At 43.8% G+C, this 60,948-nt stretch overlaps 2 protein-coding genes and 1 pseudogene across 2 annotated transcripts; 2 read left to right on the top strand and 1 right to left on the bottom strand.

The window, feature by feature from the left end:
- The first annotated feature begins 522 nt into the window (after positions 1 to 522).
- Positions 523 to 42,439, top strand: LOC106561613 (transmembrane protein 263). Its single transcript, XM_014125733.2, has 3 exons — positions 523 to 733; positions 1,458 to 1,566; positions 38,510 to 42,439. The coding sequence occupies exons 1-3, from the start codon at positions 728 to 730 to the stop codon at positions 38,788 to 38,790; spliced, it is 396 nt and encodes a 131-aa protein (XP_013981208.1). The 5' UTR covers positions 523 to 727; the 3' UTR covers positions 38,791 to 42,439.
- On the top strand, positions 14,009 to 15,745 carry LOC106561612 (glyoxalase domain-containing protein 4-like; annotated as a pseudogene).
- Positions 42,440 to 47,831: 5,392 nt separating the features above from the next.
- LOC106561610 (carbohydrate sulfotransferase 1) lies at positions 47,832 to 52,270 on the bottom strand. Its single transcript, XM_014125730.2, has 2 exons — positions 51,827 to 52,270; positions 47,832 to 50,603 (listed from the first exon to the last, which is right to left on the bottom strand). Exon 2 carries the CDS (start codon positions 50,568 to 50,570, stop codon positions 49,278 to 49,280), a length of 1,293 nt encoding a protein of 430 aa, XP_013981205.1. The 5' UTR covers positions 50,571 to 50,603; positions 51,827 to 52,270; the 3' UTR covers positions 47,832 to 49,277.
- Positions 52,271 to 60,948: the final 8,678 nt, after the last annotated feature.

Below are 60,948 nucleotides of genomic sequence, written 5' to 3'. Positions count from 1 at the left end.
TCAGTACAGGCCATTCTACTGCCAGTGTTTACCTATGGAGAGTGCATGGCTGTGTGCTCGATTTTATACACCTGTCAGCAGTGGGTGTGGCTGAAATAACCAAATCCACTAATTTGAAGGGGTGTCCACATACTTTTGGTGATATAGTGTATAGGCCAGTAGGCATTTTGCCTTTTGTGCTTGAGAGGAGTATTGCTATATAAAATTTGGCCAAGTAAGCCTACGTTAACATTCGTTTTTCAAGTATTTAACAACTATCAATTTTCGCCATTTCTTAATTGTGTAAATAACCTACATCTCTGGATCTAGTCTTCTCTATCACCTTCACTGTAAATAGATACCACCTATATTGCACCTCATACGATTCCTCATTTATTTTTATTTATTTGTCTTTTCTATAGTCAGTCACCTAAAAGTGCCTAAAGCTGAACCAATATGCTGCTGCGGCTCCTCATTGAATCATTTGACTCGATGCTATCCCCTTCCGACTGAAAATCACCATTACAGCAGGTTACAGAAGAATTCCGTAAACATCCCAAGCGTCACTTCCGGTTACATTTTTGACAGCAAAACACTGCACATTTTAGCTAAACGAAACTCTGATCCTCGTTATATGTTTATTTTAACACATTTTGTGTTTCATGCTCCACATTTATTAGCCAATTTTACTTGTGTGGCGGAATTGACAGTGTTCAGAAAGAGATCAGTCTTCTGCTTCCAGTAAAAGATGAAAGTGAGTATATGGGGGGATTTTGTTTTTGTTGTAATCGTACCGTTAGCTACGCTTTTGAAATGCACGTCTTTGGTAGCAATCTCACATTTTCGCATTCAAGAAAAAGAAAATGTGTTTTTATTGCAATTGTATGACAGACGTTTCAGGTAGTGTACAATGCTGGTGTCATACAGGAAAATGAACACCGTGAACATCACTCGAGTTCCTCCCCCTTAATAGCCAGCCCACTGTGATGCTCTTTCAGTGAAAACAAGTTATTGTTTGTTTGCTACGTATGTAGCGACCTCACCTGCTGCAGAACATGTTGCTGATTACTTTGTGTTCGTGTGTTACAGACACGTGATACACAGCAGCCACTTTGACATGATACTGTAACAGTATTGCTGCTGTCTCTATTGTCGGGCCAATTATGAGTGTGTCAATGTAATAGGATTATGATCACAGTTTATATTCTATGATTCTCAATTCTCTAGATCAAACATAACGTTTTCATTTTAAGCTTTAAATTTTTTTTACTTTCTTTATTCTCAATGTATTTATTTGATCCCTGCACAATTGATCAACATAGGCATACTACATGAGATTATTATTATGTTATCATGAATGATGTCCTCATTTAAACTACGAAATGCAACTACCTATATGAGATATAATAGCCCAATATGATATTATTTATTCAGTTAGGCCTATGTGGATGCAGTTCTCACACTGACTTGTCATGTAGGTTCCTGATGAAAATGAGGTGGTGGAGGAAGCCAGTAGCAGTTCAACATCAGTAGACAACTCCAACAACGAGGAGATTCCTCCTTATCTACGTGAAGAACCTCCTGAAGGTACGATCATGCTCTCTAATCAATCAGATATATCGGAATTTCGATTCAAACTAACTACTGAAAAGGGCTTTAACATTGAAACATGTCTTTTTTTGTGTTTGTGTCTGATGAGTCCATTGCAATGAACATTAATCAACATGGGATATAATTTATATCCAACGTTCTTTGATGTGGATGTCTTGGTTTCCTTGCACCATGCTCTTATAGAAATATAGATTACATAAATTTAATGTCCACTCAGAAACCACTGTAACAGCAGTTTGTATTTGCTCTGAGAGGGCGTGCATCCGTCGTTCAGAAATAGTCAAGTCATTCGCCTCATGATCGTGTCTGATGATGCAGTATATCTCATGATGCAGTACAGCCTAACGACCTGCAGAGGGGCATATTGGCCAACAGAAGGTTTTGATCATCATTTAACATGCAACAACATAGAAACAGTAGGTGGTAGTGAAGCCATATCCCAAGACCTAGGCTCTATCTGTGATTTGCCGTGCTTATGTAACAGTGTAGGTTCCGTCCCTCTCTTCGCTCTTCGCTCGAACCAGGGACCCTTGCACACATCAACAACTGACACCCACGAAGCATCGTTACCCATCGCGCCACAAAAGCCGCGGCTCTTGCAACGCAAGGGGAAACTCTACTTCAAGTCTCAGAGCGAGTGACGTCACCGATTGAAACGCTATTAGCGCGCACCACCGCTAACTAACTAGCCATTTCACATCGGTTACACTTAGACAGGCTAAAATGTAAGGTCATTGGACATTACTTCAGAGTAAATGCTACATTTAATTCAACCAATTATTCTGCAGTACAACCTTGTATGCCAATTCGCATAAGACGAGACTGCGCTAAAATAAAATTATATGAGGCGATTGCTATCTGTCTGGTGGGGATAATGAGATATTTCATTTCTTCAAGACACAGGCTTGAATCCCAAATGGCATCCTATTCCCTATATAGTGCACTACATTTGACCAGAGCCCTATGGGCGCCAGTCAAAAGTAGTGCACTATGTAGAGAATAGGGTTTTATTTGGGACAAACAGAACTGTATGTAAATGACTGAAATCATGATCAACTAACTGCCTCATAATTATTCCAGATCTTCTGATACAGGCTATTGTTGGGTTCAAATACTATTTCAAATCAGAAACTATTCCATATCTTTAGAAACTTTTATCGTTGGCTTTAGTCTGCCTGGAGTGCCAGATGGGGTTTGCACTTTTCCAACTATTCTATTAGTTCAATTGTGCCAGGATAGCGCATTCAAGCAGGTGAAGTATTTTAAATAATCAAATAGTATTTGAACCAAGATCTGCTGTTAAGATGAAGACATTCATACATCTGTCTTTCACGCTAATGCCTTCCACTTTCCACACTTTCCTCCCAACACATTACATTAATCAGATCTAGGCCTAATTGTGCCTGTCAATATCCAACTTCAGTGGAAAGAAATGTAGGCCTAACTCACCTAACTCCTAGTCCCATGTGTAAAGAAAGCATCAAGTAAAATTTTATTTGTCACATGCGACGAATACAGTGACATGCTTACTTACAAGCCCTTAACCAACAATGCAGTTTTAAGAAAATACCTTAAAAAAAAGGCAAGAGATAAAAATAACAAATAATTAAAGAGCAGCAGTAAATAACAATAGTGGGGCGATATACAGGGGGTACCGGTACAGAGTCAATGTGGAGGCTATATACAGGGGGTACCGGTACTGAGTCAATGTGGAGGCTATATACAGGGGGTACCGGTACAGAGTCAATGTGGAGGCTATATACAGGGGGTACCGGTACAGAGTCAATGTGGAGGCTATATACAGGGGGTACCGGTACAGAGTCAATGTGGAGGCTATATACAGGGGGTACCAGTACAGAGTCAATGTGGAGGCTATATACAGGGGGTACCGGTACAGAGTCAATGTGGAGGCTATATACAGGGGGTACCGGTACTGAGTCAATGTAGAGGCTATATACAGGGGGTACCGGTACAGAGTCAATGTGGAGGCTATATACAGGGGGTACCGGTACTGAGTCAATGTAGAGGCTATATACAGGGGGTACCGGTACAGAGTCAATGTGGAGGCTATATACAGGGGGTACCGGTACAGAGTCAATGTGGAGGCGATATATAGGGGGTACCGGTACAGAGTCAATGTGGAGGCTATATACAGGGGGTACTGGTACAGAGTCAATGTGGAGGCTATATACAGGGGGTACCGGTACAGAGTCAATGTGCGGGAGCACCAGTGTCGAGGTAATTGAGGTCTGTCAGTACATTTTAGGAAACATGAAACAGAATACAGATATAAACTCTGCCTTCATCTTCTCTTTGAGAAAACTGTTTTTATGCCTCTCTCTTTTTTAATGTCATTTGTGGACACTACAAAGCAACTCATTTATGGTAATTCTCTTTCTGGAAACAAACAAACCCAATTTTTGGTCAAGGACTGGAAATAGCTGCAATCTGATTCACCAAAGTATCACTGCTGTATATTTGAAACAATATGTTGCTATAATTTACAGAGGCATTGCCAGAATGTGAAGTTATTACAGTATATCTGGTGATCAGGCTATATTAGGGCATTGTGCTGCTTTTGGGCTTTTCATCCCACGTTGAAACTATTGTATTGCATGCCAGTTGGTATGAGCTTGGTATGGTTATTTTAATTGCGTGTATCTGATGTCTGGTAAAATAACTAGGTTGCATTTCATCCCTATCCCAATAGTTTCCTCTCTGAATAGCCTATGTGAATGTTAAGTGTTTTACATCCTATAAAATTCTGCTTTTGACAATTTCCCAGCATGGAGTCAGTTGTCGTTATCAGTCTACAAGAGTTTAAATTAATATATTTTTCATCACCATCTTTCATAGGAGGAGAGGAACTTAAAGTGATTTTCTACTTTAGTAGTTCTTCATTTTACCCAGCTGCAGTTGAGAGCTAGTCTAAGACCCAGTACAAATCTGTGTTCTCTGTAACCCAAACAAACAGGATTAAAACAGAAAATGCACAAAAGGATATGCTGTGCCCATGTTCACAGAATCAGCATCAGTCAGCCAGTGTACTGTGCCCCTAGAACCCATCTGTTCTACTGGGCATGCCTTCTATGCTTTCTTTTCAATCATAGAAAGGTTGATTAGTTCCAGTGGGTGGCCATTGTATTGCATACTGTACCAGATTGAATAGGCCTAGTTGTTGTTTTTTTCTATTCGTTTTTTTATTGGATGCGATTGTGAACGATAACCATGTCAGGCATTAAATACATTTAATTGATCAATTATATCGTTCAGTGCAGCTCAAGGACTCCATCCTATAGATAATGTGGGATGTGAAGTTAGGAGATGTCTATTTACTTGCCATTATGTTCACCTGCAGTATGAGTACTGTACCCATCAGAAATAAATCGTCAATTAATTACATAGCTACTTGAAACAGTCATTCAAATGAGTCACACATCCTCAGTAGAAATCACTACAGCACGACCTTCACATCCCTTCCAAACCACTACAACACGACCTTCACATCCCTTCCAAACCACTACAACACATCCTTCACATCCCTTCCAAACCACTACAACACGTCCTTCACATCCCTTCCAAACCACTACAACACGACCTTCACATCCCTTCCAAACCACTACAACACGTCCTTCACATCCCTTCCAAACCACTACAACACGTCCTTCACATCCCTTCCAAACCACTACAACACAACCTTCACATCCCTTCCAAACCACTACAACACGTCCTTCACATCCCTTCCAAACCACTACAACACGACCTTCACATCCCTTCCAAACCACTACAACATCAGAACAGCCTAAAAGACAGGGCTTGTTTGTTCTTTGTCATAACTTCTTACCAAAGTTTCTCCAGCAGGTATCGGCTAGATTTCCATCTGTTGCGAGTTATTAATAGAACCAAATGAAGTTTGATCGACTTTTCCTCCCTGTTTGTCCTGTCGTGTTTTGTGGCGCGGTGTAGGCTGCTCCATCATGCTGACAGGTCCAGTACACATCAGGGGAAGATGGTGATGTTCAGAGTAACTGTGATGGATGGACTATCACACAGCTGAACTCTCAGCCAGACACTGTGTGTGTGTGTGTGTGTGCGTGTGTGCGTGCGTGCGTGCGTGCTACTCCCCCCAAGTCCTATCCCAACAGCCTGTCCACCTGTGTCTCTGCCTAGCTTTTCATTAGAAGGAGAACACTTCCCAGCTCCAGTCTTCTGTGTGACCCGATCCCAGACATCATGTAAGATCTTCATTTGAGCTAGTTTGCTAAAGCAGGAAAATAATCCTGCACAAACAGGAAAAGTGAATTGTTATGTAGATGATGATTATTAGGGGACATTTCTGTAGGGGTTGATACATCATGTCTTACATTTCAAAGTGGAAATGACAAACTTCAGAAGCCTTTTTAAAACTCAAATATTCTACATTGCAGGAAAGTTATCCTGCTACAGGGTGATCAAATTGTGTGTCTCTGTGAGGTTACACTGTATTAATCAGGGCAGCAGCGTGCTTTAAACGAGATCATGCTTTCCATGATTGTCATCAGTATTTTGAAACGATAGAGCCATTAGAGTTTTATCCTAATGATATAATCAAACAGAAGCCTATCACTGTGGCTTGTAATGGAGGGGCTATGAGTTATGTTGTTTATACTTCACAGCCCTCAGGCTGCTGTAAATGTATCCATCTCCTCACCGTGAAGTGTGTGTGTGTGTGTGTGTGTGTGTGTGTGTGTGTGTGTGTGTGTGTGTGTGTGTGTGTGTCCGTCCATCTCCAGCAAAGCCCTCCTGCGAGGAGTTGGGGGGAAGATGACCCTTCTGTGTTTAATGAGCAGGAAACACACACACACCCTATTTCCTACACTGTATGTAGTGCCTGTGTAGGGCCTAGGTAGTGCACTACATACAGTCTAGGGAATAGGGTGCCATTTCAAATTCAGCCCGTGTCTGCCTGCTTCCAGGAAGACCTCGCTTCAAATTTGTGTCACTTCGATGCGTTGTCGGCTCAGTGGAAATGGTCATTTGGCCACAAAATGCACCGTGATTCTGAGGTGCCAAATTGTTGGTTGAGGACAAAGCTCCACAGACTATCACAGTCCATCAGTCACGATCAACATCGCTGGTCTGACTGGGAGAAAGCTCCACAGTCTATCACAGTCCATCAGTCACAATCAACATCACTGGTCTGACTGGGAGAAAGCTCCACAGTCTATCACAGTCCATCAGTCACGATCAACATCACTGGTCTGACTGGGAGAAAGCTCCACAGTCTATCACAGTCCATCAGTCACGATCAACATCACTGGTCTGACTGGGAGAAAGCTCCACAGTCTATCACAGTCCATCAGTCACAATCAACATCACTGGTCTGACTGGGAGAAAGCTCCACAGTCTATCACAGTCCATCAGTCACGATCAACATCACTGGTCTGACAATATCACTCACCCATTCAAGTGTGGATCACACCATTGGCATACAAGCGTATATGATAGGCCTACTAAAGATTTGAGAATATAGATAGTATTATCCCAGGGATGGAACACAACTACGCCATGGTTTGTCATGAAACAGAAATACAGGAAAATATTTGATCACTGTTCACTGTGTTTATATCCCATTTGACTGCATAAATGTATTTTTATTAAAGACATCCCCTGAATGGTTGTTCACATCTCTGTGTTACTGTAAACTAAATCCTCCTCTGGGAGGCTTGCTAGAGGATACATGCAGACAGGAGCAAGTGAGGAGGCATTTGAACAAAATGATGAAAACAACATTTGCTGTCTCTTAGAGAGACAGAGACAGGGAGAGAGACAGAGAGAGAGACAGAGAGAGAGAGCAGAGACAGAGAGAGAGACAGAGAGAGAGACAGAGACAGAGAGAGAGACAGAGCGAGAGACAGAGAGAGAGATACAGAGAGAGCGAGAGAGAGAGACAGAGACAGACAGAGAGACAGACAGAGAGACAGAGAGAGAGATACAGAGAGAGCGAGAGAGAGAGACAGAGACAGACAGAGAGACAGACAGAGAGACATCGAGAGAGAATGTCTACTTGTCAAATATGAGCAATTTAGATGAAGAAAAGTGAGCTGTTTGTGTTGTGGATGTTCATATCCAATTATTTTCCACAGCGTGTTATTTTGCCTTATCAGCACGTTTCTGTCAGAAGGCATACATTGATAATGTGGTAGGGCTGACAGGTTGAGAGAACAACTCTCCTTCCTCGCTGCTGCTGTGTTCAAAGAACTGACAGTCTCTCTATAGCAGTCTTTCTGCAAGAACAATGAAAATCAGCAAGGCGCCAAGTCTGCCATCTGTGCTGGCAAATTATGACACTTCATTACTTTATTGGCCCATGTCTGTCCCATCTCTCTCCTACCTCTCTCCCACCTCTCTCCCATCTCTCTCTCTTGTCTCCTTCTCTCAACCTTATCTCTCTCTGAAACCCACAGTAGTTAGCCTACCTTTTGTAGCACAAGGAATCAGGGGTTAATCTAGCCAAATCTAGATGTAATATTTACCTTCTGTTGCTGGTCTAACACAATGTTTATGACAATACGAGCATCTGCGAGTATTTCCTGTGTTGGGTGGAGAAATGACCGAAACTGGCCTAACTCTGCCTAACTCATCTGTCTGGTCCTAAACTGGCTCAGCTACTCAGGAATTAAAGTCACATTCCTCGTCTGCCCCGGGTGCATGGATATTGAATAAATGAATTGATGGTTGCAGAGGAAAATGGAACTCAGAGCTTTGTCCCTCTTTGGTTTTCTGGGGACACAAAGGGATGCTAGTCTTCAAAGATACTACAAGCATTACCACCAACCAACGTGTACCAAGTAACTGTTCTGTAGTTGACAATGCCATCACTTCTGAATCCTGCTGTATCTCCTGCCATCTGGCCAGATCACAAGGACAACCATTGTAGGAGAGAGAGCCTTGGCTTAGATGAGAGCGGAGCACAGCTTTCACTTTGGTCCTCTTTGGTTTCCAGGGACACAAGGGATTGGTCAGAGAGACACGCTACAAGCATAGTCATCAACCAACCTGTCAAAAGTTGCTTTACTACTTCACAGTTCACCTTTCCTTTTCAATACTTCCTGTGTCTTCTGTTCTGCCATATGGCCGTAGCACAAGGACAGAGTAGACAGAGGATAGAGAACCTTGGCTCAGATTAAAGCACAGCTTTCGCTGTAAACTCCCAGGGCTCCAAGACAACCCAACACCACATGCCTTTGTGTGTTGAAGTATTGAAAATAATCTTTACCTGTAACCTCTGACCTCTCACCTTCCCATTGAAACCTCCAGGTGTACCTTACTGCATTATGCAGTGTGCTGCACGTAGTGATTACTTATTGATCATAATTACTTATTGATCAGTTAAATCACCAGATCAGCTTTCATCTCCGACATGATCAAAGGAAGCTGTCTGCCTACTATTGTCTCTTTCTCTGTCTCTGCCTCTCACTCTCTCTTTCTCTGTCACTGTCTCTCTCTCTTTCTCTTGTTCTCTGTCTTTCTCTCTCTTTCTCTGATTGTCTCGCTCTCTTTCTCTGTCTTTCTCTCTCTCTCTTTCTCTCTCTCTGTCTCTCTCTGTCTCTTTCTTTCTCTGTCTCTCCGTCTCTCTCTTTGTCTCTTTCTTTCTCTCTCTCTCTCTCTCTGTCTTACTTTCTCTCTCTTTCTCTCTCTCTCTCTCTGTCTTACTTTCTCTCTCTCTTGCTCTTTCTGTCTTTCTCTGTCTGTTTCTTTCTCTGTCTCTCTCTCTGTCGCTCTCTTTCTCTGTCACTCTCTTTGTCTGTATCTTTCTGTCTCTGTATGTCTCTCCCTTTCTCGGTCTCTCTCTTCTCTGTCTCTCTTTGTCTGTCTGTCTCTCTCTCTCTCTCTTTCTGTCTCTCTCTCTCTTTCTCTCTCTTTCTCTCTTTTTCGGCCTCTCTCTCACTGTCTCTGTCTTTCTCTCTCTTTCCCTGTCTCTCTCTCTGTCTCACTCTTTCTGTCTCTCTCTCTCTTCTCTGTCTCTCTCTCTCTTTCTGTCTCTCTCGCTGTCTCTCTCTTTCTCTCTCTTTCTCTCTTTTTCGGCCTCTCTCTGTCTCTGTCTTTCTGTCTCTCTTTCTCTGTCTCTCTCTATCTCTCTCTTTCTTTCTCGGTCTCTCTCTTTCTCTGTCTCTGTTTGTCTCTCTCTGTCTCTCTTTGTCTCTCTCTCTCTCTTTGTCTGGCTCTGTCTCTCTTTCTGTATCTCTCTCTCGCTGACTCTTTCTCTGTCTCTTGCTCTCTTTCTTTGTCTGTCTCTCTCGCTCTCGGTCTCTGTCTCTGTCTCTCTCCGTCTCTCTTTTTGTGTCTCTGTGTCTCTCTCTTTCTCTTCTCTCTTTTTCTCTGTCTCTCTCTCTGTGCATGCTGTGAGTTTTTTGGGGGGGGTCTGAGTGTTTGATGTGGAGTTAGATTGCCTTCTTTCTTGCTTTCCTTTTCTGTGTGGTTTTCCTTTTTCAAGGCATGATTAAGGTTATCATTATTAAATGTTTTTGTGATAGAACTAGGTATATTGCATTTCTTGTTGGAATTGCCCTGGCTTTGGTGGGGATAGCAACCCACATGGGGACCCCGTCCCTGTCACTTGGGCACGGCTTCAGGTGTGCTACTGAAGCTACTGTCACTGTGGAGGAGTTTCTGGTCCCTGTCACTTGGGCACGGCTTCAGGTGTGCTACTGAAGCTACTGTCACTGTGGAGGAGTTTCTGGTCGCCGTAGGAGAGAAGGTAGGATATGAAAATGTTGCTTATGCGTTGCGGATGAATAAAGCTGTGGTGGTTTTTCTTAAAGAAGAGAGTCTTGTTGATTGGATGGTTGAGCATGGTGTACTTCTTAAAGGTATGTTTATTCAAGTTACGCCACTTTTTTCTCCGTCAACAAGGGTAACGATTTAGAATGTATCGCCGTTTATTCCCAATGAGCTATTGGAGTGTGAGTTATTGCGGTTTGGGAAGTTTACGAGTTCAATTATGATTGTCCTGTTGTGTTTCAAACACCCGGCGTTGAAACAGGTTATGTCGTTTCAAACACCCGGCGTTGAAACAGGTTATGTCGTTTCAAACACCCGGCGTTGAAACAGGTTATGTCGTTTCAAACACCCGGCGTTGAAACAGGTTATGTCGTTTCAAACACCCGGCGTTGAAACAGGTTATGTCGTTTCAAACACCCGGCGTTGAAACAGGTTATGTCGTTTCAAACACCCGACGTTGAAACAGGTTATGTCGTTTCAAACACACGGCGTTGAAACAGGTTATGTCGTTTCAAACACCCCGCGTTGAAACAGGTTATGTCGTTTCAAACACCCCGCATTGAAACAGGTTATGTCGTTTCAAACACCCGGCGTTGAAACAGGTTATGTCGTTTCAAACACCCGGCGCTGAAACAGGTTATGTCGTTTCAAACACCCCGCGTTGAAACAGGTTATGTCGTTTCAAACACCCCGCGTTGAAACAGGTTATGTCGTTTCGGCGACAGTTTTTTATGTTTTTGGACTCACGTGAGCATACTTTGGCGGTATCGTTTAAAGTCAAGTATGACAACAGACTATATATGGCTTATGCTAGTACAGGTAGTCAACGGTGTTTTGAGTGTGGGGATGTTGGTCATAAATGACATGCTTGCCTGAAAAGGGAGAAGGCGGAGGGAGGGGCGCAGGTGGTCCTCGTAACGCCTGGGCCCACTGATGTAGAGAGAGGTGGTCCTCGTAACGCCTGGGCCCACTGATGTAGAGAGAGGTGGTCCTCGTAACGCCTGGGCCCACTGATGTAGGGAGAGGTGGTCCTCGTAACGCCTGGGACCACTGATGTAGGGAGAGGTGGTCCTCGTAACGCCTGGGCCCACTGATGTAGGGAGAGGTGGTCCTGTAACTCCTGGGCCCACTGATGTAGGGAGAGGTGGTCCTCGTAACGCCTGGGCCCACTGATGTAGGGAGAGGTGGTCCTTGTAACGCCTGGGCCCACTGATGTAGGGAGAGGTGGTCCTCGTAACGCCTGGGACCACTGATGTAGGGAGAGGTGGGCCTCGTAACGCCTGGGCCCACTGATGTAGGGAGAGGTGGTCCTCGTAACGCCTGGGCCCACTGATGTAGGGAGAGGTGGGCCGACAGCGCCTGGGCCCACTGATGTAGGGAGAGGTGGTCCTCGTAACGCCTGGGTCCACTGATGTAGGGAGAGGTGGTCCTCGTAACGCCTGGGCCCACTGATGTAGGGAGAGGTGGTCCTCGTAACGCCTGGGCCCACGGATGTAGGGAGAGGTGGTCCTCGTAACGCCTGGGCCCACTGATGTAGGGAGAGGTGGGCCTCGTAACGCCTGGCCCCACTGATGTAGGGAGAGGTGGGCCGACAGCGCCTGGGCCCACTGATGTAGGGAGAGGTGGTCCTCGTAACGCCTGGGCCCACTGATGTAGGGAGAGGTGGGCCTCGTAACGCCTGGGCCCACTGATGTAGAGAGAGGTGGGCCGACAGCGCCTGGGCCCACTGATGTAGGGAGAGGAGGTCCTCGTAACGCCTGGGCCCACTGATGTAGAGAGAGCTGGGCCGACAGCGCCTGGGCCCACTGATGTAGGGAGAGGTGGTCCTCGTAACGCCTGGGCCCACTGATGTAGGGAGAGGTGGGCCTCGTAACGCCTGGGTCCACTGATGTAGGGAGAGGTGGTCCTCGTAACGCCTGGGCCCACTGATGTAGGGAGAGGTGGTCCTCGTAACGCCTGGACCCACTGATGTAGGGAGAGGTGGTCCTCGTAACGCCTGGGCCCACTGATGTAGGGAGAGGTGGTTCTCGTAACGCCTGGGACCACTGATGTAGGGAGAGGTGGTCCTCGTAACGCCTGGGCCCACGGATGTAGGGAGAGGTGGTCCTCGTAACGCCTGGGCCCACTGATGTAGGGAGAGGTGGGCCTCGTAACGCCTGGCCCCACTGATGTAGGGAGAGGTGGGCCGACAGCGCCTGGGCCCACTGATGTAGGGAGAGGTGGTCCTCGTAACGCCTGGGCCCACTGATGTAGGGAGAGGTGGGCCTCGTAACGCCTGGGCCCACTGATGTAGAGAGAGGTGGGCCGACAGCGCCTGGGCCCACTGATGTAGGGAGAGGAGGTCCTCGTAACGCCTGGGCCCACTGATGTAGAGAGAGCTGGGCCGACAGCGCCTGGGCCCACTGATGTAGGGAGAGGTGGTCCTCGTAACGCCTGGGCCCACTGATGTAGGGAGAGGTGGGCCTCGTAACGCCTGGGTCCACTGATGTAGGGAGAGGTGGTCCTCGTAACGCCTGGGCCCACTGATGTAGGGAGAGGTGGTCCTCGTAACGCCTGGACCCACTGATGTAGGGAGAGGTGGTCCTCGTAACGCCTGGGCCCACTGATGTAGGGAGAGGTGGTTCTCGTAACGCCTGGGACCACTGATGTAGGGAGAGGTGGTCCTCGTAACGCCTGGGCCCACTGATGTAGGGAGAGGTGGTCCTGTAACGCCTGGGCCCACTGATGTAGGGAGAGGTGGTCCTCGTAACGCCTGGGCCCACTGATGTAGGGAGAGGTGGTCCTCGTAACGCCTGGGCCCACTGATGTAGGGAGAGGTGGTCCTCGTAACGCCTGGGACCACTGATGTAGGGAGAGGTGGGCCTCGTAACGCCTGGGCCCACTGATGTAGGGAGATGTGGTCCTCGTAACGCCTGGGCCCACTGATGTAGGGAGAGGTGGTCCTCGTAACGCCTGGGCCCACTGATGTAGAGAGAGTTGGGCCGACAGCGCCTGGGCCCACTGATGTAGGGAGAGGTGGTCCTCGTAACGCCTGGGTCCACTGATGTAGGGAGAGGTGGTCCTCGTAACGCCTGGGCCCACTGATGTAGGGAGAGGTGGTCCTCGTAACGCCTGGGCCCACGGATGTAGGGAGAGGTGGTCCTCGTAACGCCTGGGCCCACTGATGTAGGGAGAGGTGGGCCTCGTAACGCCTGGCCCCACTGATGTAGGGGAGAGGTGGGCCGACAGCGCCTGGGCCCACTGATGTAGGGAGAGGTGGTCCTCGTAACGCCTGGGCCCACTGATGTAGGGAGAGGTGGTCCTCGTAACGCCTGGGCCCACTGATGTAGGGAGAGGTGGGCCTCGTAACGCCTGGGTCCACTGATGTAGGGAGAGGTGGTCCTCGTAACGCCTGGGCCCACTGATGTAGGGAGAGGTGGTCCTCGTAACGCCTGGACCCACTGATGTAGGGAGAGGTGGTCCTCGTAACGCCTGGGCCCACTGATGTAGGGAGAGGTGGTTCTCGTAACGCCTGGGACCACTGATGTAGGGAGAGGTGGTCCTCGTAACGCCTGGGCCCACGGATGTAGGGAGAGGTGGTCCTCGTAACGCCTGGGCCCACTGATGTAGGGAGAGGTGGTCCTCGTAACGCCTGGGCCCACGGATGTAGGGAGAGGTGGTCCTCGTAACGCCTGGGCCCACTGATGTAGGGAGAGCGTCTGATGTGTAGCAGAAAAATATTCTTGTAGGAGGTAAGGTTAGATCTGGGGAGCCACTTCCCCAGACTGGTGAGGAGATGTGCAGCATGATTGATGGGGTACAGGAGGAGGTTCAGGTGGGGCTAGTCTCCCAGGTAGTGGAGGAGATGCCCGGTATGAGTGATGGGTGCATGTGGGAGTGTTCAGAGGGATGTGGCTGAGGGGAGTCAGGGGTCTGTGGCCTCAGTTGAGGAGGATCAGGAGAAGGATATGGACGTCTCTGTTGATATGATAGCATCTGGTGACGATGCAATTTACAATCTAGAGGAGGTAAATGGGTTCCTGGATCAGGCTTTTGTGAAATCTGTGAAATTGGCAGATGTTTTTTATGTTGATAAGTTTGTGAGGTCAGCTGTGGTGTTACAGAAGAGGGTGGGATTAGACCAGTTGAGTGTGAAGAAGCGTTTCAGCTTGAGGAAATTTGTTACTGCTGTCACTGCAACAAAAGGTAGTGGGAAACGGGGTAAGGTTAAGAGAAAATTAAAACAATAATGATTTTCATGCCTTATAGGGTGTTTTTTTCTCTTTGTCTGGTTTTTCTGTGGTTTCTTCTGCTTTTCCTGTATCTTTTCTATATGGCAATCAATTTCAAGGATCCTCAATCAACGTAGACAAACTGAGTGTGATATATACTTGGGTTATCATGGCTTTGAGGCGAGCCTTGCAGTTAGTTTTCAAAGTGGCTGACAGAAGCAAAACCTTTTACCGAGATGTGCTCGGCATGAACATTTCAAAGAGTTTAAAGAGGGATGTAAAGCAACTTGTAATGGCCCTTATGATGGAAAATGGAGCAAGACAATGATCGGCTTTGGGCCAGAGGAAGGTCGCTTTGTGGCTGAACTGATCTACAATTATGGAGTAGGACTTCCTGTGTCTGACTCTACAGTCTAGCCAGGCTGTCAGCAATGCTAAGCAGCTTGGTTGGCCCCTCACTGAGGTTGGAAAGGCCCTCTATCTGGCTGAGGCCCCAGGAGGTTATCACTTCTACCTGGTGGACAAAGAACAGCCTCCCAATGATCCCGTGCAGAAGTTGAGTCTGGCAGGGACTGACCTGCAGAAATCAATACACTGCTGCTCCTCCCTTCTGGGGATGAAGGTGAAAGAGAGAAATGAGGAGAAGAAGACTGTGCTGATGGGATTCACAGACACTCAGTGTAAACTAGAGCTTCACAACATTGTTGGGACAGTAGATCATGGGACAGCCTTTGGATGTATAGCATTCTCTTGTCCACGTGAGCAGTTGGCAGATCTTGAAGCACTGATGACAAAAGGAAACCATGAAATCCTTACTATCTTGGTTAGCCTGGACACCCCATGAGATCTGCATTGTTGTTTGAGCATTTATTGTGCTATGGGTTCCCAGACCCAATAAAGGTTCTTTAAAACTCAAACTCTCTGTCTCTTTCTCTCTCTCTGTCTCGTCCCCTCTTTTACTCTGCTACCATCCAAATGTGGCCATACATCCCATAAACAGACCCTGTCTGGCTGCTGTGGCAATGGCTCAGGTGATGGATGGATGTCTCTGTTAGATCCTTCAAAGCACAAACACTGACATGAAATGGTGTGTATGTGTGTGTGTGTGTGTGTGTGTGTGTGTGTGTGTGTGTGTGTGTGTGTGTGTGTGTGTGTGTGTGTGTGTGTGTGTGTGTGTGTGTGTGTGTGTGTGTGTGTGTGTGTGTGTGTGTGTGTGTGTGTGTGTGTGTGTATGAGATGAGATGTAGGAACTGAACAACTTTGATTTTTTTCCATAAATCCCAGCAGATGAGGGATTGGGTCCTGTCAGGGCCAGCAGAAATTCAGCCTTGTTTCTCATCCAGCCTCCCAGTCAGAGTGGGCTGACGGGAGAGTCTCAGAGAAGGGAGAGCTGGACCTAAAGCGGGCAGTCTGGGATTTGGGAAGCTGTTTAATGGTCATTTCAATGATTGATGTATACCCATTGATTCCTGAAGAATATAATGAGTTTAGCACCACTGTCTGTCTTTATTATGACCCAAAATATATGGTTTTATTACTCTGTTGTTTACAAACGACAAGAAGTTGAATCGCAGTCTGTACCTTTCAAAGCAGGCAGTATGGATGTGGAAATGAAATCACATGGAAACACACCATACAACAAGGGATATTACAAAAAGAAACAGGACGAATCACACATTTGATATCAATAAGCTACGGTGCTTAAAGGTTGCTGTTGACAAGACGTATTGCATGTTTAACCTTTTTCTCATTGTGAATCTGGAGGCTGCCCTGCTGAGTGGTCACTAGCTGGCACAGCCACAAAGTCCTCAACCCTAATCTTAACCTTAATGTTTAACCCTAATCTTAACCCTAATCTTAACCGTAACCTTAACCACACTGCTGAACCTAATTCCTAACCCTAACCTTAAATTAAGACCACAAAGCATATATTCAAGGCAAAGGGTGGCTATTTGAAGAATCTCAAATAGAAAATATTTTTTATTTCTTTATTTTCTTTATTTCACCTTTATTTAACCAGGTAGGCTAGTTGAGAACTAGTTGTCATTTACAACTGCGACCTGGACAAGATAAAGATTTCTTTTTTTTTTCTTTCTTTTTTTTGCAGCTGGCCCATCTAGTGGAAATCGCCTTGCCTCAAGGACAAGATTCATGACTATAGGCTAGATTGTAGTTTCAGACCACTCAACAGAGTAGTGGACAGGAAGCATGGAAATGGCTTATTATAGTTTCACACCACTCACTTGTATTTTCAGCCATGCAATAGGACAATTATTCAGACTTTTTTTTCCACTACACTACATGTTAATGTTTTAAATGTATGTAAATTGTAAAGATTTTGTCTGTAATGTCTTTCTTGTTATGTGTCGGACAGAGTAGTTGACAGGAGGCATAGGAATTGCTTATAGGACAATACTAGTTTTGTTTACCAGACCATGCTATTTCATATCAAGGAAATAATGTATCCTTTTCTTGAAAAGCTTCTGTGCTGTACAAACCTGGCCTGCTATATGTTGTATTGCATAGTGGTTCTATGGGTCTATTATTAGCATACATTTCCTCAGGTCTTTTACCAAGCCCAATAGTGAGAATAGTTTTTTGTTGAGCAGTGTAGCTAGCTAGGCTTATATGTAGAAGTATTTTCACCAGCAAACTAAATCCTTGCTGCCTTCTCAGCCTCTACTAAACGTTGAGTGCTTGGGACAGGACATGTTTTATGTCTATTATCTGACTTGGAATCTGGTGATTGTTCGTCAAGCTGTTTTTAGAAGCATTATAGTTATTTTTCTTTAACGGAGCCTACAACCATTCATCATCAGGGACCTGGTTCCTATTGTCCTACTGTAGAACAAGCCTTGTACTAGACTGTATTATATTCTCTCAGTGTAGGCTAGTTTTCATTCCCACCACGTTTGGCTTCAGCATGACTACGCCTTCTATACGAGCACAATGGTTTATTCCTGTCTTCTCTCCTCTTTCTGAAACTTTTTTTATTCATATTTTTCCCCAATTATGATCATTTTTGTTTGAGTATGCAGTTGTGCTGATGATATATTCCAGTCAGAGATGATATACCCCAGTGTCAGAGATGATATACCCCAGAGTCAGAGATGATATACCCCAGAGTCAGAGATGATATACCCCAGAGTCAGAGAGGATGATATACCCCAGAGTCAGAGCTGATGATATAACCCAGAGTCAGAGCTGATGATATACCCCAGAGTCAGAGCTGATGATATACCCCAGAGTCAGAGAGGATGATATACCCCAGAGTCAGAGAGGATGATATACCCCAGAGTCAGAGAGGATGATATACCCCAGAGTCAGAGAGGAGGATATACCCCAGAGTCAGAGAGGAGGATATACCCCAGAGTCAGAGAGGATGATATAACCCAGAGTCAGAGCTGATGATATACCCCAGAGTCAGAGCTGATGATATACCCCAGAGTCAGAGAGGAGGATATACCCCAGAGTCAGAGAGGAGGATATACCCCAGAGTCAGAGAGGAGGATATACCCCAGAGTCAGAGAGGAGGATATACCCCAGAGTCAGAGAGGAGGATATACCCCAGAGTCAGAGAGGATGATATACCCCAGAGTCAGAGCTGATGATATATCCCAGAGTCAGAGTTGATGATATAACCCAGAGTCAGAGTTGATGATATAACCCAGAGTCAGAGAGGATGATATATCCCAGAGTCAGAGAGGATGATATATCCCAGAGTCAGAGAGGATGATATATCCCAGAGTCAGAGCTGATGATATACCCCAGAGTCAGAGCTGATGATATACCCCGGAGTCAGAGCTGATGATATACCCCGGAGTCAGAGAGGATGATATACCCCGGAGTCGGAGATGATGATCTACCCCGGAGTCGGAGATGATGATCTACCCCGGAGTCGGAGCGGATGTTCTACCCCGGAGTCGGAGAGGATGATCTACCCCGGAGTCGGAGAGGATGATCTACCCCGGAGTCGGAGAGGATGATCTACCCCGGAGTCGGAGAGGATGATCTACCCCGGAGTCGGAGAGGATGATCTACCCCGGAGTCGGAGATGATGATCTACCCCGGAGTCGGAGATGATGATCTACCCCGGAGTCGGAGAGGATGAACTACCCCGGAGTCGGAGAGGATGATATACCCCGGAGTCGGAGAGGATGATATAACCCGGAGTCGGAGCTGATGATATACCCCGGAGTCGGAGAGGATGATATACCCCGGAGTCGGAGGTGATGATATAACCCGGAGTCAGAGCTGATGATATACCCCAGAGTCAGAGCTGATGATATACCCCGGAGTCAGAGAGGATGATATACCCCAGAGAGCTGATGATATACCCCAGAGTCAGAGCTGATGATATACCCCAGAGTCAGAGAGGATGATATATCCCAAGGTCAGAGATGTTCTGATGATATATCCCAGAGTCAGAGCTGCTGCCGCATCTGGCAGCGATAGATGATGATATATTCCATCAGGTCAGAGAGAGAGAAGACACTGTTGGATGTAATGATGGAAGTAAACTATGCCGAAATATGGTAATTTACTCTGTTCAGGCGAGTATGTGTCTCAAATATCACCCTCTTCTCTACTCCAATTACATTCAGCCGCGGGGCGATTTTTTTCTTGAGCGGATGGTCGGGGGACCAGAACAAAGTTATAAATAATTTTTCTGAATTTTACTTTGGGGACCGATGATATGGGATCTTTTTCTGGTTGAAAATAGTTAGACTAATTACTTTTAACACAGTTTACTATGTAGCTTAGTTTCTCATTCAGGCTTTTGTCATTTCACCAGTCATTAGGCTACATGTTGTTTCCACACACACCACATTGGTACAATCAACCAGGCTGCTAAGGTGCATAAAAATGAGCAAAAGAAACATGCTAAAATGAGAAAATAACTATTACGCTCTTAGTATCAGTGACTGAGAACTACTTACACTCATTGGAAGACCCCCCCCTCCTGGTCCCTAGAAAGAGGAACATCTTAATTTAACCTTTTTGGCAGACCCTTGAAATGTCATAGTTCTGTATCAAAATACAAAGTGACATTTTATTCATGACTGTGGAATTGGATTGATCTTTAGCACTCTTGTTGGAAAGTACAAAGAGCTATTTTCCCAGAAGAGGGTGAGAGGAAATGGAGAGAGGAGCGAAAGTATTATTATTTAGCATTTTCTTCACAGGATGACAAACGGAAGGTTTCTTTGAGGTTTGGGTTGAAGAGAAAAAATAATTCAGACTTTCAGGCTTGAATAAGAGGGAAATAACACAGGGAGTATCATTTTAAGTCTAGCATCTTCTGAAAAATGGATGGAAATTCAGCGATGGAACGAGTGATGTTTTGTTGTTGTTTTTTGACACAAGTGGTAGTTGCCTGGTAACGGGGCGATGAAGTGTTGGTCGACGTGATATTTGAAGAAATAAGGTGCTGCATGAAATCAACAACCCACAAGACCAATACTGATTCAGATGTCTGCCGACTGACACACACACACACACACACACACACACACACACACACACACACACACACACACACACACACACACACACACACACACACACACACACACACACACATATATTCGGGAGCTAATTTACCATTGAGCACAGGCACTCCATTTTGTGACAGACTGATGTATTGTTCAGCTGCCTGCCTGGTTTCCCCACTGCTATAGCCTGCTAATTGTTCAACAGAACTCTGTCTTAGACACTTACTTCTACCCAACAACAGCAACTAACAGTGTAATGGCAAATTCCTAGAAGGAACATATGATAGCAGACAGTCTGACAGGTGGGAGATGGGAGGGAAAGGGTGGTCAGGTCATATATAGCCAGAAGCTGTGTAGATCATAGTGATATTATTCTAGGGAAGGTTGTGTTGTTGGGAGTTAGGTTGAGTTATGCAGCCTTGAGGAGAGGAATGTGTGGGAGGATAATCAGCATTAGTCAATGGGTCGTATGCAGAGTCATGAGGGAAAATACAAAGCTGAGACATGATTGGTTTGCTTGATGTTTGTACATGTCTCCATCACCCTGCTCTGGTTATCCTTAGGACTGACTGGCCTTTACTGGCCCTGCTGTCTGTAGGGACCATGTTCATGCGTTAGCAGTGTAGGCACGGACACCGCCTGTCAGCGATGCTAGTTGAAGAGCCTCTGCCTGTAGATATTGCAGTTGACTTATGGACCTGTGTATGTGTTGGGGGGTATGTGTTTGTTCGTCCGTGTGTGTTTGCGTGACTGACAGTACGTGTACTTGTATGAAGGCTATGTGATGTGTGTGTATAATGTCTTAGTGCTGGGTAGCTGGGAGAGGTCTGTATTTCCCTATCTTACATAAGGAGCGTACGACCTCAAACCTATAGCTCAGCCTATGACGAGAGTTTGTTGTTATAATATTGAGTGTGCAGGTAGCAAGTCAAATTTGACTGAAGTATAAATAAAGAATGCAATCCGATATAGTCACTGCCAGTAGCAGAAATACAGGATCTGGCCTTGCTGCAAACATCTGAGTCCAGATGATTCGGTGTCCTATTTGAGACCACTGTAGGAAGGTTAAAGCTAAGAAAAACGTAGCTCGGTTTTAATGTTTTAGACTGCTTCTCATATGGCACCCTATTCCCTTTGAAGTGCACTACTTTTGACCAGGGCCCATAGGATGCAGACTTAATGTGTTAATTGAGTGACAAAGACATAATAACCAGTCGTCGGGTCTAGATACTTGCGGCTATCTTTTAATTGCATTGCAGATATGTGTGCTGTGCTGTGGAGGAGGTTTAAGTTCACTGAGACTTGAGTCATCATCACCTCAGTTAACAGCACTGCTGAGCTCAGCATCACCTTGCCTTGTCTTCCTGTAGACAACACTAGTTAAGAAGCACTGAGACAGAAGCTGAGATTGAGGCTGAGTGAGAGACAGATAAAGACAGAGACGGGCGGCCGGACGGGCGGGCGGGCGGGTGGGGCGCTGCCGGGCTGGGCTGTTAGGGTGAAGTATTTTCTTACGCTAATGTGGGGTGACGTGGAGGAGGCTGCATTGTGACAAAAACAGTCGGTAAACAGACATTTTATTTTCAGGTAGTTGAGGAACAGTGTGAAATCAGTCTACAATGTGTGACCAAATGTGACCATGTGATTCAAACTCTGTCTGATATGTAAATAACAGGTTTATTTATTGTCAATTTTTGCCACCATTGCCTTTAGATGAGGTCAATAGTTAAATAAAAGTAATCCTTAAATAATACATGTTTGTTTTCTACAACAGTTATTATCTTACAAAGCATTCAATCTGGAAAACTGTTGGCTATCTAAATGATTGTGTTTGGTGTACACTTAGCAACTATTTCCAGGGTGTGAATACTAACGGGCCCAAAAATATTTTTGGTATCTCAGATTATTCTGTCAATTCTCTCATAGAAACTTCAATGCTTTTTTGCATTTTTATCAGACATGTTTTTTTGATGAAAGTGCTCATTTCAGGCCCTTTTTAGACCTACATGTATACATGCCTTTTGTAAGACCCTATGATCCGTGGACACATGATACAGACAGCATTTTGATGTCATTGTACTCCTTATAGTGTGCTCTAAAATATGGAGTGTCCATTAATTGATTCAACATTAAAACTATTAATATGAATACCTAAAAACTACCCTTTTCAATGTTGTTTATTTTTCGACATATTGTTTGGAAGAATATATTCAGTGGGTTTTCTGCTAATTTTGAAGACATTACCCATTTTATACATAGAAAATGACATTACAGGTCATTAACTAATCACATCACTCCTTTAGGATTCCACATTCAGCAAATCACCAACAGAGGGAGTTCCCTTTGAATCAATTTTCCCATTTCCTGTGTTGGTGGTGCTCATAACATTTCTCAGAACTTAAAAAGTAGAAGAGCACCCACTCTGGAAATGTGATGTAGGCCTACTTGTAGAGTATATTGTTTAAAATAATATGTTTCAAAATGAACTAAATCCAAAGTTCATATTAGTATTTTTAATGCTGAAGAAATGAATGTAATTTTTGTTTTCAGAATCTAGACGTTCTCCATGTTTGAGAGAACATTGTAAGGAGTACAATGACACCAAGATGTTGTCTGTGTCATGTACCTTCACGGATCATAGGTGACTCACCACCTGGATTCGGTCTTATGTAGCAACATTTTCATTTCTGTTTTTTACATTGGATAAAAGTAGAGACTCAGAGCTACAAAATGGTCAATCTTGTCAAATCTGCATTTGAGGAACAATGGGAAAGTAATTCTGCTTTGAAAGTTGATAAACTTGTAAACTCAGTTTTGAGAAAATGCCATTTTAGTGTTTCGGTGAGAGAGCTCTTATTTGTCTACACCCATTCAGCATCGTTTTACCCCCTCTTAAGCTTTAGCGCCACCCATCTCCTTGCGTTCAGAGCACTCACTTGACACTCTGGCCAATGATTTGTTTACCTCTGGATAACATGAAAACAGCCTATCTCTGCTGGCAACAATTTCATTATTTTTTGCCAACGTTTAATGACACCAGATATATTCAACGGTGTCGTACACTTTAGCTTAAGACATGTAGCTAGCTACCTAGATAAACAATTAACCTAGCTAGGTAAACAACATGTAAGATCACACACATCACATTAGCTAACAAGCCAGCCACCTAACGCTAGCTAGGGATAGCTAACAGTACACTTTAGCTTGAAATGAAACCACTTTCTGTCAAAATTAGAAATGTGTAATATCTGAAAATGTAGCTAGCTAGACTGTCTTACCCTTATACTTCATCATGCATGATGGATGCATGTCATGGATCCATGCCACAAATAATAATGAAATGATAATGAAAATGGCGCCGGAAGAAATGGCAGCAGTTTTACGGGCACCCAACCAATTGTGCTATTATGTGGGTTTTTTTTCATGTTATTTGTAACTTATTTTGTACATAATGTTTCTGCCACCGTATTTTACAGCAGAAAAGAGCTTCTGGATATCAGGACAGTGATCACTCACCTCGGATTAGTCAAATAATTTTTCTTCAACAAGCAGGAAGCACAGGACATTCTCCTAACACCCGCCAAGGCTAACATCCAAGTTATTTGCAAGAGGAAGGATCAGTAGAAGGCGAGTGGGAAAGCTGCCGTTACCGTCAATATTACTCGCCAACATGCAATCATTGGACAATAAATTAGACGAAGTACGATCATGAATATCCTACCAACAGGACATCAAAAACTGTAATATCCTATGTTTCACGGAATCGTGGCTGAATGATGACATGGATATTCAGCTAGAGGGAAATACGCTGCCACGGCAAGATAGAACAGCACACTCCGGTAAGACGAGGGGGGTCGGTCTGTGCATATTTGTAAACAAAAGCTGGTGCACGAAATCTAAGGAAGTCTCTAGATTTTGCTCACCTGAAGTAAAGTATATTGTGATAAATTGCAGGCCACACTAGTTGCCTAGAGAGTTTTCAGCTATACTTTTCGTGGCTGTGTATTTACCACCACAGACAGATGCTGGCACTAAGACCGCACTCAGTCAGCTGTATAAGGAAATAAGCAAATCAGTTCTACCAAATTACCAAATGTTAAATGTGCAACCACACACAGAGACGCGTACAAAGCTCTCCCTCGCCCTCCATTTGGTAAATCCGACCTCAACTCTATCCTCCTGATTCCTGCTTACAAGCAAAAATTAAAGCAGGAAGCACCAGTGACTCGGTCTATAAAAAAGTGGTTAGATGAAGCAGATGCTAAACTACAGGACTGTTTTGCTATCACAGACTGTTACATGTTCCGGGATTCTTCCGATGGCATTGAGGAGTACACCACATCCGTCACTGGCTTTATCAATAAGTGCATTGAAGACGTCGTCCACCCAGTGACTGTACGTACATACCAGAAGCCATGGATTACAGGCAACATTCGCACTGAGCTAAAGGGTAGAGCTGCCACTTTCAAGGTGCGGGACTCTAACCCGGAAGCTTATAAGAAATTCTGCTATGCCCTGCGACGAACCATCAAACAGGCAATGCGTCAATACACGGCTAAGATTGAATCATACTACACCGGCTCCGACGCTCGTCTTATGTGGCAGGGCTTGCAAACTATTACAGACTACAAAGGGAAGCACAGCCGAGAGCTGCCCAGTGTCACAAGCTTACCAGACGAGCTAAACCACTTCTATGCTCGCTTCGAGGCAAGCAACACTGAGGCATGCATGAGAGCATCAGCTGTTCCGGACGACTGTGTGATCACGCTCTCTGTAGCCGACGTGAGTAAGATCTTTAAACAGGTCAACATTCACAAGGCTGCGGGGCCAGACATTTTCAACATGTCCTGATTAAGTCTGTAATTCCAACATATTTCAAGCAGACCACCATAGTCCCTGTGCCCAAGAACACAAAGGCAACCTGCCTAAATGACTACACACCCGTAGCACTCACATCCGTAGCCATGAAGTGCTTTGAAAGGCTGGTAATGGCTCACATCAACATCATTATCCCAGAAACCCTAGACCCGCTCCAATGTGCATACTGGCCAAACAGATCCACAGATGATGCAATCTCTATTGCACTCCACACTGCCCTTTCCCACCTGGACAATAGGAACACTTACGTGAGAATGCTATTAATTGACTACAGCTCAGCGTTCAACACCATAGTACCCTCAAAGCTCATCACTAAGCTAAGGATCCTGGGACTAAACATCTCCCTCTGCAACTGGATCCTGGACTTCCTGACGGGCCGCCCTCAGGTGGTGAGGGAAGATTGCAACACATCTGCCATGCTGATCCTCAACATTGGAGCCCCCAGGGGTGCGTGCTCAGTCCTCTCATGTACTCCCTGTTCACCAACGACTGCATAGCCAGGCACGACTCCAACACCATCAATAAGTTTGCAGACGACACAACAGTGGTAGGCCTGATCACCGACAACGACGAGACAGCCTATAGGGAGGAGGCCAGAGACCTGGCCGGGTGGTGCCAGAATGACAACCTATCCCTCAACGTAGCCAAGACTAAGGAGATGAGTGTGGACTACAGGAAAAGGAGGACTGAGCACGCCCCCATTCTCATCGACGGGGCTGTAGTGGAACAGGTTGAGAGCTTCAAGTTCCTTGGTGTCCACATCACCAACAAACTAGAATGGTCCAAACACACCAAGACAGTCGTGAAGAGGGCATGACAAAACCTATTCCCCCTCAGGAAACTATAAAGATTTGGCATGGGTCCTGAGATCCTCCAAAGGTTCTACAGCTGCAACATCGAGAGCATCCTGACTGGTACGGCAATTGCTTGGCCTCCGACCACAAGGCACTACAGAGGGTAGTGAGTACGGCCCAGTACATCACTGGGGCTAAGCAGCCTGCCATCCAGGACCTCTACACCAGGCTGTGTCAGAGGAAAGCCCTAAAAATTGTCAAAGACCCCAGCCACCCCAGTCAAGCGGTACCGGAGTGGCAAGTCTAGGACAAAAAGGCTTCTCAACAATTTTTACCCCCAAGCCATAAGACTCCTGAACAGGTAATCAAATGGCTACCCGGACTATCTGCATTGTGTCCCCCCAACCCCTCTTTTACGCTGCTGCTACTCTCTGTTTATCATATATGCATACAGTGAGGGAAAAAAGTATTTGATCCCCTGCTGATTTTGTACGTTTGCCCACTGACAAAGAAATGATCAGTCTATAATTTTAATGGTTGGTTTATTTGAACAGTGAGAGACAGAATAACAACAAAAATATCCAGAAAAACACATGTCAAAAATGTTATAAAATGATTTGCATTTTAATGAGGGAAATAAGTATTTGACCCCTCTGCAAGACATGACTTAGTACTTGGTGGCAAATCCCTTGTTGGCAATCACAGAGGTCAGATGTTTCTTGTAGTTGGCCACCAGGTTTGCACACATCTCAGGAGGGATTGTGTCCCATTCCTCTTTGCAGATCTTCTCCAAGTCATTAAGGTTTCGAGGCTGACGTTTGGCAACTCGAACCTTCAGCTCCCTCCACAGATTTTCTATGGGATTAAGGTCTAGAGACTGGCTAGGCCACTCCAGGACCTTAATGTGCTTCTTCTTGAGCCACTCCTTTGTTGCCTTGGCCGTGTGTTTTGGGTCATTGTCATGCTGGAATACTCATCCACGACCCATTTTCAATGTCCTGGCTGAGGGAAGGAGGTTCTCACCCAAGATTTGATGGTACATGGCCCCGTCCATCGTCCCTTTGATGCGGTGAAGTTGTCCTGTCCCTTAGCAGAAAAACACTCCCAAAGCATAATGTTTCCACCTCCATGTTTGACGGTGGGGATGGTGTTCTTGGATCATAGGCAGCATTCCTCCTCCTCCAAACACGGCGAGTTGAGTTGATGCCAAAGAGCTCCATTTTGGTCTCATCTGACCACAACACTTTCACCCAGTTGTCCTCTGAATCATTCAGATGTTCATTGGCAAACTTCGGTCGGGCATGTATATGTACTTTCTTGAGCAGGGGGACCTTGTGGGCGCTGCAGGATTTCAGTCCTTCACGGCGTAATGTGTTACCAATTGTTTTCTTGGTGACTATGGTCCCAGCTGCCTTGAGATCATTGACAAGATCCTTCACACCAACTGTTGTCACCTTCTCACCAAGCTGCTTGGCGATGGTCTTGTAGCCCATTCCAGCCTTGTGTAGGTCTACATTCTTGTCCCTGACACCCTTGGAGAGCTCTTTGGTCTTGGCCATATTGGAGAATTTGGAATCTGATTGATTGATTGCTTCTGTGGACAGGTGTCTTTTATACAGGTAACAAGCTGAGATTAGGAGCACTCCCTTTAAGAGTGTGCTCCTAATCTCAGCTTGTTACCTGTATAAAAGACACCTGGGAGCCAGAAATCTTTCTGATTGAGAGGGGGTCAAATACTTATTTCCCTCATTAAAATGCAAATCAATTTATAACATTTGACATGCGTTTTTCTGGATTTTTGTTGTTGTTATTCTGTCTCTCACTGTTCATGTCACAGCTGTCGGAAGGATTGGACCAAGGCGCAGCGTGTAAAGTGCTCATCTTCTTTTATTAACTTTAACACTTAACCAAAATAAACAATATGACAAAACAGTTCCGTAAGGTGCACAGACGATACGGAAAACAACCTCCCACAAACCCACAGGAAAAAACAGGCTGACAACGAAAGACACCTGCCTCTGATTGGAAACCATACTCGGTCACACATGGAAAAATGAAACATAGAAAATGACAACTAGAACAAACCCCTATGAAACAAACCAACCCCAAAACACACAAAAACAACACCCCCTGCCACGCCCTGACCATTCTACAACGGCAAATGACCCTTTTTACTGGTCAGGACGTGACAGTTCAAATAAACCTACCATTAAAATTATAGACTGATCATTTCTTTGTCTGTGGGCAAACGTACAAAATCAGCAGGGGATCAAATACTTTTTTTCCTCACTATAGTCACTTTAACTATACATTGATGTACATACTACCTCAATTAGCCCGACCAACCAGTGTACAAAGAACATTGGCTAACCGGGCTATCTACATTGTGTCCCGCCAGCCACCACCCGCCAACCCCTCTTTTACGCTACTGCTACTCTCTGTTCATCATATATGCATAGTCACTTTAACCATATCTACATGTACATACTACCTCAATCAGCCCGACTAACCGGTGCCTGTATGCAGCCTCGCTACTGTTATAGCCTCGCTATTGTTATTTGTCACTATCTTTTTACTGTTGTTTTAATTTCTTTACCCTGATGAAGACAGCTTTGCTGTCGAAACGTTGGTTATTAGGTTATTACATTTTTGCATCTGAGCTCTTAGAGTGTGCGGCTTTCCCTTATTTTCTACTTTTATTTCTTTACTTACCTATTGTTCACATAATACCTTTTTTGCACTATTGGTTAGAGCCTGTAAGTAAGCATTTCACTGTAAGGTTGTTGTATTCGGCGCACGTGACAAATAAACTTTGATTTGATTTTTGATTTGAAATGCCCTTAGTTTGAAGATGTGATAAGGGAACAGGTGTTTTCCCATCTCTTTAGCTATCATACTCTAATTCCACTGATTTCAAAACTCAACCCTCCAGAAAGTGGAGAGCAATACTTATGCAGCTCCATTACACGATACATTAATAAAAGACGCGGTCGACAGGTTTACCGACACAGACTAAACAGCTCAAATAGACAAAAGCCTTCTATATGGCAGACCAATCTGAACTCCTCTCTCGGCATGTCCAGCCCACTCATCTCAGCCAATCATGGCTAGTGGGAAGGTTGCTGTCTTTTCATGTGGCTTAACCAACAAGGCTCGCAATTTAACAATTGTAATCATATTTATAGATGGCATACAAGTTTGTTATTAAGGCACATGAAAGTTCACATGTTCAAGAAGGCATTTCTTCCAAAAATTGCATTTTGATAAAAAATATTTTTTCTGTTCAAACTGCTCTCCTGTGATGTCGTGACTTGTGACATATGCCTAGTCTCCTGAATCGGGTCAGGGTTCTTACAGGAGGCATGTATAGGTCTAAAAATGGACTAAAATGGCCACCTTCATCATGATTTTCTCAAAAATTGTTTGTGATGCAAATGTAAAAAGCATATCAAACATCCTTCCTCTCAATTAGCTTTCTATGTGAGAATTGCCAGAACAATCTGAGATACCAGAAATATTTTCAGGCTACACTTTATCAGATGGCATGTTGTTTATCTTTGTTTCCTGTTTTCTCCCTCCACTAAGACACTGAGGTGGTGGTGGTAGTCTCGACTGCTCTCCTTGTTTACATAGACCTGTGGTTTGTCTTTACCCGGAGGCCATCCTGCCTGTCTCCATTCGATCTAAGGGAGAGGTTCAGCTCTTATTCCCCTCTTTGCACCTTGTCCCAAATACTCTGAGGTATCGATTGAGAGAGCAGTATGGTATTGATATCATTCTCTAGTTCCCAACCTGTGTGTAATGCAGAATAGTTTGATCACTAAACTGTGTTGGAGAAGTAGGAAAAATCGAACAAAAGAGGACTCTCGCTGATCTGATGATTTTATTATGGGTCGGTCAAGTGTGAAGTCATACTTACCTAAACACAAGGATATTAAAGGTTTAGAGAGGCTAGCCGTATTTCGCACAAAGCTCTCAAATAAATAAACACAGAAAGTCCTGGTTAAATTTAGAATCCTTCGTTGAAACAATAACAAAGCGGACACCGCACCTCTGTTTAGGTAAAAAGCTGATTGATGAACCTGGAGAAATTCAACCACTTTTAAAGTCATAAACTATGGATGCGAGGACTGACCATCCACAATATCCAAATTATAGTTGTAATCATGTTTTGAGGCGATACAGTGATTGTTTACATTGACATTGTTTACAAACAAGTAAAACAAGCTTATATTTGGGGTTCTGATGGGGTACGACTGTTGAACTAAGCTCATGAGGCATTTATAAGTTATATTCATCAACAATTAATGGGTATATATAATTAATTTATAAGTCCAAAAAATGTATGTAGCAACTAAGGATTCTAGCTTTATTTAACTTGTTAAGCTACAATGCAGGCCTAGGATGAATACCATCTGCTGTCGGTATATAGCCAAAAACATAGTTGGCAAGACGACACTAAAGATCTGCTAGAGATATGGTACAGTAGGTAGATCTGGTCTGTTATAGCAGTGTGGAGCTCTTGGTTGTGTAATCAGTATTCCCATTAAGATGTTAGGAGGTAGTTACTATGCAGGAGGAGAAGGAATGGTCTGAGTGAGGATCTGCATATTGTACAGGAGAGGTATCCTGGGTTTCTTATTGACCAGGGTTCACTGTAAAATACACAGACGCATACAGAGTAGAGCAGAGATGCCGTGGCAGCAGCAGCTCCCAGCTCCCTGTAAGCTCATTGGTTCACATTAAAGCTAGTCTCTAATTGTCTTGTGTGTGTGTGTGTGTCAGTCTCTAATAGACCGTCTGGGACTCAGTGAGTCGCCACACTGCAGTATCTGGATTCTCTTCCTGCTTGCGTCGCATCCCAAATGGTACCCTATTTTCTATATAGTGGACTACTTTTGAGCAGAGCCTATGAGGCCTATGGTCAATAGTAGTACACTGTAAAGGGAATAGGGTTTCATTTGGGACGTAACCTCATCCCCTCAGACTCAGCAGAGGCTGAATTAGCCTGCAGGCTGCTAAAGCTTCCTCCCCTGGTAGAATTGAACTAGCCTACCATACAGGTATGATACCCTCAACAGGTTGATTGGCTGGTCCCTAATATCAGGAAATGCTCTATGTAGTGCACTACTTTTGAGTAGAGTCCTGGTCAAAAGCAGTGCACTACATAGGGAATAGGGTGCGATTTTGGACACAGACATTGTCTTTGTTTTATGGGATTATTATTTATGGCAAGCATTACGGCAGGCATACCTTACCTCTGCAATTTACTGGCCTCCTGAGAGAGGTTCCTCACTAAGAAGAGACATGGGTTTCATCCCAAATGGCACCTTATTCCCTATATAGTGCACTACCTTAGACAAAAGTACTACATTAAATAGGGAATAGAGATTCGTTTGGGACGCAGCCAAGGATGGTTTTAAAGGTTGTTCCAGAACACAGACGGTGAGGGAATATTTGGCTCCATCAGCATCTGGGTTTATTATCGGCCCGTGACATTAGGTTGTATGGACCAATCAGAAGCAGAGAACATGGTATATATGGTGTTTCATGCTCACTGTAGAGGATGCAAAGAAAGGCTGCTGTTTAGAGACTAAATGAATGTCAAAACATAGTTTTCTTTACCCTATGTCATTTATAAATTACATATAATTAATCATTCGATTGTTTTCTACATTATTATAGCCTTAATAGACTTGTACTTGACAGTGTTGATGAAATAAGAATGTTCATTTGCTGTGACCGTAAAGGCCTGAATAGTGGAGTGCTGCAGAGATGGTTTTCCTTCTCGAAGGTTCTCCATCTCCACAGAGGAACTCAAGAGCTCTGTCAGAGTGACCATCGGGTTCTTGGTCACCTCCCTGACCAAGGCCCTTCTCCCCCGATTGCTCAGTTTGGCTGGGCGGACAGCTCTAGGAAGAGTCTTGGTGGTTCCGAACTTCTTCCATTTAAGAATGATAGAGGCCACTGTGTTCTTGGGGACCTTCAATGCTGCAGAAATATTTTGGTACCGTTCCCCAGATCTGTGCCTCAACACATTCCTGTCATGGACCTCTACGGACAATTCCTTCGACCTTGTGGCTTTGTTTTTGCTCTGACATGCACTGTCAACTGTGGGACGTTATATAGACCGGTGTGTGCCTTTTCAAATCTTGTCCAATCAATTCAATTTACCACAGGTGAACTCCAATCAAATTGTAGAAACATATCAAGGATGATCAATGGAAACAGGATTCACCTGAGCTCAATTTCAAGTCTCATAGCAAAGGGTCTGAATACTTATGTAAATAAGGTATTTCTGTTTTTACATTTTAATACATTTGCAAAAAATTCTAAAAACCTATTTTCGCTTCGTCATTATTGGATATTATGTGTAGATGGCTGAGGATGTTTTTTTTTTTTAATCCATTTTAGAATAAGACTGTAACGTAACAAAATGTGGAAAAAGTCAAGGGGTCTGAATACTGCCTTCTTAAAACCTTTAGGTCCCAAACCACTGATACGTGTTCCTACAGACCAACATCAGGCTAATGTTTTGGGAATTTATTTCTACTTCCTACAGACCAACATCAGGCTAATGTTTTGGGAATTTATTTCTACTTCCTACAGACCAACATCAGGCTAATGTTTTGGGAATTTATTTCTACTTCCTACAGACCAACATCAGGCTAATGGTTTGGGAATTTATTTCTACTTCCTACAGACCAACATCAGGCTAATGTTTTGGGAATTTATTTCTACTTCTTACAGACCAACATCAGGCTAATGTTTTGGGAATTTATTTCTACTTCCTACAGACCAACATCAGGCTAATGTTTTGGGAATTTATTTCTACTTCTTACAGACCAACATCAGGCTAATGTTTTGGGAATTTATTTCTACTTCCTACAGACCAACATCAGGCTAATGTTTTGGGAATTTATTTCTACTTCCTACAGACCAACATCAGGCTAATGTTTTGGGAATTTATTTCTACTTCCTACAGACCAACATCAGGCTAATGTTTTGGGAATTTATTTCTACTTCCTACAGACCAACATCAGGCTAATGTTTTGGGAATTTATTTCTACTTCCTACAGACCAACATCAGGCTAATGTTTTGGGAATTTATTTCTACTTCTTACAGACCAACATCAGGCTAATGTTTTGGGAATTTATTTCTACTTCCTACAGACCAACATCAGGCTAATGTTTTGGGAATTTATTTCTACTTCCTACAGACCAACATCAGGCTAATGTTTTGGGAATTTATTTCTACTTCCTACAGACCAACATCAGGCTAATGTTTTGGGAATTTATTTCTACTTCCTACAGACCAACATCAGGCTAATGTTTTGGGAATTTATTTCTACTTCCTACAGACCAACATCAGGCTAATGTTTTGGGAATTTATTTCTACTTCCTACAGACCAACATCAGGCTAATGTTTTGGGAATTTATTTCTACTTCCTACAGACCAACATCAGGCTAATGTTTTGGGAATTTATTTCTACTTCCTACAGACCAACATCAGGCTAATGTTTTGGGAATTTATTTCTACTTCCTACAGACCAACATCAGGCTAATGTTTTGGGAATTTATTTCTACTTCCTACAGACCAACATCAGGCTAATGTTTTGGGAATTTATTTCTACTTCCTACAGACCAACATCAGGCTAATGTTTTGGGAATTTATTTCTACTTCCTACAGACCAACATCAGGCTAATGTTTTGGGAATTTATTTCTACTTCCTACAGACCAACATCAGGCTAATGTTTTGGGAATTTATTTCTACTTCCTACAGACCAACATCAGGCTAATGTTTTGGGAATTTATTTCTACTTCCTACAGACCAACATCAGGCTAATGTTTTGGGAATTTATTTCTACTTCCTACAGACCAACATCAGGCTAATGTTTTGGGAATTTATTTCTACTTCCTACAGACCAACATCAGGCTAATGTTTTGGGAATTTATTTCTACTTCCTACAGACCAACATCAGGCTAATGTTTTGGGAATTTATTTCTACTTCCTACAGACCAACATCAGGCTAATGTTTTGGGAATTTATTTCTACTTCCTACAGACCAACATCAGGCTAATGTTTTGGGAATTTATTTCTACTTCCTACAGACCAACATCAGGCTAATGTTTTGGGAATTTATTTCTACTTCTTACAGACCAACATCAGGCTAATGTTTTGGGAATTTATTTCTACTTCCTACAGACCAACATCAGGCTAATGTTTTGGGAATTTATTTCTACTTCCTTCAGACCAACATCAGGCTAATGTTTTGGGAATTTATTTCTACTTCCTACAGACCAACATCAGGCTAATGTTTTGGGAATTTATTTCTACTTCTTACAGACCAACATCAAGCTAATGTTTTGGGAGTTTGTTCCCAACAATGTTTTGGGAGTTTGTCGTACATACGAAGACGTTCCACAACGTGTCATCTGTGTTGTCTGAAGCCCTGTTTAGAGCCATAGTCATATAAGATATTAATAGACATGACAACCGCAGTGTTGTTGATGTTTTGTGTTTGAATTCCTTGTACTCTTAACGATGTAGCACGTTATGGTGTTGCTTAGGAGGTGTAAGGTTGTGACATTCTACTAATTGTATTTGTATTTAATATGAATCCCCATTCGTTCCTGCCAAGGCAGCAGCAACTCTTCCTGGGGTTTATTATGGATCCCCATTAGTTCCTGCCAAGGCAGCATCTTCTCTTCCTGGGGTTTATTATGGATCCCCATTAGTTCCTGCCAAGGCAGCAGCAACTCTTCCTGGGGTTTATTATGGATCCCCATTAGTTCCTGCCAAGGCAGCATCTTCTCTTCCTGGGGTTTATTATGGATCCCCATTAGTTCCTGCCAAGGCAGCAGCAACTCTTCCTGGGGTTTATTATGGATCCCCATTAGTTCTTGTCAAGGCAGCAGATACACTTCCATGGGTCCAGCAACATTAAGGCAGTTATATACATATATTACATTTCATAACACTTTTCACAACACTTTGTTTTCCCTCAGGCCACTACTCTACTACCACGTATCTGCAATGCAAAATCCATGTGTACGTGTGTGTGTGTGTTATCATGTGTATGTGTATGCGTGTGTCTGTGCCTGAGTGTGTCTCTTCACGGTCCCCGCTGTTCCATAAGGTGTATACACTATAGCTCACAGCTCAGGGATGAGAAGATACTGAGTGTTAGTGACAGTTGGTGTTGGTGTCTTGGCCTCCAGTATTGTTCATGAGAAGCCTCTGTTTGAGGGTTGACAGCAAAAAAGAGATCTAGGGCACACTTCCCAAATGGCACCCTATTTCCTATATAGTGTGTTACTTTTAACCAGGGCCCTTTGCGGTGCAGACCAACCCTCTGCTGTGGCTATGAATACAGGCTACTACAGATCTTCCCCCATTCAGAGCCACAGGTTGCCTTGGTAAAGATGGTGACATCGTGTAGGAGGTGCTGTATGGATGTGCTTCTTTCAGCCACAGATAAAGATGTCTAAAATAGCATAATGCTAACAGCCCTGCCAAAACACTTGTATTTGTTTATTTGTATTATTATTTTTACCTTGACAGGGAGTCATACTGAGACCAAGGTCTCTTTTATAGATGAGCCCTGTATCAAACATACACATCAATATACACTATATGGGTGGCATGTGGCCTAGTGGTTAAGAGCGTTGGGCCAGTAACCGAAAGCTCGCTGGTTCGAATCCCCGAGCCGGCAAGTTGGAACAATCTGCCGTTCTGCCCTTAAGCAAGGCAGTTAACCCCTGAACAACAACTGCTCCCCGGGCGCCGATGCTGTGGACGTGGATTAAGGCAGCCCCCTGCACCTCTCTGATAGAGGTTAAATGCGGAAGACACATTTCAGTTGAATGCGTTCAGTTGTGCAACTGACGAGGTATCTCCCTTCCCTACACACATCAATTTACAACTCAATATACACAGACACATTAATACACGAAAAGCAACACAATCATATAAAACAAACCCATTCTTTAGTAAAAAGGTCATCAATCAGCCGTCTGAATTACCCTAGAGGCACCAACTCTTCCAATTTTAGAGAGCTTTGGAGATTATTCCACAAGTAAGGTGCAAAAAAACTAAAAGCAGATTTAACTAACTCAGTGGAGATGGAAGGAATCTCCAGATTTAGCCATCCCTGAAACCGAGTCTGGTAGTTCATACATCTGCAGGTTAACAATGAATTAAGGTATGGTGGAAGTGTACTGTATGCTGGAGGGCTTTAGAAACAAAAAGAGTACAATGCATCGATCTAGGAGACTTCAAGGAGGGATGATGTGTAAAGAACATATCACCCGTAATAAAGCGTTGTGTGCCATGATAAACTGCGTCCAGTGGCTTCAATACAGTGGCACCTGTATTCATATAAACAATATCACCATAGTCAATAGCAGTAATGAATGTTTACTGAATGATTTGTTTTCTGCTGTTTCACAATAGGCCCGATTCTTATAAAGGAAGCCCATTCATTTCATTCTTAACTTCTTAACTAACTCATCAATATGTTTTCTGAAAGATAGCTTCTCGTCAATCCAGACACCCATATATTTAAAGAGACAGAATTTGTTGTCGTGCCTACAAATTAATACGCTGTTGGTTTTAAATGTAACCTTTATTTAACTAGGCAAGTCAGTTAAGAACAAATTCTTGGCCTACCCCGGCCAAACCCTAACCTGGACGACGCTGGGTCAATTGTGCGCCGCCCTATGGGACTCCCAATCCCGGCCGGTTGTGATACAACCTGGAATCGAACCAGGCGCCTCTAGCACTGAGATGCAGTGCCTTAGACCGCTGCTCCACTCAGGAGCCCCTTATATCTGTACCTCATGTGGATAGGAAGCTATTGAACATTTGGCCTATATGCTATTGTAGTAGGCTTATTCCAGGTGGCTATTGAATAGGAGGCCTATTGAATATTATTTTTTAAGGAGGGAGGAGGAGCAGGAGGGCTAATCGTAAGTTTTTTTTATAAAGACATTGTCGGTGTAAAAAGGCATGACATGAACAGCTCACTCTGGCTGAGTGTCTCTCTCCCACTCACCCCTTGCTAGTTACCACAGTACATTAGTTAATGCATGTTTTATTAAGCCAAAAGGGGGTGGGAGGGGAAATGGAGCTGGAAGACATACAGAACTGTCACCTCAATGTTCTGCTTGGATTGAGAGGGGGAAATAAACAGAACTGTGTCAAATCATGCAAAGATGTGACAGGGACTACTTTATCTGCTAGGGTGGAGTCGTATATGATTTCTGGGCTATGGGGAGATTGGGTGATGTGGCCGTAAAGGCCTTTTTACTGCGCTTCACCCAAAAATGACGATGCACTAATCAGGGAATGATAATGACTTCACTAGACATTTATTAGTGTGGTACACTTTGGAGAGTACCATTACAAGTTCATGGACCTCTCTTGCTTTCCCTCACTCTCGCTCTCTCTCTCTTTCTCTCTCGCTCTCTCTCTCGCTCTCAGTTCCTCTCTCATAAAGTTTATTTTAAAAGCTTTTTCTGTCCATATTTTATGCCACATTTTAAAGCCTTGGCCTATGACTCAGACAACCACTTTAGTGCCATTCACTTTGAAAGTCTGTCAGCTGTAAGCAGTGAAAACAACCATGGCCATGCGTTGTGGTTCACTACAGCCACACACCATACATAGACCATAAACACCATAACCCATTTTATAGGTGCCTTTATTTTCCCCAAGCTGTAGAGCGAAGTTTCCACTAATAAGCGTTTTATATAAACAGGCTTGTATTCCACTGTGATGGAAAACTGTCCCTATTATTAGTGACCAGGTGGTAAACCCTAGCAATTATATTGTGACATAAATAGGAGATGTTGACAGAATGAGAGATAATAATAAACTCTTGAGTCATCAGCCAGTTCGTGTAGACCTTGTTTGTGGACCTGAGGCTTTAGAGCAGACAAGAACATGCTCCTCCATCCCTAGGTACATTTCACATTTGAGTCATTTAGCAGAAGCTCTTATGCAGAGTGACTTACAGGAGCAATTAGGATTGCGTGCCTTGCTCAAGGGCACATCGACAGATTTTTCACTTAGCCGGCTCGGGGATTTGAAACGGCAACCTTTCGGTTACTGGCCCAATGCTCTAACCGCTGGGCTACATGCAGATATAAATATCAGATATGTGACATTAATCTTCGTATTGAGATGTTGTACTTTAGGGAGGACCACTGACTACAATAACTCCAATACATCAATCTTACATTTCCCAGCGTCCCTTTGCATCCCAAATGGCACCCTATTCCCTACATAGTGCACTACTTTTGACCAGAGCCTCATTAGGCCCAAGTCTAAAGTTGTCCGCTATGTAGGGAATAAGGTGCCATTTGGGATTGATGGATTGGCGTTATTGTAGTCAGTGGTCCTGTTTGTTCCTCTGAGGGACTGGAATGTTAATCTCCTTTGTTTTCCTCTGTTTAACGTCTACCGCTATAAACACCATTGAGAAAACTCATGGAAAGCTTTCACCTGGAACTTTCTTTCAGGCACCTAGACACAAATGATGAATCTATATATTATGTTTTTTTTACGCTATCTTTGTCTTTCTTTCTCAATCTCTTTCTCTCTGCCTCTCCCTTTCCCTGCCTCTCTCTTTCTTTCTCTATCTATATCTCTCTTTCTCTCTCCCTCTCCCTTTCCCTGCCTCTCTCTTTCTTTCTCTATCTATATCTCTCTTTCTCTCTCCCTCTCCCTTTCCCTGCCTCTCTCTTTCTCTCTCCCACCCCTCCCCCCTGCAGATGGAGAGAAGGACCACCCTAAGACCGAGGCGGGGGTCATCTGGAGGGTGACCGGCGGTCTCTTCAACATGACCAGAGGGGCAGTCGGAGCGACATGGGGAGGCGTGGCCTGGGTGGGCTGTAAGAGCTATGACATCACCAAGACGGTGGTGACCAGCGTGCCGGCCGCCGGCGTGGGATTGGTCAAGGGCAGCGTTTCCATGGTGACGGGAGGAGTGGGGGCGGTAGGGTCTGCTGTAGCCAGTAAAGTTACACCAAAGAAAAAGGACAAGTCTGATTAGACCTAGACCCAACTACCACCCCATTGCTACAGTATAGTTTATAAATGTCTCCCTGTCTCTCTGCTGTGTTTAGGTTCCATCCGGTTACTATGGGGAACCATTCAGAGTTGAAAAAGGCACAAGTAACTGGGATTTCCGTGTAAATCATTCGTTGATGTCAGTGGGCGATTTGCGCGGAAATCTGAGTTAAGGTTGCGGATCTCAAGTCAGAATACTTCCCTAAGGAAGCATTACAGAGGAGGATTATGGGAACGTTGATTTGGTATGATATAAGAATTGACCAGAATGTTGAACTTACTGCCGAGATACTCTTGAGAGGGATGTCATGTCTTTTTGGTTGATCTGGGTGGGGAAGGGCATGATAATATGAAGACAATCCACCATCCACAACAATATGGTAGCGATTCAGCAAGGATACATCTACTCATTTCTCAAAAGCTTGAGGTTATTTAAATTATTCCAGTTTTACTATGAAAAGGTATCTTTACATTGCCAAGTATTAAAACAAAGTGAAAGGTACTTTACACAACTTAATTTCATCAGTTTGACATCAGTGATTGGGGAATACACACCAAACAATGTGTGTATGTGAATATGCTACAATAGTCATTTACAACATTAGCCATGTCTACACTGTATTTCTGAACAATTTGATGTTATTTTAATGGACAAAAATTTGGCTTTTTTTCAAAAACAGGGACATTTCTAAGTGACCCCAAACTTTTGAACGGTAGTGTATGTGTTATAAAATATATATGTGAAGAATAGGCATATGATTCCTATTGATGCAGACGAAGAAGGTTAGAGGAACCTAGCAGTCTTGCAGTAAATATTTTCATTGTACTGGAGGTGTTTTTTTTATGCTTGATGAGTTGGAGATGTGGTCAACAAAGCGTGTTATTGCATAGAAACGGACAGAAGAAGTCGTGTAAAGGACATTTTTACGAACATGTTACATATACCAGCAGATGTCCTGAGCTGTTTAAATAAATAAAGCACCATTTCACCAACAAACACACATAAAAAAATATATATATATTTAACCTGGAAATTCAGTTAAGAACAAATTCTTATTTACAATGACGGCCTACCCCGGCCAAACCCGGACGACGCTGGGCCAATTGTGCGCCGCCCTATGGGACTCCTATTCACAGCCTGGAATCGAACCAGGGTCTGTAGTGACGCCTCTAGCACTGCAATGCAATGCCTTAAACCGCTGCGCCACTCGGGAGGCCTTAACGTTAAGAGATGGCTGAGTTATTGATAAATCAGGAAATCCGTGTCCATTTAAATATTTTGTAAATCCGCTCCACAATGGCCTATCAAAGACGATGATGAACCTTGTTAAGTTTCAAGCATTATGCCTACGTCTCAAATGGCACCCTATTCCCTTTATAGTGCACTACTTTTGACCAGCACCCATAAGGCTGTAATCCAAAGTAGTGCACTGTATAGTATAGGGAGTAACGTGCTATTTGGGACATAACCCATTTCATTCATTTGTATGTACTTTACTCAAATGTATGTTTATGTCCCTACATTTTGATTCGATCAGGGACCACGGCCCCCCTTTTGTAGGCCCGGGGATTTATTTCCAAAAACGGAAACATTTATAAATAATAAGACATTTAAAAATGTCTCAACTTACTGTTGAGAGTTAGAATAGTAGAATACACAAGGTGCATTTTATACATGTGGTTGTGCATCAGCAGTTTGTCTCTTATGTCAGTCACTGACAGTCACTCAATTAGCCCATGTCAATTTACATTTTTTAGATTGGTAAATTAGTCTATCCAGCTATCTAAACTTGTAGTAATCATGGTCAAATTACAGACTGGGGGTGCCCATGGATATTAACAAAATGTGTAGAATTGCAGGAAATTAGCTTAAAAACTGCAAATCTTTCTCCCAGCCCCACAGCAAAATGAGTAGAATTGCATGGAATGAGATATAAAATTGCAAAATCTTCTCTACTCCACATGTCAAGAAGTGTAGAATTGCATCAAACTTGCTTTAAAACTGCAACATTTTCTCTATGACTCATGGCAAAATGTGTATAATTGCAGGAAATGAATAATAAAAAAAGATCTATATAGATTATCTCCACTGTCAAGATGGGGGCCACTAACAACAAAATGTAGCTCTGACTACATGTGTGGGTATGGATGTGGGTACGCAGACCCGCGAGCCACTGCAGCCTCTCATGATGATTTTAGATTTGTTGTGGCCCCCACCCCCATCAAAGGTGCCCATCCCTGCATTACATTTATAAATACTGATAGATAGTTGACACCGACATTCCCAGAGTAGGAGTGACAGTTGAAAACAAACATGCTTTTTCTTTCTATGCATTCCAATCACTTCTAGCCTTGGTCCCAGTCTGTTTGAGTTCACAAGATGATATAAACAGATCCACATTGTTATGTGTAATCCTGAATTACTGTCCATTCTGATAAGAGAATAAAAGTAGATGACCAATTTCTTCCCACTGGACAAATACTGGTTGAATCAACGTTGTTTCCACATCATTTCAACCAAATAATTCAATGTGATGACGTTATCAACACAGAAAACTGATTGGATTTGAAAAAAGTCATCAATGTAAAGCAATTTCGTATTTTTCTTTCCACCCAACTTTTAACTTAAATCAAATGACATGGTGAATTGTTTTGTTAATCTCACGTTGAATTCACAGTATTTGACAACTTGACCACATGTAAATCGAAACTAGACGTCTGTTCCCAGTGTGCTGTTTGTTCTCCTTTTCGGTTTGGTTTCTTACATTTTTATTTGAACATTCACTGTGAGGACATTTTTATTTGAACATAAATAAAGAGAAAACACTTGGCATGGTATTTCCACACCCTCACATTATGCATCGCATGTTTCAAGAGGTCGTTTTTCCTTCTTCCTGAACACAATATGCTGTTTATTATTATGACAAGTCTCGCCTATTTCATTTTCATGCTGTTTCATCTTGTCCTGTCTTTTTACTATTTTCATCGGGACACTTCTGCTAGTTAATGTATGTCTTGGAGACTCTGTTACTATAAACTGGGATGGGGCCCTGGTCAAATATAGTGCACTATACACTAAGTGTACAAAACATTAAGAACACCTGCCTAATATTGAGTTGCGCCCCCTTTTGCCCTCAGAACAGCCTCAATTCGTTGGGGCATGGACACTCCAAGGTATCAAAAGCGTTCCACAGGGATGCTGGCCCATGTTGACTCCAATTCTTCCCACAGTTTTTAATCCTCTCAAACCGGTGTGCCTGGCACCTATACCCATACCGCGCTCAAAGGCACTTAAATCTGTTGTGTTGCCCATTCACCCTCTGAATGGCACACATACATAATCCATGTCTCAATTGTCTCAACGCTTACAAATCCTTCTTTAACCTGTCTCCTCCTCTTCATCTATAATGATTGAAGTAGATTTAACAGGTGACATCAATAAGGGATCATAGCTTTCACCTGGATTCACCTGGTCAGTCTGTGTCATGGAAAGAGCTGGTGTTCCTAATGTTTTGTACACTCAGTGTATAGTGAATAGTGTGTCATTGGGGTCGCAGTTTTTTGTCTATGATAGAACTATTTTTGCAAAAACTGATGCTGTCTTCTATAAATAAAGCTACTCTGTATTTTAATTGCAATTTGTTACATTTTGTTCAGTCGCTCAAAAAGAGAATACTGCTTCATGTTTCGGTCATTTAGCAGATGCTCTTATCCAGAGTGGTTACATTTCTGTACTTTTTCCCCATACTGGTCCCTCGTGGGAATCGAACCCACAACCCTGGTGTTGCAAGCGCCATGCTCTGCCAACTGAACCACACGAGACCCCTCTACCCTCTCTCTGCCCTCTCTCTACCCTCTCTCTACCCTCTGTCTGCCCTCTCTCTGCCCTCTCTCTGCCCTCTCTCTACCCTCTCTCTGCCCTCTCTCTACCCTCTCTCTACCCTCTCTGCCCTCTCTCTGCCCTCTCTCTGCCCTCTCTCTACCCTCTCTCTACCCTCTCTCTGCCCTCAGAGGAAGTTATGGGTCCAGCTGATGGGAAGGTCATTCATGGTATCATGTATTGGAAAAACAGGACACATTTGTGAAAATATTCCAATATTAGTCTGCTTTTGCATTATGTGATAATAGTAATGCTGGTGATGCTACCTCGTTGACTTCTCCCTCTACTCACCTACCTTCTCCTGTGGAGTCAGTCTGTGTCTGCTGTGGTGTCTGTCTGCTGTGGTGTCTGTCTGCTGTGGTGTTGTCTGTCTGCTGTGGTGTCTGTCTGCTGTGGTGGTGTCTGTCTGCTGTGGTGGTGTCTGTCTGCTGTGGTGGTGTCTGTCTGCTGTGGTGGTGTCTCTCTGCTGTGGTGGTGTCTCTCTGCTGTGGTGGTGTCTCTCTGCTGTGGTGGTGTCTCTCTGCTGTGGTGGTGTCTGTCTGCTGTGGTGGTGTCTGTCTGCTGTGGTGGTGTCTGTCTGCTGTGGTGGTGTCTGTCTGCTGTGGTGGTGTCTGTCCTTGTGCTGTGGTGTCTGTCCTTGTGCTGTGGTGTCTGTCCTTGTGCTGTGGTGTCTGTCTGCTGTGGTGTTGTCTGTCTTCTGTGAAGTCAGTCTGTGTCTGCTGTGGTGTCGGTCTGCTGCGGTGGTGTCTGTCTGCTGTGGTGGTGTCGGTCTGCTGTGGTGGTGTCTGTCTGCTGTGGTGGTGTCTGTCTGCTGTGGTGGTGTCTGTCTGCTGTGGTGGTGTCTCTCTGCTGTGGTGGTGTCTCTCTGCTGTGGTGGTGTCTGTCTGCTGTGGTGGTGTCTGTCTGCTGTGGTGGTGTCTGTCTGCTTTGGTGTCCGTCTGCTTTGGTGTCTGTGTGCTGTGGTGTCTGTCCTTGTGCTGTGGTGTCTGTCCTTGTGCTGTGGTGTCTGTCCGTCTGCTGTGGTGTCTGTCCGTCTGCTGTGGTATCTGTCTGTCTGCTGTGGTGTCTGTCTTGCTCATGTGATGTATGTCTGTCTGCTGTGTGTCTCCTGTGTTGGCTGTCTGCTGTGGTGGCTGTCTGCTGTGGTGGCTGTCTGCTGTGGTGGCTGTCTGCTGTGGTGGCTGTCTCCTGTGGTGGCTGTCTGCTGTGGTGTCTGTCTGCTGTGGTGGCTGTCTGCTGTGGTGTCTGTCTGCTGTGGTGGTGGCTGTATCCTGTTGTGGCTTTCTCCAGTGGTGGCAGTCTGCTGTCGTGGCAGTATGTTGTGGTTGCTGTCTTTCTACTGTGGTTGCTATCTGTCTACTGTGGTTGCTATCTGTCTGCTGTGGTTGCTGTCTGTCTGCTGTGGTGTCTGTCTGTCTGCTGTGGTGTCTGTCTGTCTGCTGTGGTTGCTGTCTGTCTGCTGTGGTTGCTGTCTGTCTGCTGTGGTGGCTGTCTGTCTGCTGTGGTGGCTGTCTGCTGTGGTGGCTGGCTGTCTGCTGTGGTGGCTGGCTGTCTGCTGTGGTGGCTGGCTGTCTGCTGTGGTGGCTGCCTCCTGTGGTGGCTGTCCGTCTGCTGTGGTGGCTGTCTGCTGTGGTGGCTGTCTGCTGTGGTGGCTGTCTCCTGTGGTGGCTGTCTGTCTGCTGTGGTGGCTGTCTGCTGTGGTGGCTGTCTCCTGTGGTGGCTGTCTCCTGTGGTGGCTGTCTGCTGTGGTGGCTGTCTGCTGTGTACTAAGAAGAGTGATTGTAGAGGAGATGAGAATAGAGGTTCAGGGTGGGTTGTTTTCAACTATTCCAATGGTGTGAAATAATGTACTTTCCAGTTTCTATTCCATTCGGCTGTGGATGTGTGGTTGACTTCAACGTGATTGGCTGTGAGGGGGTGACAGCTGCCAATCACAGCCAATCACGTTGACTTGATAAGTCTTATCAGTGCAGAAGCATTGCATAAGGTCACACTGTATCCCTATAGTTGTCAATTATGCCAATTTATAAAATGGGTGGGTCTAATCCTGATTGCTGATTGGTTATTTAAAAAAAGGGAAGTGTAAGTAAACCTTGGTTTGAGATCAGTGTATAAAAGACCAGTGTTACTCTATACACTAGCTTTTGTTGAAGTATCAGACGTCCTTGACAATGACTTCTGTACCAGGTAGGTATGATAGGCTCCTTTTGGGCATCTCGTTTTCCTCAAGAGTCTAACAGCGACACAAAACTAAGAACAGAACTGTACTCCTGTACCTAACAACTGTACCTCTGCCAACCTACAAAGAACTGTAATAAAATCATTGTGAGAACAGATTGTTCTCCTCCATTCATATTGTAGTACAGTTCTCTCGCTCTCTCCCTCTCTCTCACTCCCTCTCGCTCTCCCTCTCCCCCTCCCCCCCTCTCTCTCTGCCGCTCTCGCTCTCTCCCACTCTTTCTCCCTCTTTCTCCCTCTCTCCCCCTCTCTCCCCCTCTCTCTCGCTCTCTCCCTCTCTCTGTTTCTCTCTCCCTCCCTCTCCCCCTCGCTGTCTCTCTCCCTCTCCTCCTCTCTCTCTCCCCCTCTCTCTCCCCCTCTCTCTCTCCGCCTCTCTCTCTCTCCCTGCATCTCTCTCTCTCTACCTGTCTCGTTCTCTGTCTCCCCCCTCTCTCTCCCTCTCTCTCTCTGCTGTCTCTTTCACTGCCTCTCTCTGCCTCTTAGTCATCTTGAGGAGTGGGTTTTGGTGTTTTGGCAGGAATATACACAGATAATTAGAGACATGCCTCGTTTTGTGTCACATTCCAATGATTAAACTGGGGGGGACAAAAATGCAATTTCAGAATGTGGGGGGGACATGTCCCCGTCCCCAGTGGAAGTTGTGCCCCTGATCAGTATTCATATCCCAAAATAAATAAATGATCTCACAACAATACATTTTCATAGAAAGTTATCAAAAATAGATAAGATCTTGGAAAATACCTGTCTATTTGTGAGAAAAAAAATCACCCTGATTAACTCTTTATTCATGTCACAGTTTACCTATTTTCTTATGGCCTTGCCTACACCTAGCAACTTGTTTTTTAAATTGCACGAGCAAAAAATATTACATTTTATTTGGAAAGACAAGTCAGACAAAATTAAACTGGCTTATGTATATAATTAATATGAATTCGAAGGGCAGAAATGATTAAATATTAAAACATTGGACCTCTCACTAAAGTCTTCAGTCATACAAAAGTTATACTTAAATCCGAACTGGTTTTCTAGCAGATTATTAATAATGTCTGACTCCATGTTCAAGAATGGCCTTTTTCCCTTTATTCAGATTACAACCTCTCACTTTCATTTTTTTAATGAAATCAACTCCAAAATATTGCTATTTTTAAAACAAGCCATAGAAAGTTGGTTGCAATTTCACTTTAATCCACCAGAAAAGACAGAACAAATATTACAACAAATATTAAACCCAAATATACTAATTGATAATAAAATAAAAATTATATAATCTTTGTAAATTATATCATAAATAGGACTGGTGGAGATGTCACACATGCAGTTAACAAAAATAAATGGAATTGTCTGCTCTATCCAAAATTAGAACTAACTAATTGTAGCATTACTGCAAAAATGGAAGAGGCAAGTAGAAGGGGGAGAATGTAAAGAACTTGTCTGTCGGCCCTGCATTAAAGACCAACATTGGTTATAGAAAATTGCGATGAATAAAAAATGCATACCACTTTAATTTAAGGGGAAAAAATGACAGCTGTGCCGTGCAGATTGCAAAATAGTTGGGAAGAGATTTTCTATGTACCGATTCCATGGCACATGGTTTATGAACTGAAACACAAAACGACGCTGGATTCAAAACTTTTTTCATTTAAATGATTATACAAAATTATTGCAACCAACAGAATGTTATATATATGGTGGATACAAACATCCCAGCTCTGCAGATTTTGCTGCGAAGAGACAGAATCATTAGATCATTTGTTTTGGTACTGTCCATATGTAGCTTTGGTCGCAGGTTCAGGAATGGCTGAAGAATTGCAACATTTACCAGGAGCTAAATCTGCAAAGAGCACTGCTGGGTGATTTAAAAAGTCATAGTCAATCGATCAATAATATAATAATACTCTTGGCAAAAAAAATGTAGCTTTAATTTACAATCTGTAGAAAATGAGAATAGAAAAGTTCAGAACTTTTGTGAAACATCACAGTGGGAAAATATATGGCAGCTATAAATGAAAACTGGATGGTGTTAAGAGATAGATGGGAGGGGTTGAGTGGAGCTGAAGGGTGGGACTAATAACAACAAGATAACAACTCATGGAAAATATACTGTGTCCGTAAAATGTACGCTACCGTTCAAAAGTTTGGCGTCACTTAGAAATGTCCTTGTTTTTGAAAGAAAAGCAAATTTTTTGTCCATTAAAATAACATAAAATTGATCAGACATACAGTGTAGACATTGGTAATGTTGTAAATGACTATTGTAGCTGGAAATTGCTGATTTTGAATGGAATATCTTAGCCGTACAGAGGCCCCTTATCAACAACCATCACTCCAACCATCACTCCTTGTTTTTGAATAGAAAGAGGAGTGGGCGGCCCCGGTGCACAACTGAGCAAGAGGAGAAGTACATTAAAGTATCTAGTTTGAGAAACAGACACCTCACAAGTCCTCGACTGGCAGCTTCATTAAATAGTACCTGCAAAACACCAGTCTCAACGTCAACAGTGAAGAGGCAACTCCAGGATGCTGGCCTTCTAGGCACAAATGCTGAGGCTCCAGATACTCAACTAGTCTTAGGATGGACAGTGTTATTGCTTCTTTAATCAATCAGCACAACAGTTTTCAGCTGTGCTAACATAATTGCAAAAGGGTTTTCTAATGATCAATTAGTCTTTTGAAATTATAAACTTGGATTAGCCAACACAACGTGCCATTGGAACACAGGAGTGATGGTTGCTGATAATGGGCCTCTATGAAGATATTCCATAAAAATCTGCCGTTTCCAGCTACAATAGTCATTTACAACATTAACAATGTCTACACTGTATTTCTGATCAATTTTATGTTATTTTAATGGACAAATAAATGTGCTTTTCTTTCAAAAACAAGGACATTTCTAAGTGACCCCAAACTTTTGAAAGTTAGTGTATATAGGTTCAGAACTTTTGTGAAACAGCACAGTTGAAAAATATATGGCAAATAGAAATCAAAACTGGATGGTCTTCAGAGATAGATGGGAGGGGTTGAGGGTAGCTGAAGGATGGGACAAAAAACAAACAATAGATAACTATTGTAATATACTGTGTCTGTAAGATGTAAATAGTATGTATAAGCGAGAAGTAGAAGCCTAAGTGTTGTTGTCCATTACTTTACTCCAATAAGGGGAAGGACGGTAGGGTTCAGGGAAAATAATAAAGGAAAATATGTTTTAAAACAGTGTCTTTGAGGAGTAGAGAACTCAACTTTATGAACATCACCCACTCAATATTTCAGAGGATTCCAAGGGGATTGGAGAAGGTCATTTCCCAGCCTGTCACTGTTTCATGTAAGTTATTTTAGTACATGTTTGTAAAGTAATAACTCAAAATAAATAAATAAATAATAACAAAGGCCTTCCTTACTTATTGTGACAGCATAATGGTCCGTTTCTGTTGACAAATGGAACATAAAATACTGTATTCTATTCAATTCAATTCTATTCCTTCCAGAGATTGAAAACTCCACTACCCTGATAATGTTGTGAAGACCAGAGCTAGCTTACCTGTATAAGACTAATCAGCCACTGCAGCTGTCTCTGATTGCTTGCCTGCTCCACATCGTCAGTAGTCGAACTAAACATTTCCAACACCTCGCTGACACTTGGATGATCAGGGTAAACTATGCTTGCGTCTGCAATGGCACCCTATTCCCTACACAGTGCACTACTTTTGACCAAAGCCCTATGGGCCCTGATCAAAAGTAGTGCACTAGATAGGGAAAAGGGTGCCATTTGGGGTGAAGCCTCTGTAAAATCACTGTTGTCCGGCACTCATTACCCTTTGGTGAGGGTGGATTTGACAACCCTCAGTTAAACTATATCAACACGATTAAAGCGCCACTCCTTAATTCTTACCCTCGGTAACATTTAAACAACACCATTTCAATTGACTGCAACATTCAAATGTATATTGCATGGTTTTATCATAGGCCTACACCTCAGCATTTATCAGTTAAGGTATGATTAGGTACATTCCCTAACAACATTGTACAGTAGGTCCAGTTTTCTTGATGTACAAATATTAACATTCACTTTTGTCAATGCAACTGTCAGCATTCAGGGATCTTAAGTAGGATGGTGCTTCACTGTAGGTTGTTCATGTCGATTAACCTGGCATTAGTGTCCCTTCAATATCGATAAAACATCGATACTGAAATCTCTAAAACAGCATTCCCAAATGATTTTTCTTGTGCTGTTCTAAATGTCTTAAATCTTACCACAGGAGTCGTCAAGGTTTCTGAGGTTTAGTGCAAATCTGAAATGAAGGCAACAATGTAAATATAACAAAAATAGTTGTGCGTTGTGATTGGCCCTTGCTTTTCTACAAAAAAGGTACAAAAGTTTTGTCCTCGATGAGAGTGAGAGACAGATTTTTCAGCTCCTCAGGCGAACTGACAGTCTTATAACCAAGCTCCTGTAGAACTTGCTGACACACAGTCTGTGTGTAATCAACCATGTCATAAGACAATTTGAGCCTCCAGCTTTCTGCGTTGGCTGCTGAGTCCCGAACAGTGCCGTATTTATGCTTGGCTGACAGATCATTGCTTCCCCTAGTGTTGTTCTGGATCCAGTCTCCTACGTTCTTGTCCATGACCAGACCCAGGTAATCATAGATCTTCTTGGTCTTCTGGAGAGGGTTCTTGGCCAGGTCCTCATACCTGACCAGCATATACCTCCCTTTGAGCCAGGGGGGTTTGCTGAGCCCAGTGGTTACAGATCCCAGGAAGTCCTCACAGACCATGGTAAGCTGGGTGAGGTCCAGGTTGTAGGGCCTCCTCCCAGTGGCCCTCCAGATCCTCCAGAGGCGGTAGGTGTCCCTGAAGGTCTCAATGCGGGAGGCCAGGATCCCTCGGGGGTCCCTAACCAGCTGGATCACCTTGAGATTGAGCCTAGGGTCCTCCACCAGAGCCCTGAGGTCACTCACCTCCGGTATCCGTACGGTCTTGATGGCAACATGGCGCCGCTCCCGGCAAGCGTCCGACGCCAGCGTCATGTTGAGAACCCCACACCTCTTGACGCACTCTCCTTCATCGATGTTCAGCTCTCCAGGACTGAAGGAGTCGCAGACAGGCAGGGAGCACAGAGCCTTGCTGGCTCCCCTCCGGAACAGCTTGTCTGTACTGTGATTGGCCGGCTGGGGTTTGATGTAGCTCTCCAGGAAGTAAAGGTCACAGTCGTAGAGGCTCCGGAGCAGGTCCCTGCTAGCCCCCAGCATCACCCTGGTGTCGCCTGCCGTCCTGCTGTGGGACAGGCGGGGGAGCAGGGTGGTCTGGACGTGGTAGAGCGGCTCAAACAGATAAAACACATCCTGGTGCTGGTTAAACAGCTGACCCACAAAGGAGCTGCCGCTGCGGGTCGTGGCCAGGATGAGAACATGGGTCTTCCTGGAGACATTGGAGGAGAAGTAAAGAAAGTCGTCACAGATCCGCTTGTCAAAAGACAAGTCCACCACATCCTGCCCCAGCATGCCACAGTTCAGAGGGTTGGAGACTGTCACTGGACACATCTGGAATGGCTTGGCTGTGAAAGTCCTGATGGCTGTGTACTGGATCGCTATGGACGCTAAGGCTAGCAGAATCACAGCCTTCCAGGAACATTGCATGGCTGAATTCATTCATTTAGATAGATGATGCAGTCTGTTCAGATCCTGGTGGAGCAAAAAATCAAAATAATTGGGATACACTCATGCTGTATGGAATCCACAAACACCGACAGAAAGGAGCAGCAAAACGGCTTATACAGCAGTCTCACTATGAAACAAAAAAGTTAGTGTTTTGAATCCCATACTTTTTCTTCCTAGATAGTTACTTTGTTGATCTTACAATTTGTTTTATTGTTGTTTTATTGAACTGTAATAAAGGCCTTACACTCATATAATACTGTCAAATACAATAAACCAGACCCAGTTTGGATGTTTAGTTGTTATTGTTTTTTTTGTTCCATAGTATTTCTGTTCTTTGAGCTGTAGGCAACCCCAAATTACAGAACGCAATTAAATACTACATCAAAGACTATAGGATTCCTAGGACCTAAGATTCCATAATGTAGATTCTAATTTCGATAATGGATATATTTTTGTAGATACCATTTATATAAAATAGCTTCACCATGTTCAGATCTCCAGTGGCAGTAATACAATCAATAAAACATAATTGATTAAAATACAATCAATTGTTTATGTCAAGGATACATTTGAGCCTATATTTTATATACTTATACTGTATGGTATTCTCAATTCGACTAATATTATCTATACTCCACAGATAAGAAAAATGGCTTTCAAGTTAAAAATGTTGTGATCTAAAACACATATAAACCTAACTAGCAGTTGTTCGTCAATACAGGTGGCTTTCTTCTGATGAGAATATAAGATACACAACATCTAAAATCCGAAAATGTGTCCAAAATAAACATTTTATGCTACTTTGTAAATGTTTGGTATTTTCTTTTTCCCTTGAATAAAAACTAAGGAATTCAGTGATTGAAATCAGACTAATGCAAAAACCTGTCTGAATTTCTTTCAGTCACTCATCGTGACAAAAGGCTGGCGGCACCTGTAGAAAAGCGTCTTGTAATTTTTCTGGCAACGCTACAGCTACATCTGGCAAGGGATAGATGTGACAACGAACAATTGACGACAGACAGCGCGATGTGGTCTGTGATTTACCGCAGTGCAACAGAATACGCTTTCATTCGAAGATGATTAGCCTACACAAACGGGCTAGACGTCTAGGCATAGCCTCAATAACACTTTTCATGTTTCAAATGACCAAATAACGGTCATGTTATTCTTCTTAATACACACAAAACACATTTTAAACATACATAAAATGCATAAACCCCAAAGAATCCAATAAACTACTTTCTTACCACATAAATTCATAGTGGGTAAATAAAAGGTGTCCGTGAAAAACAATAGAAAAGCAATGTGACGGTTCAAAACGTGTCGTCACAAAAATCTGATCTTTTCGGATTAAACATTATCGAACGGCAGCTGTCCCGTCTTCTTCCCTCGTGCGTCTGAATAGCAAAACGACAGGAACTGCTCCCACATGTAGAATAATCAGAATCATTCCGTGTTTTACAAGGATGAGATCGTGATAAGATAAATAAGTCAAAGTTGCAAGGCAGAAGAACATGAAACTCCAAGACACTGGGCAGAACAGATTAGAGAATGATGCTGCAGCCGCAGCCTTCGCAAAACCCGCCGCCGCCGCACCGAAGTGTATGCTATTCCAGATTGCCTTGACTAATGCGCATGTTGTAGTTTAAGCTATAGGTTGGTGGTTTGGCTGTGTGTGAGGTGTGCCAATAAGAGCCCGCGCGTTCTGGACCACCCTAAACCTCTACATCCTCTATCAACCCTCCCACCCACAGCCCCTGGCAAGCACATGTTGCAGTCTGAGATGCGTACAGTCACATGGATTAAGTGAGCAGACCTGGGTTCAAATACATGCCTATTTAAGTATTTGTATTTTCTTTAAACATATTTTGAGTGTTTTCTATAAATGCTCGGCTATTTGAAAGTTTTCTTATACATTTGTAAAATACTGAGAGTTACAATCTCTATGAAGACAGGTATTTCATGCAAGGCATTGGTAAGGTCTAATGAGAGAGAGAAATAAATAAAATTACTATCCTATATAGCAGAGACTAAAGGGCCAGAAGAATAATTCATTTTCCGTCTAAATCACCAGTCAGCTGGATTTGAATTAATATTCTGTTCTTCTGGCTGCCTTTCTGTACAAAAAATGAACATCTGATTGATATTTGCTCTGCAAAGAATGTTCGCGCTTTAGTAACAACTGAGTGAATACCACAAGGTATAAATACAATATCTTCTGTAACCTCTGCCTTTTTTCTTTCTGTCACTCTCGCTCTCTCTCTCTCTTTCTCTCTCTCTCTCTCCCCCTCTCTTTTTTTTCTCATGTCTTTCTCTTGCTCGCTCTCTCTCAACAACAAACAACAACGCAAAACTGAAACTTAGTATGCCTAAGTAAGTATTGTATTAGATGAGCATGGTCTGGCTGGAAACATCATTGAGCTAATACAGCCTGAATGAGAAGAGATATTATCAGCACCACTCCATCAGTCTGGCTGCATTTTAAAAAAACGAGAGATGTCAAAATTTGTCCCAACAGTTGAGGTTAGATCTGATCTCAGAGCTCAATGCGTCCTAAATGGCACCCTATTCCTTAAATAGTGCACTACATAAGGCATGTGGTGCCATTTAGGATGCAGTCCTAGACTGCAGCTGAATGGCTGCGAGCCAGAACAGACAGTTCAGAACACAAAGCCAGTTGTCATAGAGAACAGAAAAATAATGTAATAGTGCCTACTGTATAGCTAATAAATGTGTATGCTCATAGGTCAAAACCCATAGCTCATAGGTCAAAACTCATAGCTCATAGGTCAAAACTCATAGCTCATAAAACTCATAGTTCAAACTCAAAACTCATAGCTCATATGTCAAAACTCATAGCTCATAGGTCAAAACCCGTAGCTCATAGGTCAAAACTCATAGCTCATAGGTCAAAACTCATAGCTCATAAAACTCATAGTTCAAACTCAAAACTCATAGCTCATAGGTCAAAACTCATAGGTCAAAACTCATAGATCATAAAACTCATAGTTTAAACTCAAAACTCATAGCTCAAAACTCATAGCTCAACTCAAAACGCATAGCTCAAAGCTCATAGGTCAAAACTCATAGCTCATAGGTCAAAACTCATAGCTCATAAAACTCATAGCTCAAAACTCATAGCTCAAAACTCATAGCTCAAAGCTCAAACTCAAAACGCATAGCTCAAAACGAAAAACTCATAGCTCAAACTCAAACCTCATAGCAACTAATAGCTGAACAAAGTGTACCTATTCTAGTATCTTATTATTATTTGGACCTTATTGCACCGAGTCTGAAAACAAAAAGAAAATACCTTCACCCATTGTCTCTCATGGCCTCTCTACCTGTACCTCTCTACCTGTACCTCCCTACCTGTACCTCTCAACCTGTACCTCTCTACACGTACCTCTCTACACGTACCTCTCTACCTGTACCTTTTTCCTATTCTCATCCCCCTCTTCTCACTCCTCTCCTCCCCCTTTCCTCTCTCCTCTGATCCCCTCTCCTCTCAGTCCCCCGGCCTCAACGCTTCTGTTTTTTCTCTCTTGCTCAATTTGCTTGAACCCAGACTTCTGCATTTGGAATAGGGTTTTCTCTCACTCGCCCCCTCCAAGCAATTTCATCCTAACTCCTATACTGCCAAAAGTGAGATTATGGTTGGCTTTAGCTAAATCAGTTTCATCTTTGTGTGTTCAACGCAACTTCGGTTTCAATCAGCATGTGTGCTCAAGCATTGGAAAATGTCTGCGGGGTTAGAGTGTGGTTGAGCGGAGATGGGCCTGTGCTCTTTAATCCACCCTGGTGAGCATTAGTAATAAGCTCTCCTTATGTGTCGAGGAGACACACATACAGGACTGTCCAGTCTCCTCTATGCTAAATCACTCTTTGTCTTCAGTAATGCAGAGCGACTCCACAACTGACTATTTCTGAAAATCACTAGCTAAGCCTAGGAACTGGAGTAATGCCATCAGCTATATGCAAAGAAAACAAATGATTAAGCAGAGATAGACAAAAACACCATGTCTTGGTCCATGGTGCCCTATTCCCTATATAGTGCACTACATTTGACCATGGCCCATAGGGTGCCCTTTAGGAGGCAGCCCAAGGCTAAAAGGTCTGTTATCAATCCAGCCAGGTTGAGAGGGAGGCTTACTGATAGCCCAAGGTATGCCATTGAGTATAAACATTTCACATCTGCACTAGCATGCCAATTCACATTTTAGTAGACAGTGTTATCCAGAGTCACTTACAGGAGCAATTAGAGTTAAGTGCCTTGCTCAAGGGAACATCAACAGATGTTTCATCTTGTCAGCTCAGGGATTTGAACCAGGAACCATTTGGTTAACCACCCAATGCTCTTAACCACTAGGCTACCTGCTGCCCTGCGAAAGACAATCATTAAACGGAAGCCTAGGCAGTAAGCATTGCTGCAGAGCACATACCATCTAGCTGTTCATAATTGAATGTAAACAAGTTCTAGCTACAATAACATGCGGGGGAAAACATCAACATCTGTGTCTGCATAGTCAATAAGTCACACCGGATAGAGAGGATATAGTTGGAATAGGATCAAGACAATCTCCCTGGGGAATTACTGGGAATTACTGAGAATTACTGAGAATTGCTGGGTATTGCAGAGAATTGCTGGGAATTGCTGGGAATTGCTGAGAATTGCTGAGAATTGCTGGGAATTGATGGGAATTGCTGGGAATTGATGGGATTTGATGGGATTTGCTGAGAATTTCTGGGAATTGATGGGAATTGATGGGAATTGCTGAGAATTGCTGAGAATTGCTGGGAATTGATGGGAATTGCTGGAAATTGCTGGGAATTGCTGAGAATTGCTGGGAATTGATGGGAATTGCTGGGAATTGCTGGGAATTGATGGGAATTGATGGGAATTGATGGGAATTGATGGGAATTGCTGAGAATTGATGGGAATTGCTGAGAATTGCTGAGAATTGATGGGAATTGATGGGAATTGCTGGGAATTGCTGGGAATTGCTGTGATAATTAACCTTCCAAATGGTTTACACCTCCACACCCCACAGACATTGTGAGAGTGAAATATGAATAAGTGAGACATGAATAGCTCACCTTGTGTGTGTGTGTGTGTGGGTGTGCGTGCAGGTGGGTGATTGAGTGTGTGCATGCATGCGGGTGGGTGTGCGTGCATGCGGGTGGATGTGTGTGTGCGTGCGAGCAGGTGGGTGTGCGTGGGTGTGTGTGTGTAGGTGGGTGTGCGTGCGGGTGTGTGTGTGTGTGCGTACGGGCGTGGGTGCGTGCGAGCGGGTGTGTGTGCGTGCGTGTGTGCGGGTGTGGATGTGTGTGTGCATGCGGGTGCGGGTGGTTGTATGCCTCCCATAGCTGATCATTTGAATGGAACAGGAGCCAAGAACATGCCACACAGTTGGCCAAGGTTGTTCCCCCAGCTGTCTGCGGATGCTTCCAGGGGCAGACTGGGACCAGAAATTAGCCTAGACATTTCTAACACACTGGCCCATTTTTTTTTCTTATTAGTAGCCAAATAATGGTCATTCTGTACACCACACATATCAATTTATAAAGATGGAGCGGCCCATCTGGCATTTGCCCAAACTTCCCTATGGCTGTGTCCTCGTCCCTCCATCCCTCCAGTCGAGACAGATGACTCGATTTTGAATAATTGGAATGAGTTAGTCTAGAGGAGAGAAGAGTGAAGTGCTTGGAAAACAGTCTGCTGTCAGGTTCAACTCTAATTAAGACAAGCACAGGCCACGGCAGTCTGGGGATGCATCCCAAATGGAATCCTATTAAATACATAGTGTACTACCTTTGACCAGGGGGCTCTGGTCAAAAGTAGTGCACTATATAGGAAATAGTGTGTCATTTAGGACGCAACCTGTGTTTTCCATTATTCAGAGAAGCTGTTGACAGAGGCCACCTCTATTAGCAGGAACGGAATGAGCTTTTTTGGCACCAGTTTTTAGTTTCAAGGAACAGCTCAGAGTTTTACTGAAAGTGGTACTCCGTAGTAGGCTGTCTGATCAAAACAGTCAAAATAGTTTTGAGAGGTTAGCCTAAATTTCCCTGTGCATTGTGGATTAGCCAGCAGCATACCACCCTGCATCCCGCTGCTGGCTTGCCTCTGAAGCTAAGCAGGATTGATCCTGGATGGGAGACCAGATAATGCTGGAAGTGGTGCTGGAGGGTCAGTAAGAGGCAGTCTTTTGGCCTCCCGGGTGGCGCTGTGGTCTAAGGCACTGCATTGCAGTGCTAGCTGTGCCACCAGAGATTCTGGGTTCGAGCCCAGGCTCTGTCGCAGCCGGCCGCGACCGGGAGGCCCATGGGGCGGCGCACAATTGGCCCAGCGTCGTCCGGGTTAGGGAGGGTTTGGCCGGCAGGGATATCCTTGTCTCATCCCGCACTAGCGACTCCTGTGTCGGGCCGGGCGCAGTGCACGCTGACCAGGTCGCCAGGTGTACGGTGTTTCCTCCGACACATTGGTGCCGCTGGCTTCCAGGTTGGATGTGCATTGTGTCAAGAAGCAGTGCAGCTAGGTTGGGTTGTGTTTCGGAGGACGCGTGGCTTTCGACCTTCGCCTCTCCCGAGTCCGTACGGAAGTTGCAGCGATGAGACAAGACTGTAACTACTACCAATTGGATACCACGAAATTGGGGAGAAAAAAGGTGGTACATTTTTATTTTTTTAAATAAAGATAATGTGTTCTCAGTCAACTTATATTTTGTAAAGAAAGTTCATACTATTATCACGTTGCCAATCTTATTTCCAAGCACTTCTGGACATCAGATCGATTTTGACTTAAAATCCAACGTCAACTCCGACGAAGCTGTTGCCATGTTCACACCGGATGCTATTCCTTTGTTTCATGGGCTAGCAAAACACAGCAGTCTTAGACAACCTGGCGTCCTTGTATTCCTTTGTTTCATGGGCTAGCAAAACACAGCAGTCTTAGACAACCTGGCGTCCTTGTATTCCTTTGTTTCATGGGCTAGCAAAACACAGCAGTCTTAGACAACCTGGCGTCCTTGTATTCCTTTGTTTCATGGGCTAGCAAAACACAGCAGTCTTAGACAACCTGGCATCCTTGTATTCCTTTGTTTCATGGGCTAGCAAAACACAGCAGTCTTAGACAACCTGGCGTCCTTGTATGACTGAGACGTAAGAGAACATCCAGATCTTTGTTCGAGAGTCAGAGGGACTTGAAAAACTGAGGTAGTACAGTACATTCGGCATGTATTCAGACCCCTTGACTTTCTCCACATTTTGTTATGTTACAGTCTTATTCTAAAATGTATTCTATTCTTTTTTTCTCATAAAAATACACCCAATACCCCATAATCATAAAAGAGGTTTTTAGAAATCCTGAGCGCTCTGGAGCAGGTCCTGAGCGCTCTGGAGCAGGTTTTCATCAAGGATCTCTCTGTACTTTGCTCCGTTCATCTTTGCTGCAATCCTGACTTCCCTGCCGCTGAATAATATCCCCACAGCATGATGCTGCCACAACCATGCTTCACCATAGGGACGATGCCAGGTTTCCACCAGACGTGACGCTTGACATTCAGGCCAAAGAGTTGAATCTTGGTTTCATCAGACCAGAGAATCTTGTTTCTCATGGTCTGAGAGTCTTTAGGTGCCTTTTGGCAAACTCCAAGCAGGTTGTCACTTGCCTTTTACTGAGTAGTGGCTTCCGTCTGGCCACTCTACCATCAAGGCCTAATGGGTGGAGTACTGCAGAGATGGTTGTCCTTCTGGAAGGCTTCTCCCATCAGGTTCTTGGTCACCTCCCTGACCAAGGCCCTTCGACTGCTCAGTTTGGCCAGCTCTAGGAAAAGCCTTGGTGGTTCCAAACTTCTTCAATTTAAGAATGATAGAGGCCACTGTGTTCTTGGGGACCTTCAATGCTGCAGAAATATTTTGGTACCGTTCCCCAGATCTGTGCCTCAACACATTCCTGTCTCTGAGCTCTACGGACAATTCCTTCGACCTCATGGCTTGGTTTCTGCTCTTACATGCACTGTCAACTGTGGGACCTTATGTAGACAGGTCTGTGCCTTTCCAAATCAGATCCAATCAATTGAATTTACCACAGGTGGACTCCAAATGAAGTTGTATAAACATCTCAAGGATGATCAATGGAAACAGGATGCACCTGAGCTCAATTTCGAGGCTCATAGCAAAGGGTCGGAATACTTATGGTTTTAAGGTTTTATGTTTTTTATGTTTAATACATTTGCAAAAATGTCTAAAGACCTGTCATTATGGGGTATTGTGTGTAGATTGCCGAGGATTTTTACTGATTTAATACATTTTACAATACGGGTGTAACGTAACAAATTGTGGAAAAAGTCAAGGGGTCTGAATACTTTCCGAGGGCACTGTATATACAAAAGTATGAGGACACCCCTTCAAATTAGTGGATTCAACTATTTTTTCCATACCCGTAGCTGCCAGGTGTATAAAATCGAGCACACAACCAGGCAATCTCCATAGACAAACATTGGCAGTAGAATGGCCTTACTAAAGAGCTCATTGACTTTCAACGTTGCACCATCATAGGATGCAACCTTTCCAACAAGTCAGTTTGTCAAATTTCTGCCCTGCTAGAGCTGCCCCGGTCAATTGTAAGTGCTGTTATTGTGAAGTGGAAACAGCTAGGAGCAACAATGGCTCAGCTGCGAAGTGGTTGGCCACACAAGCTCACAGAACGGGACAGCTGAGTGCTGAAACACAGCACGTAAAAATTGTCTCTCCTCGGTTGCAACACTAACTACCGAGTTCCAAACTGTTTCGTCGGGAGTGTAATGAAATGGGTTTCCATGGCCGAGCAGCTGCACACAAGCCTAAGATCACCATGCCCAATGCCAAGCGTCAGCTGGAGTGGTGTAAAGCTCACCGCCGTTGGACACTGGAGCAGTGGAAACGCGTTCTCTGGAATGAGGAATCATGCTTCACCATCTGGCAGTCTTACAGACAAATCTGGGTTTGGCGGATGCCAAGAGAACGCTACATGCCCCAATGCATAGTGCCAACTGTAAAGTTTGGTGGAGGAGGAATAATGTTCTGGGGCTGTTTTTCATTGTTCGGGCTAGGCCCCTTAGTTCCAGTGAAGGGAAATCTTAACGCTACAGCATACAATGACATTCTAGACAATTCTGTTCTTCCAACTTTGTGGCACCAGTTTGAAAAAGGCCAGTTCCTGTTTCAGCATGACAATGCCCCCGTGCACAAAGCAAGGTCCATACAGAAATCGTTTGTCGAGATCGGTGTAGAAGAACCTGACTGGCTTGCACAGAGCCCTGACCTCAACCCCATCGAACACCTTTGGAATAAATTGGAACGCCGTCTGTGAGCCAGGCATTATCGCCCAACATCAGTGCCCAACCTCTTGGCTGAATGGAAGCAAGTCCCCTCAGCAATGTTCCAACATCTAGTGGAAATATGCAAGAGACTATAGTTGAGTAGTGAGGAAGGCTCATAATAATGGCTAGAACTAGTTAATGGAATGGCATCAAACAAGAAAGAGACAATGAATCTGAGACCCCTTTACAACATCTCAGTTGTTTGGATAAAAAATCTGAGTTGTTGACCTATACAATTACTGTAAAGTTACCCTGCAATCAGATATCATACCTACAGACCTATCAAGACAACAGAACCTCTGTTATATAGCCTCTTTATTGTTATTTTATTGTGTTACTTTTTATTTTATTTTTTACTTTAGTTTATTTAGTAAATACATATAACTCTATTTCTTGAACTGCATTGTTGGTTAAGGGCTCTTAAATAAGCATTTCACGGTAAGATCTACACCTGTTGTATTCAGTGCATGTAACAAATAAAATGAGATTTGATGTGATTTTACCCAGAGGTGTAACAATGGGGGTTGGCAAAAGCAACACAGTGAATGCTGAAGACCTGAGAAGACAGTAAATCCTTTTGCATAAGGTGTTGATTAAAGTCAATTCAGGGGCTGCCCTACATACGCACAAACACACATAACACACAAATGCATATACACACGCATACGCACGCATACACACACACTTTCACACTCATCATATGCTGCTGCTACTCTGTTCTTTATTATCTATCCTGATGCCTAGTCACTTTACCCTGCTTCATGTACATATATACAGTTCCTCAAATACTGTGTACCACCGCACATTGATCTGGTACTGGTACTGCCTGTACATAGCTCCACATTGATCTGGTACTGCCTGTATATAGCTCCACATTGATCTGATACTGGTACTGCCTGTACATAGCTCCACATTGATCTGGTACTGGTACTGCCTGTACATAGCTCCACATTGATCTGGTACTGGTACTGCCTGTATATAGCTCCACAGTGATCTGGTACTGGTAC

Source organism: Salmo salar, chromosome ssa10, assembly GCF_905237065.1.
Source record: "Salmo salar chromosome ssa10, Ssal_v3.1, whole genome shotgun sequence".
Taxonomy (NCBI): domain Eukaryota; kingdom Metazoa; phylum Chordata; class Actinopteri; order Salmoniformes; family Salmonidae; genus Salmo; species Salmo salar.
The sequence above is the reverse complement of the archived record's forward strand: the minus strand, read 5'-3'. Positions and strand labels throughout refer to the sequence as shown.

What these genes read in the sequence shown, in the direction of transcription:
- LOC106561610 (XM_014125730.2), bottom strand. Translation starts at nt 50,570, where the DNA reads ATGAATTCAGCCATGCAATGTTCCTGGAAGGCTGTGATTCTGCTAGCC.
- LOC106561613 (XM_014125733.2), top strand. An exon ending in ACGTGAAGAACCTCCTGAAG is followed by an intron (nt 1,567 to 38,509) that starts GTACGATCATGC and finishes TCCCCCCTGCAG; the next exon opens with ATGGAGAGAAGGACCACCCT.